This window comes from Hibiscus syriacus, unplaced genomic scaffold, assembly GCF_006381635.1.
Source record: "Hibiscus syriacus cultivar Baekdansim isolate YM2019G1 unplaced genomic scaffold, ASM638163v2 tig00000452_pilon, whole genome shotgun sequence".
NCBI classification, from domain to species: domain Eukaryota; kingdom Viridiplantae; phylum Streptophyta; class Magnoliopsida; order Malvales; family Malvaceae; genus Hibiscus; species Hibiscus syriacus.
In genome coordinates this window covers 831447-903535 of record NW_024061787.1, presented here as the reverse complement: position 1 = coordinate 903535, position 72089 = coordinate 831447, and the positions used below count along the sequence as shown (strand labels likewise).

The following is a 72089-nucleotide window of genomic DNA, read 5'->3' as shown; positions in this document are numbered from 1 at the left end:
AGGTGCAAATCGACAATTTCTAGGTCCAACTTAGATTCAGGTAAACACCAGTTCCGACTCGATTCGATTTCAGATCACTAAAGAGCAGGTTAAAAACAGTTTTGACTTGAGTCGATTTCAGTCAGTTTTGCAGATCGAGTCACTTTTTACAGTCCTATGTACTATGCTCCAGTAGGCTGATCCCCTCTAACAAAATTCAATGATTTGGTACTAGTGGCTCCTTGGTTTGGGCTTCATCTTCAGGCCTGTCTTCACAGCTAACAAATATTGGCCCTTCTATTTCATTAATTCTCACATGCTGCTCACGTGTTTTCCCTTCATAATTTTATCTTCCAAATTTCCCAATTCCTTATTTCGAAATCCTAACCCTTGTTATGAAATTCCCAATCTCATTTCTTTGTGCCCTACTTATTCTCCTCCAACCATGACTAGGGCTGGCAATTATCCATGGGTGAGTGGATTATCCACCCACCCGCCCTGAATAAATGGATGAAAACCCGCTGTGAAACGGATGATTGGCGGGTGATGGGTAGGGTCGGATATGGATGAACTTTTTTTGACCCATCACCCGCAGCATCCATCCACCCATTAATATATCCATCCATCCAATATATATATATATATTATATTAAAAAATAAACGGATGATTGTAAATATTCTTACTATCTTAATTCTGTCTTTTATCCCATTGAAAATATGTCGAATTTTTTAATATTGATTTATCCCTATTGATACTAGGATGGAGAGGACTTTTGATAAGTGATAGTTTGTTGATGAAGATTTAAAGATTATATTTGGTGTACAAAACTATACATGACGCATCTATTCACTTGAAAAATGTATCACAAACATAGTGCACAAGACTATATAATCTGTGTTCCATTTTGTTTTTGTTTGATTTTGATGAAAATTTATTGTTCATGTTTTGGTTTCTATGAATGTTTATGTTTGGTTTCTATGAATGTTAGAAGAATTTGAGCTTAGGATGTAAAAATAGGTTTTGTTCATAGTATCATCCATTTCTCATCCGCTCCACCCGCTCCACCTGCGGATGATAGATGGAGCGGATATGGATGAAATTTTTTGTGGGTGATGGACGGTGTGGATGGAGATTTTGACCACGGGTGATGGGGCGGATGAAGCTCTACCCGACTGATCTCCGATCCATTGCCAGCCCTAACCATGACAATACCTGTAATACCCAAATTTTGGTTAGTGACTAAAATATAAATTTTGAAAGTTTGATTGCTAAAGTATAAAATTTATAAAAGTTTAGGGACCAAAAATATATTTTTTAAAAATTTATATATTTTATCTTGTAAATGAATATTTTTCCCAAAATAAGAATTTTCATGGGAATTAGAATTTCGATACGAGCTTTTTAATAAAAGCTATAAAGTAATAAAGTCCGATATATAATCAGATAATCAGATCGAACTAGAACTTCATGAAAATTTGAAGGATTCTTGATAAAGGTTGGAACTATTATTTTCATATTTTAAAAATTGAAATTTGGTATAGATCAGTGGAAATGAAGTCAATTTTCAGATTTGGCTGAAAATTGAGAAATTTAGTGACTAAAAATACAATTTTTGAAAATTGCATGACCAAAGTAGAAAGTCAACTTCAAGTTGGTTCATGTTCGACTATGAAATATTTTAATGGAAGATATTTCAATGAAATATGTTAATTATCAAGATTCATTAATGCCAAATTTGGAATTTCTCATTAATTGAATTTTAAATTAAATTATATTAATTTAAAGCCAAGTATAATATGACAAAATACTAGAAAAATCAACATTTTCACTCCAACTTCAAGCATAGGCCGAAATTTCATAGATCCCAAAGGTAAGCATTTGTTTTGATTTTTAAAGCTGCATGATTGATTTTTGGATTAAGCTATTAGATAGAGAATTAATCCTTTTGGAATACTCTATCATTTGGTATAAAAATTACATGGAAATCATGCTTGTATGATGAGATTGGTGACTAGGGTTTATGAAGAACATGTTTTATTTTGAAGATTTGATGGAAGAATTTTTATGTTTTTGATGTTGTAGATTAATTTACAAGTATGTGTGATGATTAAAATCAAGTGTAAAGGTATATATGACATTAGGCCATGTTAGGGATTATAAAGAATGACTGAATTTTGATTGAATTTGATGTTGTAATGATTGGAATAGCATGAATTTGAAGTAAGGAGGTTGAATTCATACTTGAATTTGATGAAAAGTTCACTATAATTGCTTATGTAGGTTAAACCTTTGGGGAAAATTATGGAAAAAAATGTTGAAAACATTCCTATGGTCTAGAATTGATATTAGATATATTCTATATGCTTTGGAGATCGAATTGGATCAATTTGGAACTTTGAGATAAAAAAGATTATTTTGTAAATTTTGAGATATTGATGTATAAAGGTGTAATTTGGGGTATTCAATGCTGAAATTTAATTGTAGTTGCTGAATTATAAGTTGGAGAGTTGATTTAGGACCAAAAATGCAAATTTAGTCAAGTTCCAAGGTGGAATTCGAATAGTCTCAAAAAGTTAAGAATTAATTGCAAGTTTGTAAATGTTATGGTATTAGTTGGATAAGAAATTTACAATGGTGGGAATTATATTAGCATGCTGATTTTCAAGTTTAAATATTGGTTTGGGATCAAATTGCAAGTTTGCTAAAGTTGATGGTTGAATTCGAAAAGGCTAAGAAAATTTAGGGTGAAATTGAAAGTTTTCAATTGTTAAAGTATTGGACTGAGTACATTATTTATATGCTATAAATTTTTAATGTTTGGTTTGAAATAAGTAAATTGAAGGACCATTGTGAATTAAATGGAAAAGTTGTTATAAATTCTAAAAAGAATTCATAATTGGTGACTTAGATGTAAAGTTGGTAAAGTTGAAGGGTTGATGATGAAAAATGAATATTTAAGGAATCAAATAGCTATTTTAGAACGTTTGAAGTTATTATGGAATTATGATTTAATTTTATATCGATTTTATTTTATAGAATTTATGTTATTAAATTTATATTATATTAGTATAACACTAACATATAGTTTGAATTTATGTTATTAAATTTATATTAAATTTTATATCGATTAGGTATCGATTTTATTTTATAGAATTTATGTTATTAGACCAAGATAAACCTAGCGATCCGAGTGACCCGAAAGGAAAGGATAAACCTTGTGAGTAAAGGAGTATCATTTAAAAGGTTCGGTTATTTAAGTATTTTGATCGAGGAAAACTTGCGATAAGTCAATCTCATATTATTTTTTAAAAGTATGATTTCTATTTTAAATATGGATTATTTCTATAATGTTTATATAAAGTTTTATGAATGGTTTAGGATATGGATGATGAATTTTAAAATGATTTTTATTTTGAAATATTGATTATTAAATGATTATAATATGATTTGAAAGCTCATTGTATATTGTATTGAGAGTTGTAGGTATATTTGACATGCCATTATGTTGGATAAAGCAAAGTATGATTCCAATAGTGTACAATCGTGTACTTTATTTATGGCACCATTGGTGAAAATATTATGATTACACTTGGAGTGCATATTATGATGATGATGATGATGGCATCGTTAGTACTTAGTGCGCACATTATGTCCAACTCGTGTATCTTGCATTCTTTTAAATGTACTTTAGGCTATGAAAATGAAATATGAAAATTATGAAATGTGTCTGAATGGAAAAGATTATGAATTGATTTATATTATATCTGATATTGTTTATCACGGTTTTGATAAAATCATGAGATGATGAGTTTCAGGTTTCTAATGAAGAAAATGGCTTGAATAAATCGATTTGAAGTTTAAAGATTTTATTTGAGCTAATATTTATTGTTTTAATATATTTATGATATTTTAATTATTTTATCTCACCTTGAGTTATTACTGTCTCACTAAGTTTTACTTAGCGCGTGATGATTTTCATGTGTAGGTTTGGATAAGGAATAAGACGTGAAGTGAGGAGCCTCCCGAGCGTCATTTTAGAGATCATACCTAATATCAGTATCAGTAAGACATCTTCAATGTTCTTTTGATTTTTAGTGGAATGTATATTATATCAACTAATTTGCTTTATCGGATTTATTTTAAATGGTCCGTACTAGTAAACTAAGACTATTTTATTTTGGTTAGTTTTAGTTATCTGATTTTTATGATTGAGTAGTATATATATATATATATATTATGTTTTAAATGGTTTTTAAATTAAGCAATGTTTAATCAGTTTTATATAGTTTATGAAACAATATTGAACTGCCTATTTGCCGCCTATAATAGAAATTATTTTGGATGATAAATAAATTATTATTTCATGAATATACACGATTAATTTAATAGATTTTAAAGTTGATAAAGTGATGTTTTATAATGAAACAAAAATTTAAGGGTTTGTGTACAAAGAATGTATGTATTTTAATGTAACATCTTTTATTCATATTTTGAGATGTATACGGGTTATGTGTGTTATATTACCCCTCCCACGAAAGGATCCTTGACCCCAAGGATCAAACGGTGGAGGCTGAGCTCTTAGGACTATAAAATCTTCCCAAGTATCATGGGATTGATCAAGGTTTTCCCATCGAACCAAGAGTTGAGTGACATGTTTGTTTTGCCTGTAAACAATCATCTTACCGAAAATATACTGAGGATAAATCCTTAACTGACCATCATTCTCTACTGTAGGAGGGTAAGTGGAAGATACCATTATATCTCCAATCTTTTTCTTCAACAGGATGACGTGGAAAACATTATGAATGCGAGAAGTTTTTGGTAAGTTCAATTTAAATGTGACTTTTCCAATTCGTTCCACAGTCGTATAAGGGCCATTAAAATTTTATTGCTAATTTGAGATGTTTTCTGAGCACGAGGGATGATTGACGATAGGGTTGCAATTTCAGGTAAACAAAATCACCCACATGAAATTTTCTTTCAGCTCTATGCTTGTCTGCCTTTTGTTTCATTCTGTTTTGGGCTTTATGCAACTGATCTTTAATAATCAGTCGTAATTGATCACGTTCTTTTAACATCACATTCACACTGCGTACATTAGACTCTATTTGATATAACCATCTTAGGTACTGCTCCAAACACTGGTTAACCCTCTTAGTTTGGCCATCCTTCTCTAGTTGATAAGTTGTGCTATAGAGGGATTGAGTTCTTAATTGCTTCATGAAATCTTTGCAAAAGTTACTAGTAAACATTTTATCCTGATACGAGATTCTCATCTTAGGCTGACCATGCAATTTGTAGGTGTGATCCAAAAAGAGCATTGCAACCTCTAGGGCAGTATAGGGATTTGATAGAGATAATAAGTGAGCATATTTCGTAAATTTTTCCACGACCACTAGGATGCAGTTCTTCTTCAAGGATGTACGAAGTCCCTCTACAAAGTCCATTGTGACCACTTCCCAAGCTTGGTCTGGAATTGGTAGGGACTGTAAAATTCCTGGCTTGGCCACATGTTCAACCTTAATGCGTTGACATACATCACATTTCTGAATATAAATTGTAACCATCTTCTTTACTCTTGGCCAACAGAAATAAATACTAATACGCTGATAAGTTGTTTGGATTCCCGAATGGTCCCCTTGAGGTGAATCGTGAAGAGTTTCTAAAATCTGCAATCTTAATATGCCTACAGATCCTATATAAACTCACTGTTTGTATCTTAAAATTCCCTTAACCAGCTTCCATTTATCATTCTCATTGGGGTGAATTGTAAGTGTACTAATCCACTCTTTTGCAAGAACATCACCTATATAACTCTTCTCAACTTTGTGGACCCAACTAGGAATGATAATTGTAATACAAACTTGCTTAAATTCACCCTGCTCCTTAAACTGTCTTGAAAGCGCATTGGCCACAACATTAGTTTTTCCTTTTCTGTACTGAATAGTATATTCTAAGCCTAACAAACTTAGCTAAGCCTCGTTTCTGAATCACAGTTGTAAGTTTCTGCTCCAAAAGGTATTTTAAAGGTTCATAGTTTGTTTTGATCACAAAGGGCCCCCTTCTAAGTAATGTCGTCAGTCACAACTAGTAAATTAGCCAAATATTCTCGTAATAATACTGCCCCCACTCCCTTGGAACTAGCATCCGTTTCCAAGTAAAAACATTTTGAAAAATCAGGCAAAGCTAATACTGGAGCAGAACACAGCTTTTTTAAGTTGTTCAAAAGCTGCCAATGATGCATGAGACCAAACAAAGTTTTCCTTCTTTAGTAATTGAGTGAGTGGCTTGCTGATTTCTCCATACCTTTAATGAATCTTCTGTAATATCCAATCAAACCAAGGAATCCTCTAAGATATTTAAGATTCCTACGCAGTGGCCATTGTTTCATTATTTCCATTTTGTTTGGATCAGTGGAGACCCCGTCAGCTGATATAATATGCCCCAAATATTCAACTTGATTTTTCCTAGAAAAAACAGGCAATTTAACAAATAACTGATTGTTCTGAAGTGTTTGTAAGACCAATCTCAAATGTTGCATATGGTCTATCATAGTGCTGCTATACACTAGGATGTCATAAAAAAAAACTAGGAAAAAATTTCTTAGAAAATATTTAAAGAGCTCACTCATAAGGCACTGAAAAGTAGCCAGGGGAATTTGTAAGGTCAAAGGACATTACCTTAAATTTAAAGTGCCCATGGTGAGTCCGGAATGTAGTCTTGTAGATATCCTCCTTTTTTATTCATATTTTCCAATAACCAGACCGTAAGTCAACTTTTGAAAAATATGTGACCCCATAAAGTTTATCCAGTATATCTTGTACTTACCTAAATTGGGAACTTCTTTTTGATTGTTTGATCATTGAGCTGTCTGTAATCGACACAAAAATTCCATGTGCCATCTTTCTTTTTTACTAGTAAGCAATGGAAGGCAAAGGAACTCGAGCTTGGTTGAATGATTGAAGACGAAAGCATTTGAGTGATCCACTTTTCAACCTTTGCTTTCTGATGGGAAGGGAATCTATAGGGTCCTAGACTAACGGGTGAGGGATCTGGTTTTAATGTTATAGCATGATCGTGAGTTCGGCTTGGAGGCATGGATGTAGATTCATCAAAGATATCGTTATACTCCATCAATAGGGGTTGTAATTCATGCGGCACTGCTACAGGGCTAGTGTCCATACTAAGCATAAAAATGTGACCAACCAAATTTGAGTCCTTTACTGTCAATTTTTTACAGTGTAGCAGCATACATTGTTTTTAGCACTACTGGATTGTTCTGGCCTTCAATAATTATCTGCTGATCGTCCTTAGTAAATCAGTGTCATTTGGTTGAAGTCCATCACTATTGGACTTAAAATCTTCATCTAATCAACCCTGAGAACCATATCGCTTCCTCCCAATTGTAAAAATCGAAAATCATGAATAAAAGAGTGACCCAGCATGAACCAAGTGACATGTTTGCATTTAGCTGAACTGATTTTTTTTCTCTATTTGAAACGATTATTGCCAAGGGGTGGGTATTCACAAGATCTACGCCTGCTTCAGCCCATCTAGGTGTAAAGAATTCGTGGGTACTCCCATTGTCAATTAAGATGTTCAATGGTTTATCCTTAATTAAACCTTGAATATGTAGTGTATTATATCTAATGCAACCATTTAGAGCATTAATAAAAATCTCCACTAACTCATCTTCCTGAACAACATTATCAACCAATTCCTGCACTTCAGTGTCTGTTGCCTCTACATTATCTCCTTCCTCCATCATATTTAAATGCCGAGGTTTGCACTGGCGACCTAGTGCAAACTTGTCCCGCATTTAAAGTATAAATTATTTTGTTGTCGATATTCAACAAGGTTGGTTCTGTTTTGAGGATTAGGAATTAGTTTTTGGGATAGAGTTGTAGTTTTTGGTTTGGAAAAGGGTAGTTGGGTTGGGTGGGGTGGGTTTCAAAAATTCCATGGTTGCCTTGTATTGTCAAATTCAACCGAAAGCTTATATAATTTAGCATGCCTACAAGCCTCAGCTAGATTTTTAGGATCCCGGGCCTTCACTCTGTGTTTCAACTCTTCCTTCAACCCACTGATAAAAATTGAAACAAAAAATTCTTCCCGTAACGTAGGATTCTTGACGCCGGACAGGATGTTGATTATCCTGCAGGCTAGTTTCAACAGATGATTCACGAGAGAAAATTCGCCCAAAGCCAGAGAAAAAAAATTCTCTAGGGATTAACGGAATATTATAAAATCAAACAATGCGAAAATCAGTCTACAAGCCGGACTGTTATAGCCAAAAATTGTTATTATCCGAATTTGCCAAAAATAGCAAAATCTCGGAAAATCACTCTAAATTAAAATTCAAAATAAATTAAGCAATATGCAAAAAATCGGACCCAAATCGGATTTAAAATGACTTCCTAACTGACAAGCGAAATATTACCATAAATAGTAAAAAATAAATAAAACTAGTGATTCGGAGGGGAAAATAACATAATTTGAGGTCGAAAAAAGGCCACATGGAGCCATGCTCATATGAACAGCGTGCGTGTCGAAAGGGGCTTTCCGAATTGGGGTCTTATGCGCGATTCCGACACCTATAGCCAAAGTTATGGTCAAAAGACTGAAACACACTCGGAACGGCCCCAATGAGAAACATATCACAATCAACTCCCGCCTTTGCGTTGATCTGCCAACTCATGGTATCTTAGCGCTATCAAGGTGCAATCTGACAGCTTAACATCATCTGTCTCGGATTCCCCTGCATCAATTATGCATTGAGACATAAGGTTTTAATTCATCAAATCTATTATGGTATTCATATACAATCCCTTTTTATATCAATTTACTTAATTCCTCAATAATATCAATGAACACTATCATTGAATCGACGACATAGGTTCACTTCAAATTCATGCTAATGAACATGGTGCTTTTGCATGATCGAACCACGTTTCAGCTCTCCCAGTCAAATACATAGCAACAACTACCACTCTTTGATCATCAGGAACTCCAAATAGCTAATTTTTTTTGACATTTTTGGTTTCATCCCCTTGGATTTATACTATCAAATGTTGGTAACTCTAATTTAGGCCTTGGAAACATCGATCCCAAACTATTGGAGTACCACCCTTGGCCCTTTTTAACCTTCACCACACCCTTCCGGTCCCAATTTTGTAGCACTATTATCACCCATCAGAATCTGGGGACTTGTTTGAAACTCCTCTGGTTTAGATCTTAAGATACTAGGTTCATCAGGTTTGTATGAAAATCGAGATTTTCATTTACTACTGTCACTAGCATAGGCTTTTTCCCATCAATCTTAGAGTTGTTAGGAGTACGTACCTGTTCATTCTCTGGATTGTTTTGGTCTGGGTTCGTCCGTTCTCCCAGTCAAGATCTTCAAAATGTCCACCACGTAACCTTGGTTTGTGTGTATCCTAGTCTCCAAGGTAGTGATTGGTTCATTTTGTCTTTCCCACCATTTAGGAGGATTGGAATCATTTGATGCATGCTTAACTAGTGTTGTGAGCTCCTCAATTTGCTTCTGAAGTGCAAAAATTTTAGAGGATTCTATCATATTTTAATTTCTCTTTGTCATACCCAACGTTTTCTTGCTAGGATTGATGGCTCTGGATAACAATTTATTATGTATTCCAGGGTTGTTTAGAAATGATATGATAGAAAAGAGGAAAATAAATTTGAGAGAGGAAGAAATTCATTCTTTCGATTCGTAATCTCTTATTCACAGCAGTACACGTTTTATTTTTTACAATTGGACTATACTTCAGCTAGCTGATCCCTTCTAACATAATTCAACAGTTTGGTACAGGTGGTTCGTTGGTTTGGACTTCATCTTCAGGCCCTTCTTCACAGCTAACAGGTATTGGCCCTTTTATTTCATTAATTCTCACATGCTGCTCACGAGTTTTCCCCTGCATTGTTTTATCTTCCAAATTTCCCAATTCCCTCTTTCGAATCCCTAACCATTGTTCCAAAATCTCCAATCTCATCTCTTCGTGCCCTACTTCTTCTGCTTCAACCGTTACATTATTATTAATATTTGGTTTTTGGATTAACAGCTTGTCTAACAATTTTAATATGCTTTCTTTCCTTTTTTTAATCAGAGATGATATAAACTTTTTTGAGTTTAATCTGTACAAACGAAGCACCAAAAATTCAGCTAAACAACTGTTGGACGATAAGAAAAAGAAATTTACGCGAAAGATGAGTGTAACACTCCAAATTTTGATCTAGTAGTTTCAAGTTTACCCGAGTGATACGTAGACCCCGTGGGTTTTATAATTAAAGATGTTGGGCTGAGTGTGGGCTTAATTGGTTGTGAATTGAGCCCAAAAAGTCATAAAAAGGGTATCTTTTAATAGTTGAAAGATGTGGAGGGACCAATAGTGTGCTTTTTCCATTTGTGAAAAGATGAAAGCTTTATATCTCTTTTCATCTATATTCTCTTCATTTTCTTCATCCCCATTTCCTTCTCCTTCATCCTCTCCATGAGCCATAGCTAAGAGTAAGTTCCTTGAGACCTTTCATGCTTTTTTAAACAACAATTTTGTCCTCAATCCTTCCAATAAACTTGTATTGTTGTTTCAAAGCCTTGGGTTCTTTATAGCTAAAGAGAAAGTGGAAATTTTCATCCAAATAAACAAGGTAGTGCATTTCTAATCCTTTGCGGTGTTAAGGCTTTCATAAGCATGTTGATTTGTTGAAATTTTGGTATTTAAGTATTTTAGTGTTTTATACTTGATTCATGCCATAGATGACTAATTTGATGTAAAACAGTGTTTTTATGAGACTTTATGACCCTAAGTAGATTCTCTAAGCTTAAGCACATGATTAGGAATCAAACTGAGAGATTTGGGATATTTTTGGGTGTTTCTTAAGCTTAAATAAGACATTTATGGGTTCGAGTATCGATACTGGATGTACAATATCGACACTGGATGAACTGAGGCAAATTTGGGCAAAATTAGCTGGGAGTATCGATAATGGTGGGAAGAGTATCGATACTACCCCTTGATAACCCCATAAAAAGACTATATTTCTAGTCTTTTTACTTAAGTTATTGCTCGTCTAAACAAAACATTCACAACATATTAATTGCATTTAGGTTATATCTGCATGTGGTGGATAAGTTTTGCTTAGGCAAAATTTATTTGGTTTAGCTGATGTTGTCGATGAGAAAGGGCTTGTGTGGATTGTGTATGTGCAGGAAATTAACTAAGGAAGAACCTTTCAGTCGCGATAAAAGATTTCGCAAGGGCCAGTGGAATAGAAAAGATAAAGACAATGAGGAGTAGATTTATCTCGCCACGGCAAGGTTTATCTTGCAAGTCTGAAGCGGATATGACAAATTGCCTATGTCACATGCCAGCTGTACGACTGCCCTCACGTGCAAGCAGGCCCTTAAGATTATGAAAATAGCCAGCCGCCTTTCCTTTTTTAGTCTAAATAAGAAAATAACGGGTATTTAGGGAATCTTCACTTGCGCGAAACCCTAGGAGATCTCCCTCTATAAATACCCAGCTACAACTGCCAAAACGAAGAGGCAAGGAAGTAAAAAGAGCTTTAACTGAAGTGTGAGTGAGAAATTGCATTGCTTCCCCACTGTTTTCCAACCAGACCGTCCTTGGTGACCTCCATAGCTAGGCTATAGCAGAGTGGCGATCAGGCCTTGAGAGAGGCTGGCCGCCAGGGTAGGCAAGGTGATAAGAGATGTCACGAGAGAGCCCCCGATTTTGGGAGTCGTTCTTCCTTTGTTATTAATTTTTTTTCTTTCTTGTATTAAAACGATGATACTTTGGTTGAGTTTTTGACAACACCATGAACTGCTTTACTTGGTGTTAGTCTTTGTTTTGTCGAAATAATTATTTTCTGTTTTATGAATTATGAATTATGATTTTGCTCATGTATGTTTTGTTCATTGTTTAAATATTTTGCCTTGACACTGTAAGAGCTTCGAGAGATTGCCTGGGGTCTAGGTGAAGCACGTCTTGACAATGTAAGAGCTTCGAGAGATTGCCGTTTGTCTAGATATTGATTCCTAGATTCGAGAGAATTATGGTAGATCTACGTGAACAATGGAATGGATCCGGGATGGTGATGTTCTAACATGTCTATCTTAGAGATAAGGAGAGGGTTTCAATCGACTAAAAGGGATAGATAACGGTTATATTTCACACTGAGAGGTATTGGTACAACAACAGTCTGACAAACCAAGGGTTAAAGTTAACACTGAGTAGTATTGCCATAACAACTATATAAGAATACTCAGTAATCCTGTCAGGCAGCTTAAGCATATCATAACAAATCATTCTAGACTTAGAATAATTGCTTGTCATAACAAAAGATTAGCATGAGTGCTTTGTGAAAAGTCTGAATATGTGAGGTTGTTTTGAATATATTTGAATCAATGTTTGTATTTGCCTTGTTTATTTTAAATCGATAGTTTGCATATTTATTTTGCCTCGACCAAACTTGCCTACACCCATACTTTATAAAATTTTATTTCTTTATTTTATTACTAATAGTTTTCTAGTTTGACAAGACTTTAGAAATTAGCTTGTGACAACTACTTCTGGTTGTGGTGAAACTTAAAAGAGCCGACCAAACCCTAAGGATACGATAACTCATTTACCCTTTATTACTTGATTCGACTGTGTATGCTTGCATAGAATTGCTTGCCTTTTCATATACATTTACAAACGATCAAGTTTTTGGCGCCGATGCCGGGGATTGACAACTGACAAAATTTTTATTTTTCACCATAACAAAATTTTCTTGTAACCTTTTTACTTAGTTAGTTTAACTTGTTTTTTTTTATTTTCTTTTGAAGGTTTTATCGTTGCATGACCCTGAGATCTGCTGGTAAACCATTAGAGCCCTTTGACCATGAAATTGAACAGTCATTCAGACAAAGGCGACATAACCAACGAGCTAGAGAGTATATGAACCAACTACAATTTCAAGGCAACAACAATATGAGAGATTAGGAAGATCTTGATTTAGCAGCATATAATTTTCAGAGAGAAGTTGCAAGACCCGAGAAATACGAGATCACTTGAACCCAATTCTTGAAGATCTCAATCCAGGCATCGTGGCACCTGAAATACAAGCAACACATTTTGAGCTTAAACCAGTGATGTTTAACATGTTAAACTCCATCGGTCAATTTGGTGGCTCACCTAATGAGGATTCTAGACAGTATATTTGTACCTTTCTTGAAGTGTGCGATTCATTCCGACAACAAGGAGTGCATGAGGATGTGCTCAAGCTTAAACTTTTCTCTTATTCCCTGTACGATAGAGTGAGAGTATAACTTAGTGGAGTTCCTTCAGGCTCAATGGAATCTTGGGCAGATAGTTTCCTTCTTTGATACAATCCACCCAATACTAATAAACAACTACACAATGATATTGCAAGTTTTCACCAAGGCGATGATGAGTCAATGTACGAGTGTTGAGATAGGTATAAAAGTCTACTTCACAAATGTGTGAACCATGAATTTCATGACTGGACTCAAGTCGTGATGTTTTTCAATGGAGTTAATGCACCTACTAGAATGAAATCACCCGAGGATGCCTTTGATATCCTCGATAGGATAACAAACAATGACTATCAATTCTCGACTACAAGGCTGGGATCCGGTAGAAAAGTATCTGGAGCATATGAAATTGAGGGTAAAGATTTAGTAGCTACTCAACTTTCTGCAATAACTAATATGTTGAAAAATTTGCAGCATCCTAATAAGGTGAGAGAAGTCAAAGCAACCAGTAATGCATGCATATTTTGTAACGACAACCATTATGAGAGTGAATGTCCAAAAAACCAGGAGTCCATCAATTTTGTGGGCAACTACAACTGAAGAAACAATAACCCCTACTCGAATACATTATAATCCTGGATGGCGACAACATTCGAATTTTTCATGGGGTAATCAAGGGACCAACAACAACAATTAGACATCAAATTATAATAGGCCACGACAGAGTAACTCAAAATATCAACATTTTCAGAATCAAAACCATCAGATGCCCTGGCAAAACACTAAAGATACATCTTCTTCCTCTAATACCAACTCTAATTCTAACTCCTTGGATGCTTCACTCTAAAAATTCATGGCTTCGACAAAAGATTTCATGGCTTCAACAAAGAATCTGATGCACGAGCACTCATCAATAATAAAAAACCAAGGAAATTTGTTGCAAAGTCAAGCTGTTATTTTACAAAGCCATAGTTCATCCCTGAGAGCATTGGAGAACCAACTGGGTCAAATCGCCATGACATTACATTGTCACCCATAAGGAAGTCTCCCTAGTGATACTAAAATCACTAAACATCATGGAAAAGAGCAGTGCATTGTACTTACACAAAGGAGTGAGGCATAAATTAACCAAAATAACAAGTTTGGGGGAAAACAGCTGGAAAATTCTAACCAAGGCATTACACAACCAGAGGATCAAATTGAAATTGTTGAACGAGAAGGATTGTGGGAAATTTATAGCCAATGCCAGAGTTTCCTCATCACCGACAACAAATGACGTGAGACCTCCATCACCCTTTCCTCAACGATGGAAGAAATACAATGAGGACATCCAGTTCAAGAAATTTGTTGATGTTATGGATCAGTTGTATGCTAATGTACCTTTACTTGAAGCTATCAAACATATGCCTTCCTATGCTAAGTTTCTAAAAGACATTGTCACAAAAAAGAGGAAGGTAGAAAATGTTGCCACGGAAATATAAATCTGCTCTGCAGTAAGCAAACTCCCACCAAAGCAAAAAGACCCTGGCAGTTTTGCGATACCATGCTCAATTGGTAACAACTTTGGAGGATGAGCTCTTGTTAACCTAGGGTCAAGCGTAACAAAGTCCATATTTTTAAAATTAGAAAGGTATAACACCTGCCTAAGTACAGTTATCCTACAGTTAACTGGTTGATCTTATGTGCGTCCTGAGGGCAGAATAGAAGATGTCATTGTAAAGGTGGACAAATTCATATTTTCAGTTGATTTCCTAATATTAGACTGTGAAGCCGATGAAAATGCACCCATCATCCTTGGACAACCATTTTTGTCCACTGGACGAATCTTAATAGATTATGAGAAGGGAGAGTTCACGATGCGGGTAGGAGAGAAAAGCGTCACAATCAATGTCTTCAACTCTATGAGATATGTGGACGATTCAGAAGAATGCCAATGCATTAGAGATAAGGAATCAATAGAGAAGAAGAGATGACAAATCTAGGCCAAGATGAATTTGTAAAAATCAATGAATATAACACTTTGTGCCACGACTTGATGTCTATGATGCATGAATACGACAATCATGGCCCAAGCGAAAAATTTCCAGAAGAGGGTTTTGATAATCTTTGCCTTGGCAACAGTTATTTGAATAAAGCACTAAACAAATTCCTTGCCAATGATACCAAAGTAGATTGTGAAGGTGAATCACAAAAACAATCTAGTTTGCTTCATGGTAGACCAGGTATAAAATTCGAACCCTTAGACTTTAATGAAGTTAACCCCCCAAAATCATCATTACAACATGCACCCACATTGGAACTTAAAACTTTGCCATCTCATTTGAAATACGCCTATCTAGGTAGTAATGAGACTTTACCCATGATAATTTCTGCCAATCTAACCTCCGAACAGGAGAAAAGTTTGTTAAATGTTTTGTCCCAACACAAAAAAGCTCTCAGGTAGACCATGAAAATTTGAAAGGAATCAACCCTACCATATGCATGCACAAGATCAACTTAAAATACAATCATAGCAATTCAGTGGAACCACAAAGAGGAATCAACCCAATTATGAAGAATGTAGTCATGAAGGAAATCATAAAATGGCTGGATGTGGAGTAATTTATCCAATATCCAATAGGTCATGGGTTATTCCTGTGCAGTGCGTGCCAAAGAAAGGTGGTGTGACCGTGGTCAAGAATGAAAATGACGAGCTTTTAACTACCAGAACAGTCATGGGGTGGAGAATATGTATGGACTATAGGAAGCTAAATAAAGCGACAAAGAAAGACCATTTTCCCCTTCTTTTCATTGACCAAATGCTTGATAGGTTAGCAGGAAAAGTATTTTACTGCATCCTTGATGGATATTCGGGATACAATCAAATAGCCATAGCACCGAAGAATCAAGAGAAGACTACTTTCACATGTTCATATGGTACCTATGCATTTAGACGAATGCCGTTTGGGCTATGTAGCGCTCCAATAACCTTTCAGAGATGTATGATGGCCATTTTTCAGATATGGTGGAAGATTGCATGGAAATATTTATGGACGACTTTTCCGTCTCAGGCAACAATTTCAACATATGCCTCAGTAACTTATCTAAAGTATTGAAATGATGTGAAGAAGCCAACCTAGTACTGAATTGGGAAAAATTCCATTTTATGGTAACCGAGGGAATAGTGTTGGGACACAAACTTTATTGTCAAGGCATTAAAGTCGATAGAGCCAAGGTGGAAGTAATTCAAAACTTACCTCCACCAACCAAGTGAAAGGCATACACAATTTCCTTGGACATGCAGGCTTCTACAGGTGGTTCATAAAAGATTTTTCTCAAATCTCAAATCTCAGAGCCTTTATGTCTTTCGCTTCAACAAAATCAACCATTTGTATTTAATGATGATTGTTTAAATGCTTTTACAAATTTAAAGAAAAAACTTTTATCAGCACCAATCATTATTCCACCAGATTGAAATGAACCTTTCGAGCTCATGTTGATGCTAGTGATTATGCAGTTGGGGCAGTTCTAGGGCAACAAAAAAGTAAACTCTTTCATTCTATCTACTATGCTAGCCGCACTCTTAATGATGCACAATTAAACTATACCACAACTGAAAAAAAAAACTTCTTGCAGTAGTATTTGCATTCATTAAGTTTAGGCCATATCTCATAGGAACTAAAGTAATTGTACATACGGATCACTCTGCCATTAAATATTTTATTAATAAGAAAGATGCAAAGCCTAGGTTAATCAGATGGATATTATTACTACAAGAGTTTGATTTAGAGGTAAAGGATAGAAAGGGTACGGAAAACCAAGTAGCAGATCACTTGTCTAGACTAGAAAACAAAATTAGTTGTCATGACATGAAAGACATCCAGGAGGATTTCCCTGATGAGATATTTTATTTGTCACGGATGTGCCGTGGTATGCTGACATAGTCAACTTTCTTGTTACATGTATTGTACCTCCAGATTTATCTAGCCAAGGGCAAAAAAAGTTTAGACATGATGTATGACACTTACTGGGATGAACCATTCCTATTCAAGAAATGTGGCGACCAAATAATCAGAAGATGTGTCACAGAAGAAGAACAAAAAGATTTTCTACTTCATTGCCACTCATCACCATATGGAGGACATTTTGGTGGAATGAGAACAACAACGAAGGTTCTTAAATCTGATTTTTATTGGCCAACCTTATTCAAAGAAGCGCATGAATTCTACAAGTCGTGTGATAGGTGCCAATGAACAGGGAACATATCAAAGAGACATGAGATGCCATGTAAACATTCTGGTGGTTGAACTTTTCAACGTGTGGGGGGATAGATTTCATGGGTCCCTTTTCCACATCTTTTGGTGATCTATACATTCTTTTGACAGTAGACTATTTGTCCAAATGGGTGGAAGCCATCACAACACCTAAGAATGATTCCAAGATCATGCTGAAATTCTTGCAAAAGAACATATTTGCACGTTTTGGAACACCGCAAGCTATCATCAGTGATGAAGGCACACACTTTGACAACAAATTAATTGCCAAGGCACTGAAAAAGATATGGAGTGCGATATCGGATAGCCATGACATATCACCCCCAAACCAATGGGCAAGCCAAAGTTTCTAATCGGCAAATCAAACAAATCCTTGAGAAAGTGGTCAACCCAGGCCGAAAGGACTGGTCGCCAAAGCTAGATGAAACAGTATACGCCTATCACTCAATATTTAAGACACCACTAGGAATGTCTTATTCAAACTCGTCTACGGTAAAGAGTGCCACCTGCATGTGGAACTTGAACATAAAGCTTATTGGGCCATCAAGAAATTTAACATGGATGCTCAGCTTGCTAGAGAAAGAAGACTCTTGGAACTGAACGAAATGGATGAATTCAGAGCTCACGCCTACGAAAATTCCCGCCTATACAAAGAAAAAAAATGATGGCATGATAGAAAATTTTTGCCAAGGCCAATTTATTCTGGACAACATGTGTTGCTCTATAATTCACGACTCAAATTATTTTGAGGCAAGCTAAAATCAAGATGGTTAGGACTGTTCATCGTACACCAAGTCCATAGTAATGGAGCAATAGAAATCAAGAACCGAGATGATGGATCCATTTTTAAGGTGACTGGTCAGACACTAAAGGAATACAAAGGAGAACTAGTCATGCATGATAAACCGACATCAACATCACACGATGCCCAAGAGTTTTCTTTACTTACCTGAACAATTTTCGTTGCCTCGACAACGAAAATCTGAATTTTGTATATAAATAAATTAAGTTATTTTATGCACTAGTTATCTTTTTCACTTTATTTTTGTTCTTTTTGTTTATTGTTGGAATGCAAGGTACACGTGGTAGCATGGGGTGAGAATATACGCATGAGAGGAAGAAAAACCCTAAAGCAAAGAAGGTTTTGGTGGTAATTGTAAAGAGGGAAAGTTATCTTTTACCCACTTTATGTCAAATCAAATATTGAGATATTAATGCCATATATTTTTCCCTCATGTTTTGACCAATTTGCCCCAATTAAACTACCCATTATCTTTCCATAAAAAACAAACTTACGCCTTATTTTCCCCATCATTCCCACAGTTTCTTTCTTTAAAACAATTTTCCTCCAATATTTCTCATTCCTCGCAACAACAAACCCTGTAACAGCAAGTATCATGGCAAGATCAAAGAAAAACCTAGCCCCAACAACATGATTTGAGCGTTTCTAGACGGATGAAGCCGAGGCACGGTTTAAGAACCTTAAAAAATGACAAGTATACTTGGAGGATGGTTTTAGTTTTTCATCAGTAAATGAAGAACCATTCAGACCAGAAGTGATGAACGTGGTTAGAAAACATAAATGAGAGAAATTTGCTCGTCATGTAATGCCCCAAATATTGGATAAGGGACTTTATTGAAAAGATTTCAAATTTGGGAAATTATTTGAATAAATGCTAAAAGATGAGAAAATGATTTGGAATAGTGTTTTAAACTAAATTTTATAGAAAGATGAATAAAGAGGGAACTTTGGTCTTTTAAGAGGGAATTTGAAATTAAAATATATCCCTATTAGGGATTTAAAAGGGGAAAAAAAAGGAAAGTAAGCTATCTCTCTTTTCTCTTTTTTCCCGTGGAAAAGCTTTCCCCTATAGCAAAGGTGAGGTTTTATTTGGATAATTTCTTCTTTCATTTTTGGTTGGTTTTTGAAGCATTGAATATTATAGAGATTTAAGGAAGGATTAAATAAGATCAAACATAAAAGATTGATGAAAAATGGGAGATTTAAGGAAATTAGTTTTGTAATGATATGTTATGATCTGAGTGTTTATTGATGTTTACTTGTAGATTTGACTTGTCAATGAAGTAAGTAAGAGATTAGAAGCATTGGATGAGTTTAAGAACAAGTTAGAAAATATGGTGTGATTCTTAGATTCAAGTGAGCTTGAAAGATTTTAGATGTTTTAAGAAGCTAAATGAATGAAAGTTAGTAGGGATAAGTAGAGAAGAGTTTAATAGTATTGTTGGGGGTAAACATAAGGAAAATTGACCAAATTTAGGTAAGTTTCAGGATAAAAAAGTAAAATCTAGGTAAGGGTATCGGTACTGATAGAACAATACCGATATTATAGGCTTAAAATTAGTAGGATCCACTGAGTTGTATCGATACCGATGCAAGCAGTATCAATACCAAGAGGGGGAATTGATACTATGAGAATTGTATAGAATACCATTGTTAACAGAATGCAGAATTGTTATCGGTATCATGATGGAGTATCAGTACCATAGTATAATAGTATCGATACCATGGTAGGGGTATCGATACTATTGAGACAGAAATGTGAAGATAAGCTAAGATTGTTATAGAAAATATAATAATATGTACTCTTGAGTAATGTTTAAGTATAATTGTTAGAAAATATTCTAACGATTGATGTTTTATGTGACTTTATGGATGCTTGAGTAGATCAAAATCAAGCTCCCGAGTCAAGCAAAACAAAAGGCAAAGGCAAAGTACCTGAGTAATCAACTTTGCGTTTGGATATAATAGCGAGGCAATCTAGGTGAGTACCTAATTGTAATTATTAAAGATGAAGAAGATTCAAATTAGAATGTTTAAATTTATGTATGTTTTATAGTATTGACTATGTTATCATTATGTGTATGGAAAGAGTATTATGAATGAGTTTTAGGTATAAATTGCTCTAAACCGAATTCATAACTAAAAATGCATGAACGGATGCATTAAGGCATGAAAGGATACCATAAATGAAATTAACGAATAATCACTAAAGAAAAATGAAAATAAAAATGTATAAGAAAGAAAGGTATGTTGGACGTACTAAGGATGTTTATGATAATAGTATGAAAGAAGTTTGGTTTCAATAATAGGGACTTATCTAATCCTTATGGATGATACGAATTAGTTCAAAAAATAAGAAATTCATAATAAGTTTATGAATTTCCGTATTTGTAGTGGGTGTGCAATCCATGTAAATTATAGAAATGTTTGGGGAATGACTATTTTGGCACCTATAGGCGTAAACTATAGAATTTATAATGAAATTAAATAGTTAATTGATAATATGAATAATTATTAGAGTAAGATCTATTCTAAAATAAAAGATTAATGGCATAGCTGTGCATTTGGCAGAAATGTGTCAATTATGCTAGTTAGATGAAATGTTAAATACCTTTAAGTAAAAGATTAATGGCCTAGCTGCGCATTTGGAAAAAATGTGTCAATTATGCCAGTTATATGAAGGGTTAAATACCTTTGAGTAAAAGATTAATGGCCTAGCTGTGCATTTGGCAGAAAAGTGTCAATTATGCCAGTTAGATGAAATGTTAAATACCTTCGAGTAAAAGATTAATGGTCTAGTTGTGCATTTGGCAGAAATGTGTCAATTATGCCAGTTAGATGAAAGGTTAAATACCTTTGAGTAAAAGATTAATGTCCTAGTTGTTAATTTGACAGAAAAGTGTCAATCATGCAAGTTAGATGAAAGGCTAAATGCCTTTGGGTAAAAGACTAAAGGAATTATAATGCAATTTGATATAATCGGTGCATAAGTGGTAGGAAAGGATTCCATATATATAAAATTGTATAATAATGCAGAATTGGTATGAATGAATATCATAAAGGAAAACGAAAACAGTGCATAATGGGCATGAAAGGATGCCCCAAATGAAAATACAAAATGGTGTGTTAACAATATTTAAGGTGCCGCCCATGATGATTATAAAAGATACATAATCAATTGGAACTTTGGTGCAATACATGTATAGTATTTTTTTCATTTAATGTACATAGGGAAAATAAAGAATAATGGGGAAAAATATACAGAAGGATAAGTATGCTGGGCCTACTAAGAATAATTCCGATAATTGTATGAAAGAATTATGATTTAACTGAGAAAGGCTTATCTGGTCCTTATGGATTATGAAATTAATTCGTCATTCAATAGTCATAAAATACTTGTGTATAAATTGTGATATATTTACAGTATTATGTCTCACTAAGTAAATACTTAACGTGTGTTGATTGCATATGTAGGGAACAATCAAGATTTTATCGAGTAAGGACTGCATCAGTAACAATTTTCATCACTTAAAGGTTGACTCGTCAGTAACGTTGTGACAATCTTATTTATTTGAAAACTTAGTTGGCATGTAATGGAACTAAAGTAAATATTTTGTAATGTATTTAAAATGATAGTTTTAGTATTTTGCTTCTATGAATATCATAATTTGTGGTTGTTAAAATTGAAATGAAATTTTAAGGGTTTTTAAATGACAAAATGTTTTTAAAAGTGATGTGACATCCGTATCTCGTGTACGGAAAGGTATAGGGAGATGGGTGTTACACGGCAACCTAAAGCTGTAGCGCTGACAATGGTTCAGGATTTTTACGCCCTTCTTGAAGACCCATGCCAACATACCGTCTATGTGAGAGGGAAACTCATTTGATTTCCCCATTAGCACTCAACCGATATTTTAAGTCGCGAAAAGTGGAGGATCAACACAAGAAGTTCACGGCTGAGGCGGACCAAGAAACTTATAGTGGAGTACTAGAAGACCTCTGTTTTGGATGGGTCAAATTTGAGGGAAATACGCCGACAAGAAAGTGTGTGGATCGTTGAGCCCTTAAACCAATGGTGAAGTTATGGAATCACTTCCTCAAGGGCAAGCTAATGCCAACCTCCCACAACACGACCGTTCTAGTGAAAAGATTGATGATGTTACATTCGATAATTTATGGGCAAGCGATCAATGTTGGAGAAATTATCTTCGAGCAAATCCACGACTGCACAAAAAGAAATCAAGGTAATCTTTTATTTATTAACATGATAACTGCTCTGTTCAGGAAGAAGAAAGTCCCCGAAGAACCATTCGAGGACTTTGTCAAGTCAAAGGAGGGAATAACTAAGAAGAAAATGCCAGAGCTCACGAGCTTCAATGATAATGCCCCACATGATGGTCTGGAAAGAGGAGCCAAATCTGTTGTCGCGATGAGAATGGCAGCAGTGGTTACATATACGTGTGAAACCGTGAGAAGATTGAACATCTAGAAAATCACATGGAGATCTTCTTTGGCTATGTCAAGGCAATGAATGCCCAACTCAATTAATTTTTCAAGGAGTTGCTCCCAATCGCCAATGAAAACTTGCTGCCCTTCCCCGATGTTATCCTGAAACACACTGCTGGTGGTAGTACATTTAATGCCTTGACACAAAATGCTCCCCTAGAAGTACCCACAGATGTTCCTCCACTGGCCACTTATGTCTCACTCAGGAGATTCCACCCGAATTCTTTGCCGATGAAGATTTCACTCCAATTCCTTCTCAACTCGTACTCGAGCGAGCATTAGAACAATCCCCATCCGTCACGCAATGCTAGTTTATGAACTAGATCAAAGCCAGACTCCAGCAGTTCTTGCACAACCCACTCAAGCTGAAGAACAACAAACACCAGCATGAGCCCTGAGCAGTAAGTGGCACATTATGAGAACATTGAGCCGTCTCCTTCAACCATCTCCATTGCATATCACAACAGAATATACGAGATCTGAGAGTCCCCCTCTTCCAAAATGACGTAGAACACGTGCATCCAGTCAAGCTACCCCACCACATTAAGTTCGTATTTTTATATATTTTTTACATTTGCATTTGTATTTAGTTATATGTAGTTTCATTTTTTCATGCATTGAGGACAATGCATCCCTCAAGTTTGGAGGAGGTATTGCATCACATTATGTTAAAAAGAAATTGATGATAATTGGTTAAAAATTTTGGTTGTCATTATATAAGTATGTTAAGTCTATTGCTTGGAATTGATTAGGGATGCCCGATGATGAAAGCATAATCTACTTGCCTAGGCCAAAACTATCTTTAAGATTGTCAAAACAAGAGAACCAACCTTAGACTTGATTCTTTGAAAAATTCTAAACACGTTTGTAGGTTGTCTATGCTTAAGGTGATTAGTAAATTTTTAGGAAAAAACTCTTTTCTTTCCGAGACATCGAAGAATTTTAAGGTTAAGGTTGAACTCCTTAGTTTTTAAAACTTGAAGAATAAAACGGACACTCCTCTATGTAATGACATAACTAGAAAACTCCATAAAAATTAAGGGTTGCCGAGGCATATGAGTGAATGAAAGTAGTCACAGGATGACTCTACCTGACTAGCTTGGGTGTGGGAGGTATTCTCCCTTTCACCTAGAGTGTGGGAGGGTAGGTGTGATGAGTTGACTCCAAAAAAAACAAGTTGATAAACAAATAGGAGTGGAAACTACGCTTGACAAATAATTTGTTGCCTTGACAAAACAAAATCACTTACTTGAAGTTTTCTAATTACATTAATGCATAGACTGATTACAATCATACACACACGCTAACAAGGAATCCTGACTAGGGAAGGTACTTAACTGATATGAAACTCAAACATATTAATGCCAAACATTTGCTCAGGGATGAAATTTCAAACTACATGATTTTCTTAATACTGCTTTTCCATGACAATCATAATTTTTTTCTAGCTATTGTCAATTGCTTGAGGAAAAGAAATAGGTTAAGTTTGGGGCTGTGATAACCCCATAAAAGACTCTATTTCTAGTCTTTTTACTTAAGTTATTGCTCGTCTAAACAAAGCATTCACAACATATTAATTGCATTTAGTTGCATTTAGGTTATATTTGCATGTGGAATAGAGAAAATAATGACAGTAAGCAGCATATTTGTCTCACCATGGCAAGGTTTATCTTGCAAGTCTGAAGCGGATATGACGAATTGACTATGTCACATGCCAGCTGTACGACTACCCTCACATGCAAGTAAGCACTTAAAATTTTCAAAATAGCCAGCCGACTTTCCTTTTTTAGTCTAGATAAGAAAATAACGGGTATTTAGGGAATCTTCATTTGCACAAAATCCTAGGAGATCTCCCTCTATAAATACCCAGCCACAACCGCAAAAAAGAAGAGGCAAGGAAGTAAGAAGAGCTTTAAATGAAGCATGAGTGAGCAACTGCAGTGCTTCCCCACCATTTTCCATCCCGACCGTCCTTGTTTCCTCCATAGCCAGGCTATAGCAGTGCGACGGTCAGGCCTCGAGAGAGGCTGGCCGCCAAGGCAGGCGCGGTGTTGATCAGAGATGTCATGACAGAGCCCCCTATTTTAGGAGTCGTTCTTCCTTTGTTCTTAATTTCTTTACTTTGTTTGGGGTTGTATTAAAATGATGATACTTTGGTTGAGTTTATGACAACTCCATGAACTGCTTTACTTGGTGTTAGTCTTTATTTTGCCGAAACAATTATTTTCTGTTTTATGAATGATGAATTATGATTTTGCTCATGTTTGTTTTGTTCATTGTTTAAATATTTTTCCTTGACACTGTAAGAGCTTCGAGAGATTGTCTGGGGTCTAGGTGAAACACGTCTTGACAATGTAAGAGCTTCGAGAGATTGTCGTTTGTCTAGATATTGATTCTTACATTCGAGAGAATTATGATAGATCTACGTGAATAATGGAATGGATCAGGGATGGTGATGTTCTAACCTATCTACCTTAAAGATAAAGAGAGTTTCAATCGACTAAAAGGGATAGACGCTAGAGTCAGATAGATAATGATTATAGTTCACGCTGAGAGGTACTGCTACAACAACAATCTGTCAAACCAAAGGTTGTAGTTAACAATGAGTAGTATTTCTATAACAACTGTATAAGAATACTCAGTAATCCTGTCGGGTAGCTTAAGCATATCATAACATATCATTCTAGACTTAGAATAATTGCTTGTCATAACAAAAGATTAGCATGAGTACTCTGTTAAATGTCTGAATATGTGAGGTTGTTTCGACATATTTTCAATTATTTTAGAACTTTCATGCTTCATTTTTAGAGCCCAATGTACATGTATGAGAATGCAAGGTACCTAAGTCGAATATAATGTGCGCATTAAGAATCAACGGTGCCCATCATCATCATCAAAATATGTACTCCAAGTGCAATCATATCATTTGCACCTACGGTTCAATACATAATGTATACGAATGTACCATATTAGATTTAGAATCAGAATTACTTAGCTTAACGACGTGCCAATTGTACCAACAACTTTTAATGTAACATACAATGGGCTTTCAAATATATTATATTCATTTAATAAAGAACATTTCCAAATCAAAATCATTTTTAATTCATCATTGTAAAAATTATAACTTAGGCACTTCATAGCCTAAAATCATTCATACAACCTTTATAAAAGCATTAGGGAAATATTCCATAATTAAAATAAAATTCATGCTTTAAAAATAATTCAAGGTTGACTTATCACAAAACTTCCTCGATCAAAATAAATAAATAAATTGCACTCACCTAAGCCTCACTACCGAACCTTTTATACAATATTCATTCTATCAAGGATGTCAAAGGCTTCCTCAGGTGACTTATCAAGCAAAGTACCATTTACCGAGGTGTCCAACATCATGCAGGTGGGTGCGTTGACTCCATTATAGAACATCACAACTTGGGTCCAATCGCGGAATCCATGGTTGGTCTTAACAGTCATACATAGATTCTTCATCACCCTAGCGAAAACATGTGATGCCATTGCAAAGCTGCGTGTGTATGATGGGTGGATTATACCTTAGAAAATTGTTTTTGAACAAGTCAGCCCAAGACATTATCGAGCCGAATAGGACTCCACTAAGCCAAGCTCTTGCTCGGTCATGCAAAGAGTAGGGGAATAATTTTAGCTTCAGGATATCTTCATACATACCTGGTTTCCTAAACGAGTCGTACACTTCAAGGAAAACACGTACATGTTGCCTAGCATCTTTATTAGGCGAGCCACCAAATTGACCGATGGAATTTAGCATGTTGAACATCATCGGTTTGAGCTAAAAAATGGGAAGATTATTTGCCACGACATTTGGATCTTCCTGGTCGTCCACTAGGTTACCATCCTGATATGGTAATCGATACATGTTTCGTCGGCCACACTGAGCACTTCTCCTTTGTAACACCTAAAACCCGTATAATTATACCTATACAGATTATAGATGTCACCTGAATTTCTCAAAATATTTACCAATTCAAATCTGATTTAAAATTTATTTTTTTAAAAAATAACTGATAATATAAAAATATCATATCACATCAAACTATCACATATTATTTAAAATATATATTAGTATGTAATTATTCTATCCATGCTGAAAATAGAGTAAAACAATTTATTTTAGTTATTACAAACCATTTCCAAAATAGTGCAACAGAGAAACTGGGACATTTATAAGTACATGCCACTAACTAAGTCAAAATCACATCATAGGATGTCTTGATATGGAAATATACTCTTCGATGCTTGATGTCGCTCTGAACTCTTTATTCTACTACTTGCTTTTTACCTACGCATGAAAATCATCACACGCTAAGTATATACTTAGTGAGATATTTTAAAACAATACACAATGCAATACAAATCATGCCTGAAATTTAAAATCATTTTTAAATTCCAAAATCAAAACAACATAATATAAATAAAATCATTTTTGTCAATAACTATTGCCCACAATTATCAATCCATGAGGAACTCGGTATATGAGTTAAATATTGCACAAAAGTGCCGAGGTCGAGCATTGCTCACCTAATAATGCATCGTAATGCTGAGGTCAGGTTTTACCCACCTGACTTGTACTATGTATCTTATTTGACACTACATTACTACTTAATTCTGCAGTTGCTAGACTCTATGGCATGCCATTAATACCACTGAACCTCAATAACATACTTGGGCATATAGTCATAATTTAAATCATCCATGGAAACGTATAATCATGTATAAACATTAGGGCAGTTCATACCCAAAATAACATCAATGTCAAAATCTCATGCCGATAAAACAAGGTCGACTTATTGCAAGTCTTCCTGATGATGTATAAAACATCTATGTACACGATGTATAAAACATTTATGTACCATGTCATGCATGTATTGCACTCACCTCGACACTTTATATATCCAAAATATCTGCCTCACTACAGTCCACAATAACTCTTTCATACTAGATTTGTTTCAATCACAATTCAATCACGATCTGTATAAAATAAAAAATTAATAACAATACTTATGTTAGTATTGTACTAACATAACACATCCCCAAAACAAAATCCATAACATACTTGAAACTCATTTTCTACCAAAATACTTACAATTAATAATTCCTTTTTAATATTAGCACCAACTTTTCCAATTTACTCAAAATGGTCCTTTACCGTTTTATCACTTATTCTTAATAGCAAAAATTCCAGCATTGAAATTATTACCATTCAAATGCTTTTACAAAGGTATAATTACATTTAAGTATCCCAACTATGTGAATGTTGTACTTAAAACACCAATCTTTTCAAACTTTCAAAATGGTCATGTTTCACATCTAAACACTCATTTCATTTCCAAAATAGTAATTTCCAGCATATTACATCAACTATTAAACAATTATACAACCATTCATAACTTTTTCAAAATTGTTAAATTAGTCCCCCAACTTTTAAAAAATTATAGAATGGTCCCCAGATTTTTCCAAGGCTTGTAGAATACTTCCTACATCATTGCCAGTCGTTATATAATATTTCCATAATTTTTCTCACTAAAATAACCCATGGTCGAATACTTTATCCATTAAAACTATGTTTTTATGATTTTGCTCGATTTTGATTCGATTCAAGCATGAAATCAACCTGACAACATCTCTACAATCAAATCCCAAATAAACTCTCATCAAAACACCAAGTTCCATAATTTCTTCATTTGACTGAAATTTATAGAATCATTTCTAAGTAGTTTGAACATGTTTTAGTCATAATTCATGCTTGAAAAATGAATCTACAACCTCAAAAACATCAATATTTATCATCAATTTCATTAACCCTAACATAAACATAAACCCTTAGATTTGGGATCTTTGAAATTAAGCAAGTTGAGCAAGCATAATTGGTACCCAAAGATAACGTTTCTCGACTAGATCAGTTTCCTATTTCACGACATAACTTGAAATCCAAAGGAAATGACTTAAAAATGGAAAACAAATATTTTCCCCTTACATTGGTATTTCTCACGGAAAAGGAGAGAAAGATGAACACTTTGGCTTGAATTTTAGATATTTTCCATGCTAAATTTACCTTTAATGAATATTAAATTCATTAAATTAGGAAAATACCAATTTACCCTTAATGAAACTTCATAATTACCATTAAACCAAGATACCTAACCCTTATTGTCTTCCAAAATAAGACACCTCAACCTTATCATCTCCCATAAGTCAAAGATGAACAAATAAGATCTTAGTCCACCGATTTGCCCTTGTCTTTTTCCAAAAATCACAATCTTGCCACTATAAATCCAACGGTCCAAATTAAACATGGAATTAAACCCTTAAATCTAAAGATTTATCTTATTTTCCAAGATTTACAAATTTGAAAATAATAATTTTGGTCTAAGGTATCATCCTTCATATTTTTCAGAATTTCTATTCGATCCGATTTACCGAATTTTTTCTCAACTTCCTTACTCTATAACTTTTATTACACATCTCATATTAAAATTCTAATTCACACAGAAACATTATTCTTGAGATAAATTATTTATTTCTGAGACCAAAATGTAACTTTTTGAAATTTCCATTTTAGTCTCTAAACTTTTCTAAAGTTTATACTTAGGTCACCAAACTTTCAAAATTTTCATTTTGGTCACTATCTAAAATTTAGGGTATTACAACTCTCCCCCTCTTAAATAAAATTCGTCCTCAAATTTTAAGACTTTATGCTTTTGCCAAAGCACTTTAACTAGAGGAGTCGTCTTGCTACTCAATTCTTTGATTTCTCGAGCGAAAATCCTAATTGGTTCTTTTTCACAAGTCAAACCTAGTTGGATCTCAATTCCCTCCGATGAAATGACATGGGAAGGATCCGATCGACACTTTCTAAGCATCGACGCATGAAAACATTATGTACTTTGTCTAACTCCGAAGGTAATGCTAACTTATAAGCAATCTGTTCAACTCTTTTTAAGATCTCATAAGGTCCAATTAATCTTAGACCTAGTTTTCCTTTGCGCCCAAACAACAAAAATCTTTTTCCAAGACGATGCTTTAAGAAAAACTTTATTTCCTTCTCAATATTCAATCTCTTTTCGCTTCAAGTCTATATAAGAGTTCTGCCGATCAGATGTCATCTTAAGATTATCTTGAATTATCTTTACTTTATCTTTAACCTCTTTCAATAAATTTGGGTCAAAAAGATTTCGATCTTTTAACTCGAACCAATTTAATGCTATTCGACATTTTCTCCCACATAAAGCTTCATACAGAGCCATCTTAATGCTCGATTGATAACTATTGTTATAGGAAAATTCTGCTAAAGGCAAATACTTTTCCCATGATCCCTTGAACTCAATCACGCATGCTCTCAGCATATCATCCAATATCTGAATAGTACGCTCTATTTGACCATCCTTCTGTGGATGAAATTACGTACTAAAATTCAATCTAGTACTCAAAGCTTTATGCAAAGAATTCTAAAATCTTGAAGTGAACCTTGGATCCCTGTCGGATATGATTGATACTAGAACTCCATGTAGCCAAACTATCTCCTTGATATACAATTCTGCATATTTATCCAAGGCATAATCCATTCTCACTGGAATGAATTGTGTTGATTTAGTTAACCGATCAACTATCACCCAAATGGAATCCTTCTTATTTGATGTTAAAGGTAGCCCTGTAACAAAATCCATAGTAATTCTCTACCACTTCCACTCTGGAATAGAAATCGGTTGTAACAATCACGAAGGCACTTGATGTTCAGCTTTCACATGTTGACACGTCAGACATGTAGCAACAAACTTAGAAATGGCTCTTTTCAAACCAGGCCACCAAAATTGACTTTTTACATTCTGATACATCTTGCTCATGCCTGGATGCATAGTCAGTGGACTAAAATATACCTCAGAAAGAATATATTTCTTTAACTCATCATCTTATGGAATGCAAATTCTTCCTCGGTAATACAGACAACAATTAGACTTGACTTCAAAATCTTTAGTCTCACCATTTTTTATTAGTGAAATCTTTTCCAAACATCTCCCATCTTTCCTTTGTAGCTCTATTATCCGATCTATAATCATCAGCTTTATTTTTATCTCAGCTAATAGTGCGCCATTTTCTTTCAACACTAGTCGTACATCCATAGCTCGCAAAGTTGCAAAAGTTTTCTGACTAAGTGCATTTGCTATGTAACAACCCGAATATTTACAAAATAGTATTTAATTGAAATTGGAGGTTAATTGTGAAAATTGGCAAAAAATTGGGGACTAAATTGAAAGATTTTAAAACTTGGAGCTTGTATTAGAGTTAAAGAAAATTTAGGGACTAAGCCCTGAATTTACCCCAAAAAAATTAGGTAAGTTTGGGGTTATATGTTATATGCGTGTGGTTTCTGTTTCAAAAACAGAAAACCACACTCCTAAATTCCCTTCCCCTACGCCGGTTTCTGACTTAGATCCCGACGCCGTCCGAATTCCGATCGTCGTTTTGAAATCACCGTTGTGTTCATCATCGAGCGAGAAACAAACCCTTCAAATTAATTGAAACGAAACGCTGCCAAACGTCGAGAATTTCCAGTCAAAGTCTCGACATTTTATTTAGCTCGATCGCTGGGAAAATCTCAAATTCATCACCGATCGTTGCTCCGTTTACGACACCTCCTGCACCATCGTGTTCCTTGTGTTGTTGCGAGTCCGCCGGTGTCAACCTTGTTCGCCATCGACGGCGGCGAGTGAGGAGGTGGAGCAGTCAAAGATTCGGCCGAGTTGAAATTCGAGCTCTCCGCCGTTAAAAAAAATTGAACTGATCGTTGTAAGTATCTCGAAATCTCTCAAAATAATTTTTGGAAATTTTTCCGTGATTTTTAGACCCCCGGAAGAGGTCTCACGCGCCACACGCGCCGCCGCAGGGAGAGTGAGCAGCTGGAAAACAGGTTTTGAACCAGTTCGAACCGGTCTGACTCGACCTGACCCGACCGACCTGACTCGACCAGTCTGTTGACCCGACCCGACCGTTAACCGTTGACCGTGACCGTTTACCTCATTTGACCAAAACTTAAAATGGCTTTGACCGACCATTAAACGACCGTTAATCTTTTCCAGTATACCTATTCTGATATTTTTCGACGTCCCAAATCTGTTTCTGAAGTCCGTTTCATCAAATTCGAACCCGAAGGCCTCCAAATCGACCGTCAAAGTGGTTGACTTTGACTTTGACCAAGAATTTAAATTTTCAAAAAGTCATACTTTATGTTTTTCGACGTCCTGATTCTGATTCCGCAATCCGTTTGACCAAATTCAGACTCGAAATCCTCAAAATTGATAGTCAAACCCTGAAAATACTTATATACTTAAGAATTTTAGCTTTGAATAATTAAGATTTGGGGTTGATAAATTATTATTGTTTGAAGGTACAAGAGATTCTCCGAATCTTTCAACAGCTCGACCCAGCTCTTCTAGATCAGTTAAACCATGTGTACCAGTATTCACCCGTAAGACCCGTAAATTTTATGATTTTAGAGATTTATTTATGTTACCCATAAGTAATATAGGGTTATTATAAAATAGGTTCGAAAACTGTAGCAGAGCATAGTGAAACCAGCAATCAGTAGATCTACTATTTAAACCTATTATCGAGGTGTGTTCCCTAATTATTACTGAACTATTTTATTGGCTTTAATATGAGGTACACTGAGTTCTTTGGTTACTGTCTTATTGATGCACCAATTTAATGTGATGATTTATGGAATTTGTGACAACGTGCAATTGAACTTTTGGATTGAATTACAATAGTATAGCTCTGATCAAGCTAATAAACAGAATGGGCCTAATGTGACTCTTGGGGCCCCAAGATACATTAGGTTGGCTTCCCTTGCTGTGTGCTTAGGGTAAGCTATATTGACTTGGACTTACGGGCCTAAGGATACAAGCTCTAAAGCTTATCCTTAGGTTGACTTTCTTTTTGCTATGTGCTTAAAGTAAGCTATAAGGAAAATAGTTTTAGGAACTACTGATGGTGTACAAGAAAAGGGTTTAAACTATGATTTTCAAAAGTTAAACTATTTTATGAATTTATAAGATTTACTGGACTATGATTTGTTTAATGTACCTATTGTGATTTTAAGGTAATATTGGGACACACTGAGCCTAGCTCACCTTTCGAAAATGTTTTCCCCTTTCAGATACTGTCGGTTAGATATCTCAGTTCGAGCACTTGGAGGATCAACATATCTCTTGAAGTATATCTGATTGTAATGTTTTATCTTGCTAGTTGACTTTATTTTGGTGACATAGACCTTATTTTAAAGTATCATATTTTAGGATGATGACACTTTTACTATTACTGTTCGATTTATTGTGATTTTGATTTTGAAGACCTGTTTTAAATTAATTTATTACTTATTGGTATTATATTTACAAGTTGGGTTTTGATAGTATAATATCATATCATTTATAATGTGATTTTATAATGATTGAATAACGGTTTCAGAAAATGTCTTTTAAGAATCATGTATGTGATCCACTAGACTTAGTCAAAACGCATAGGCCGGGTCTAGGGGGTTACATTTATTGGTATCAGAGCTTTTGGTTTTTAACCCTCGGACTGTGTATGAGTCCATATTGAAAATACAGTTTTGAAATATTTTACAAAACAAGTTACAAAGGCCATGTCACAAAATTATTAAGATTTTTAAATTGTGTTCGAGACTCCAAGTGCTTATCTAACCTTAAGTTTTATCTTTTGTAGTAAACTTAAGATCCATCAAAATGAGTGCTAGACGTGGTCGTCGAACTAGCCGTGGACGAGGTCGAGTGGCTAGATTTGCAGATCCGATTGATGAGATACGGGTAGATCCCCCACCTCTGATAGGTGATCCTACTCCTACGACCCCAATGAATCTGCCTCCTGCCGCTGGTATTGGCATGACTACACTGATCATAGGAGCGACCGATTTTGAGTCAGAGTCTACCGGAGTTGTTTTGGATGAGAAATTTGGTAGACAATTTTTGTAGTTGATACAGGGAGCAGTCAGAGCTACTGGTATTGTATCAGAGGTTCCTATTTCGCAGAATTTGATTGCCAATGGAGTTAGAACTTTTGGGGGACAGATTGGTGGAGCTCCTACTGAAGCTGAGGATTGGCTCAGAGAGACGCATGGATCAGTTGGGTTTAGACTCAACTAAGAGATATCAGGGTGCTGTGGCGATGTTAGATGGCAATGCCTACACTTGGTGGGAGTCAGTGACCAGTAGTGTTCCTACCGATCGTTTGACCTGGAATTTCTTTAAGGATCACTTTCGGAGTCATTTTCTGGGAGAGCGCTACTTAGCTCAGAGACGTCAGCAGTTTCAAGACCTGGTTCAGGGAGACATGACTGTTTTTGAGTATGAGATCGAGTTCTTGAAGTTGCTGAAGTATGGATTCAGTATGGTACCTACTGAGAGAGATCGATGTCGTAAATTTGCCCTTGGACTCAGATACGAGCTGCGTAGGCAAGTTGTAACCCATCAAGATGAGATATTTGATGTGCTGGTGGGCAGAGCCAAAGATGCTGAAGAGGTGGAGGTTTTAGCTTCTGGTAGAGAGCGTGTTGAACAGGAACGATCTAAGAAATTTTTAGGCCCGATGGATTCATCAGCACAGTCCGGGAAAAGGACTCGTACTTCAGTCCCTCAGAGAAGCAATACACGTTTCAGGCCTGCAGCATCCTCACCGTTAGTTGGCAGTCGAGGCGGTTCCTCGTCGTATTATCATGGGTTCCTCTGTGAGTTTTGTGGTAAACAACACACAGGAGAGTGTCGTAAGAAGATGGGTCTTTGCTATCAGTGTGGATCTAGTGGTCATTTTCGGAGGGATTGTCCTCAGCTAGCTTCGTTTGAGCAGACCGCTACTCAAACTCCTGTGTGTTCTCAGACTATAGTACAGACTCCAATTAGAGATCGTAGCCAAGTAAAGGCTCGTGGTTCAACGTCCAGGACTGACAGTAGAGCCCGACCTCAACAAAATAGAGGGCCAACATTTTCTGAGGCTAGACAGCCAGCTTTGGTTTATGCCACTAGACGTCGGGATAACAGAGATGAGCCTGAGGTTATTGCAGGTACATTTACTATTTATTCTATCCATACTTTGCATTACTGGACAATGGCTCCATTCACTCCTATGTATCGAGCTCGGTATCTCGAAACCTTCAGATTCTGATCGAGAACACTGAAAATACTGTTACAGTTACGAGTCCAGTAGGACAAGCGATATTAGTGAATAAAGTATTTCGGCGTTGTCCTCTTGAGGTTCAGGGAGAAATTTTTCTCGCTGATCTTATGGAACTTCCTTTAGAGGAGTTCGATCTAATTCTTGGGATGGATTGGTTGAATAAACACAAGGTAAATCTGGATTGCGAATACAAGCGGGCTACTCTAAAGACTTTAGATGGTCGGACTGTTGTGTTAATTGGTGAACGGCGTGGCTATCTCCCCAATATAGTTTCATCGATGGAAATTGATCGTATGATCCGGAAGGGGTATGAGACTTTCATTGCTTGTATTTTGAACACTAAAGGTTCATTGTCCACGATCGAAGAGATCCGTACATTTAGCGAGTTTCCTGATGTCTTTCCAGATGAGTTGCCTGGTTTACCTCCTGATAGAGAGGTAGAGTTCGAGATAGAGATTTATCCGGGATCTGCACCTATTTCTATGGAACCTTATCGCATGGCTCCAAAAGAACTTAAGGAGTTGAAGGTCCAATTGCAAGAATTATTCGATCGAGGATTTATTCGGCATAGTACTTCATCATGGGGAGCTCCAGTTCTGTTCGTGAAAAAGAAGGATGTGTTGCTAAGATTATGTATTGACTATCGGAAGTTGAATCAGATGACAGTCAAGAATAAATATCCACTACCCAGGATTGATGACTTATTTAATCAGTTGCGAGGAGCTACTGTATTCTCTAAGATTGATCTTCGTTCCGGGTATTATCAATTGAAAGTTAAAGGATCTGATGTTGCAAAGACGACCATTCGCACTAGATATGGTCATTATGAATTCTTAGTGATGCCTTTTGGATTAATGAATGCTTCTGCAGCTTTCATGGATTTGATGAATCGGGTGTTCCGACCATATTTGGATCAATTTGTGGTGGTCTTTATTGATGATATTTTGATTTATTCTCGTACTGAGGCAGAGCATGACGAGCATTTGAAGATCGTTCTGCGGACTTTGAGAGAGCATCGTCTATATGCCAAACTAAGCAAGTGTGAATTTTGGCTTCAAGAAGTGTCGTTTCTGGGGCATATTATTTCTGCGTGAGGTATTCAGGTCGATCCAAGCAAGATCGAGGCTATTGTGAATTGGAAACGACCCAAGAATATCTCTGAAATTTGCAGTTTCTTGGGCTTGGCTGGTTATTATCGACGTTTTATTGAGCGCTCGATCATTGCTTCTCCTTTGAAAAAGTTGTTAAGAAAGAATGTGCCGTTTGACTGGGGTGAGGCACAACAGGAGAGCTTTGAGAAATTAAAGGTGGTATTGACTCAAGCACCAGTGTTGATTCAACCAGAGTCCGGGAAGGATTTTACAGTGTATAGTGATGCGTCACACTCAGGACTTAGCTGTGTTCTAATGCAGGAAGGTAAGGTAGTAGCTTATGCATCCCGTCAGCTGTGACCGCATGAGTGTAATTATCCTACTCATGATTTGGAGTTAGCAGCAGTGATTTTTGCCTTGAAGATTTGGAGACACTATCTTTATGGAGAGAAGTGTTACATTTTCACGGATCATAAGAGTTTAAAGTATCTTCTGACCCAGAAGGAGCTTAATTTGAGACAGCGATGCTGGCTAGAGCTTCTAAAGGATTATGATTGCGTGATTGATTATCACCCTGGTAAAGCTAATATTGTAGTGGATGCTTTGAGTCGAAAGGCGGTAACAGAGTTGAGATCTTGAATGGCCAGGATGAATTTATATGACGATGGCACTCTGTTAGCAGAATTACAAGTTAAGCCGACCTTGGTTGTGAAATCAAAGCTAAGCAGCCCCTTGATAGCTCTTTGCTTTCCATCTTTGAGCAAGTAGAGCAAGGGACAAGTTCAGATTACGCCCTTGATCAGGATGAAGTTTTATTCATCAAAGGTCGGTATTGTGTGCCTGATGATGCTGAGTTGAGGCAGACTATCCTTACGGAGGCTCATAGTAGTCCATATCCTATGCACCCCGGTGGAGATAAGATGTATCGAAATTTGAGAGAGATGTATCATTGGGTCGGCATGAAGAAGGACATTTCAAATTTTGTGGCGAGGTGTTTGACTTGTCAGCAAGTTAAGGCGGAACATCAACATCCATCAGGTTTGTTACAACCTATCAAGATTCCTGAATGGAAATGGGAGCGTATTACTATGGATTTTGTTACTGGTTTACCTATGACTCATTCGAAAAAGGACTCAATTTGGGTGATTGTTGACAGACTTACAAAGTCAGCTCACTTCATTCCTGTACGGGTAAATTATACGTTTGACAAGTTGGCGAGGTTGTATATTTTAGAGATTGTTAGATTGCATGGTGTTCCTTTATCTATCATTTCAGATCGAGATCCGAGATTTAATTCAAGATTTTGGAAGGTGCTTTATACGGCTTTGGGTACGAGATTGGATTATAGTACCTCCTTCCACCCACAAACTGATGGTCAATCTGAGAGAGTAATTCAGATTCTGGAGGATATGTTACGGGGTTGTGTAATTGATTATCATGGTAGCTGGGAGAACTTTTTGCCTTTGGCTGAATTCTCTTATAATAATAGTTACCAGACCAGCATTCGTATGGCACCCTATGAAGCACTCTATGGGCGTAGGTGTCGCACCCCGATTTGTTGGACTAAGTTGCGTGATAGGAAGACTTTGGGACCTGAGTTAGTGCGGGAGACGGAAGACACAGTCAGATTGATCCGTGACCATCTGAAAGAGGCATTTGATAGGCAGAAATCTTATGCAGATCAAAGGAGGAAGGATATACAGTTTGACGTTGAAGATTAGGTTTTTCTCAAGGTATCTCCATGGAAGAAAGTATTGAGATTTGGACGTAAGGGTAAACTGAGTCTGTGATTTATTGGGCCGTATCGTATTCTGAAGAAAGTTGGACCTGTTGCTTATCAGCTTGAGTTGCCTTCCCATCTTAGTCGTATTCATGATGTTTTTCATGTGTCTATGTTAAGGCGATACCGTCCAGATCCAGATCATATCATTCAAGTTGATGAGGTAGAGATGAGACCTGATTTGTCATATGAGGAGGAGCCTATTCAGATCTTAGAAAGAGATGAGCGAGTTCTTCGGAATAGGCGTATTCCAATGGTCAAAGTTCAATGGAGTAACCGAGGCCCCTCAGAAGCTACTTGGGAGACATTGGAGTCAATGGAGGCTCAGTTTCCTTAACTATTCTTATAAGGTAAATTTCGAGGATGAAATTTCTTGTAGAGGGGGAGAATTGTAACAACCCGAATATTTACAAAATAGTATTTAATTGAAATTGGAGGTTAATTGTAAAAATTGACAAAAATTTAGGGACTAAATTGAAAGATTTTAAAACTTGGAGCTTGTATTAGAGTTAAAGAAAATTCAGGGACTAAGCCCTGAATTTACCCAAAAAAAAGTTAGGTAAGTTTGGGGTTATATGTTATATACGTGTGGTTTCTGTTTCAAAAGTAGAAAACCACACTCCCAAATTCCCTTCCCCCTACGCCGGTTTCCGACTTAAATATCGATGCCGTCTGAATTTCGATCGTCTTTTTGAAACCACCGTTGTGTTCATCATCGAGCGAGAAACAAACCCTTCAAATTAATTGAAGCAAAACGTTGCCAAACGTCGGGAATTTCCAGTCAAAGTCTCGACGTTTTATTTAGCTCGATCGCCGGGAAAATCGTAAATTCATCACCGATCGTTGCTCTGTTTACGACACCTCCTGCACCATCGTGTTCCTTGTGTCGTTGCGAGTCCGCCGGTGTCAACCTTGTTCACCGTCGACGGCGGCGAGTGAGGAGGTGGAGCAGTCAAAGATTCAGCCGAGTTGAAATTCGAGCTCTCTGCCATTTAAAAATTTGAACTGATCGTTGTAAGTATCTCGAAATCGCTCAAAATAATTTTTGGAAAATTTTCCGTGATTTTTAGACCCCCGGAGGTGGTCTCACGCGTCACACGCGCCGCCGCAGGGAGAGTGAGCAGCTGGAAAATTGGTTTTGACCGATTCAAACCGGTCTGAACCGGTTTGACCGGTCTGATCTGACCCGACCTGACCGTTGACCCGACCCGACCGTTGACTGTTGACCGTGACCATTGACCTCCTTTGACCAAAACTTAAAATGGATTTGACCGACCATTAAACGACCGTTAATCTTTTCCGAGTATACCTATTCTGATAGCTTTCGACGTCCTGAATCCATTTCGGAAGTCCGTTTCGTCAAATTTGAACCCGAAGGCCTCCAAATCGACGCTCAAAGTGCTTGACTTTGACTTTGACTAAGAATTTAAATTTTCGAAAAGTCATACTTTATGTTTTTCGACGTCCTGATTCCGATTTCGCAATCCGTTTGACCAAATTCAGACTCGAAATCCTCCAAATTGATAGTCAAACCCTGAAAAATACTTATATACTTAAGAATTTTAGCTTTGAACAATTAAGTAAGATTTGGGGCTGATAAATTATTATTGTTTGAAGGTACAAGAGATTCTCCGGATCGTTCCTCAGCTCGACCCAGCTCTTCTAGATTAGTTAAACCACGTGTACCAGTATTCACCCGTAAGACCCGTAAATTTTATGATTTTAGAGATTTATTTATGTTACCCATAAGTAATATAGGGTTATTATAAAATAGGTTCAAAAATTGTAGCAGAGCGTGGTGAATTCAGCAATCAGTAGATCTACTATTTGAACCTATTATCGAGGTGTGTTCCCTAATTATTACTGAACTGTTTTATTGGTTTTAATATGAGGTACACTGAGTTCTTTGGTTACTGTTTTATTGATGAACCAATTTAATGTGATGATTTATGGAATTTGTGACAAGGTGGAATTGAACTTTTGGATTGAATTACAATAGTATAGCTCTGATCAAGCTAATAAACAGAATGAGCCTAATGTGACTCTTGGGGCCCCAAGATACATTAGGTTGGCTTCCCTTGTTGTGTGCTTAGGGTAAGTTATATGGAGTTGGACTTACGGGCCTAAGGATATAAGCTCTAAAGCTTATCCTTAGGTTGGCTTTCTTTTTGCTGTATGCTTAAAGTAAGCTATATGGAAAATAGTTTTGGGAACTACTGATGGTGTACAAGAAAAGGGTTTAAACTATGATTTTCAAAAGTTAAACTCTTTTATGAATTTATGAGATTTACTGGACTATGATTTGTTTAATGTACCTATTGTGATTTTAAGGTAATATTGGGACACACTGAGCCTAGCTCACCTTTCGAAAATGTTTTTCCCCTTTTAGATACTGTTGGTTAGATATCTCGGTTCGAGCACTTGGAGGATCAACATATCTCTTGAAGTATATCTGATTGTAATGTTTTATCTTGCTAGTTGACTTTATTTTGGTGACATGGACCTTATTTTAAAGTATCGTATTTTAGGATGATGACACTTTTACTATTACTGTTCGATTTATTGTGATTTTGATTTTGAAGACATGTTTTAAATTAATTTATTACTTATTGGTATTATATTTTACAAGTTGGGTTTTGATAGTATAATATCATGTCATTTATAATGTGATTTTACAATAATTGAATAACGGTTTCAGAAAATGTCTTTAAGAATCATGTATGTGATCCACTAGACTTAGTCGAAACGCATAGGTCGGGTCTAGGGGGTTACATTCTAATCCTTTAAAAGTTATATCCATCTTTTTTGTCTCAAGTTTAGCTCTTTTCGAGTCAACAGATACTTTAAACTCTTATGATCTGTGTAGATGTGGCATCGTTCACCATACAAATAATGACACCAATTCTTTAAAGAAAAAACAACCGCTGCTAACTCAAGATCATGAGTGAAATAATTCCTCTCGTGCATCTTTAATTGTTAAGAAGCATAGGGTACCACCTTACATTCTTGAATAAATACACAACCCAAACCATTATGAGATGCATCATTATACACCACATACTATTTGTCAGATTTCAATTGTACCAGTACTGGTTCTTCCTTTAAAATCTTCTTTAGAGCTTAAAAACTCTCTTGACATTTCTCAATCCAAACAAATGAAACATCCTTTCTCAAGAGTTTGATCAAAGGAGAAGAAATCATCGAAAAGTTTTTCACAAACCTTCGATAATAACCAGCAAGTCCCAAAAAACTTTGGACTTATGTAACATTCTTTGGAGGTTTCCACTCCACTATTTCTTGAACTTTCTTTGGATCCACTCTTATACCTTCTGCTGAGACCACATGACAAAGAAAAGTAACTTATGACAACCAAAACTCACACTTTGACAATTTGGCATATAACTTTTTATCTTTAATCTCGAGCACAATACAGAGATAAGCATCATACTCTATCTTTTATCTTCGAGTATACTTGAATATCATCAATAAATACAACTACAAACTAATCCAAGTAAAGTTGAAATATTCAGTTCATCATATCCTCAATTTAACAGTTCTTGCTATTAAACTTTTATTCTCTTAACTCAATCGTATCTATTTGATGCCAAACCATAAAAACATAATCAAAGCCATGAGAACCATAATATCTTGAATTTCATCTCTCGATCTGGAGGTAACACAATTAACTAATCTAAAAAGACATATAGAAATTTATGAGTTGTAGGAATATCATACGATCTTACTTCATATACTTGAGTATCTATCACCTTAGCTAGAAAAGCTATGCATCCTTTTTTTTATATCATTTTACTCATAACTATTGATCATATCAAATTAGTGATGATTTTTCTTTTTCATCAATCATTAGAATTTCCAAATTATCCACATCTTTCTAAATTAATCGCTTCTTGCAACCATCAACAACCTTAGTGCAAAGATAACCAATCCTTGCTCAATATGATCTAAAACTAATTAAATGATAATCCCATCAGATTCATCAAGAACATAAGATCCTGGACCTTTATCGAACATTTACTATATGTCCGACTATCACATACATCATGACCCATTGGTCTTCCGCCATAATAACACTTGTTATCCAGTCGAATTGAATATCTCAACTTTAGAATTCCTTAATTCATTCATAGGATAACATGTATAACTTTTCAATACCCACAAAATTTATTCTCGAGTAGTTGAAACATTTTCCATCTCAAATGAAAGTCTAAATGTCCACGTCGTTCAATAAGAAAACTTGACAATTTGTACCAATAACTTCATAACATTTAATGCTAAAATCACACTATCAAGGAAATTTACTCTTTTTCCGCTCACTACAAACTTGAAACTTTTCAAGTTCTTAAGAATCAATCTCAATCTAAACAATAATTCATTATAACATGGAATGATAGACAATCATTTTTCGTAAATTTACCTTTGTAAGGTAACTCTATCAAGTTTTATGGACTTGATATCTATTCTCAATCAAACTCAAAATCAATAATGCTTTAAACCATTTAATATTTAACTTAAATATTTCTCACTTATTTAAGCTTACCTGTAGTAACCTCAGAGTCAACACTAGATTCAGAAATCTCCTCTAGATCCTCATCCAATTTGACTTATCTTATAAACTATTCAAACTTTATAATCAATTCTTTGAATTTAGAAACTTCATTGAAAGCTGGAGTATTTCTTCCACAAAATGGAGGAAAATCCCTAACAACACTCACTCTTCTAAGGCGTGTTACAGAAGTCATGTCGGATTCTTTTGGGTCGATTTCGATCTCGACCATCTTTTCAACATTTTCAACTTTCTTACCTTCATCTTTAGTTTCCAACATATTAACATAGTCAAAATCATATTACAATAGTAAAGAGTAACTTTACTCCCTAATAAGCATCATCACAGTATATACACATCTATTAGTAAACTTTTGAAATCCTAGTGGCATGTATACTTTCTTAACAAAACTTTTGACTCATTTCATGTCCAGAAATGGCTAAACCAAAAGCTCTGATACCAATAAATGTAACACCTAAAACCCGTATAATTATACCTATACAAATTATAGGTGTCCCTTGAATTTCTCAAATTATATACCAATTCAAATTTGATTTAAAATTTATTTTTTTAAAATAACTGATAATATAAAAATATCATATTACTTCAGACTATTGCATACTATTTAAAATATATATTAGTATGTATTTATGCTATCCATACTGAAAATAGAGTAAAACATTTTATTTTAGTTATTACAAACCAGTTCCAAAATAGTTTAACAGAGAAATTGGGACATTTATAAGTACATGCCACTAACTAAGTGAAAATCACATCATATGATGTCTTACTGATATGGAAATATACTCCTCGATGCTTGATGTCGCTTTGAACTCTTTATTCTACTATTGCCTTTTTACCAACGCATGAAAATCATCACACGCTAAGTATATACTTAGTGATACAATTAAAAACAATACACAATGCAATACAAATCATGCCTGCAATTTAATATCATTTTTAAATGCCAAAATAAAAACAACATAATATAAATAAAATCATTTTTGTTAACAACTATTGCCCACAATTCTCAATCCATGAGGAACCCGATATAAGAATCAAATATTGCACAAAAGTGTTAAGGTCGAGCATTGATCACCTAATAATGCATCATAATGCTGAGGTCGGGTTTTACCCACCTGACTTGTACTATGTATCTTATTTGACACTATAATACTGCTTAATTCTGTAGCTGTTAGACTCTACGACATGCCATTAATACCACTGAACCTCAATAACATACTTGGGCATATAGTCATAATTTAAATCATCCATGGAAACATATAACCATGTATAAACATTAGGGTAATTCATACCTAAAATAACATCCATATCAAAATCTCATGCTGATAAAACAAGGTCGACTTATTGCAAGTCTTCCTGATGATGTATAAACCATCTATGTACATGATGTATAAAACATCTATGTACCATGTCATGCATGTATTGCGCTCACCTAGACACTTTATATATCCAAAATATGTGCCTCACTACAGTCCACAATAACTCTTTTATACTTGATTTGCTTCAATCATAATTCAATCATGATCTATATAAAATAAAAAATTCACAACAATACTTATGTTAGTATTGTACTAACATAGCACATCCCCAAAACAAAATCCTTAACATATTTGAAACTCATTTTCTACCAAAATACTTACACTTAATAAATCCATTTTAATATTAGCACAACCTTTTCCAATTTACTCAAATTGGTCCTTTACTATTTTATCACTTAGATTCTTAATACCAAAAATTCCAGCATTGAAATTATTACCATTCAAATGCTTTTACAAAGGTATAATTACATTTAAGTACCCCAACTATGTGAATGTTGTACTTAAAACACCTATCTTTTCAAACTTTCAAAATGGTAATGTTTCACATCTAAAAACTCATTTCAATTCCAAAATAGCAATTTCCAGCATAGAATATCAACTATTAAACAATTATACAACCATTCACAACTTTTTTAAAATTGTTGAATTAGTCCCCCAACTTTTCAATGGTCCCCATATTTTTCCAAGGCTTGTAGAATACTTCCTACATCATTTCCAGCCCTTATATAGTTTTTCCATTATTTTATCACTCAAATAACCCATGGCCGAATACTTTATCCATTAAAACTATGTTTTCATGATTTTTCTTGATTTTGATTCGATTTAAGCATGAAATCAACCTTACAACATCTCTACAATCAAATCCCAAGTCAAATCTCATCAAAACACCAAGTTCTATAATTTCTTCATTTGACCGAAATTTATAGAATCATTTCTAAGTAGTTTGAACATGTTTTTGTCATAATTCATGCTTGAAAATGAATATACAACCTCAAAAACATCAATATTCATCATTAATTTCATGAACCCTAACAGAAACATAAACCCTTAGATTTGAGATCTTTAAAATTAAGCAAGCATAATTGGTACCAAAAGATAGCGTTTCTTGACTAGATCACTTTCCTATTTCACGGCATAACTTGAAATCCAAAGGAAATGGCTTATAAATGGAAAAAAATATTTTTCCCTTACCTTGGTATAGCTCACGGCAAAGGAGAGAAAGATGAACACTTTGGTTTGAATTTTAGATATTTTCCATGCTAAATTTACCTTAATTTTACCATTAATGAATATTAAATTCATTAAACTAGAAAAATACCAATTTACCCTTAATGAAACTTCATAATTACCATTAAACCAAGACACCTAACCCTTATCATCTTCCAAAATAAGAAACCTCAACCTTATTATCTCCCATAAGTCAAAAATGAACAAATAAGATCTTAGTCTACCAATTTACCCTTGTTTTTTTTCCAAAAATCACAATCTTGTCACTATAAATCCAACGATCCAAATTAAACATGGAATTAAACTCTTAAATATAAATATTTATATTATTTTCCAACATTTACAAATGTGAAAATAATATTTTCAGTCTAAGGTATAATCCTTCAGATTTTCCTGAATTTTCTATTCGATTCGATTTACCGAATTTTTCCTCAACTTCCTTGTTCTATAACTTTTATTACACATCTCGGCTTAAAATTATGATTCTCACAGAAACATTATTCTTGAGATAAACTATTTATTTCCGAGGCCAAAATGTAACATTTTGAAATTTCCTTTTTGGTCCCTAAACTTTTCCAAAGTTTATACTTGGGTCATCAAACTTTCAAAATTTTTATTTTTTTCACTATCTAAATTTTGGGGTATTATAAACTTTGTCTAAAAAATTACTTGATTTTAGGTTCAACGGGTAATAATGGTTCTTTGAAAGTTCTTCTGGTCATGCAATGACAAAAACCTATAAAAGAAATGAAGAAAACAAACAAGTAAAACTAAAACGAGAATCTAGCAAGAAAAACTTGCTATGGAAAAACCTTAAAATTTACTGTAGTCTCCAATCCTCGACAACGGTGCCAAAAACTTGATCGCGTGTAGATGTGTGTCGAAAATAAGTGCAAGTATACACAATCGATGGAAGTAATACAGTAGTGAGTAAGTATCGTCTCCATATAGATTGAGGGAATTCTTTAATGATTGCTACAACTAGGATTAGGCGTCACTAACTAATCCTAAGCGTCTTAATCTAATGATATAAACAAATGAGAAATGTGCTATGGCATATGGTATGAACAGATGGAAAAAATTTGTTGAGGCAAGAAATGTGCGAAGTGAGCAGATAACTTTTATCTTGGCAAGAAAAATATACAAGAGTAAACAAGTAAAAATTGCTGAGGAAAAAATTAATTGCAAGATAAAGTAAATAAAAGCTGTTAAGACAAAAAATGTTCGAGTTCTAAATATAAACTAACAACCTCACACAATTAGACTTCTAACGGAGTACTTGGGTTGGATTTGCTACAGAGAGAAATTATTCTATGTCTAGGATGAACTAAGTATGATGTGCCTATGATGCCCTTCATGATTTACTAAAGTGCTCCTAAGCTATCTCTAGAAGGGAACCTGATACAACTGTTGCCACAATAATACATCTCATTGTATATAAATACCCTAGCATATCGATTAAATATTATCCCTTTTTGTCACTTGAAACCCTCTCTTTATCTCTAAGGCAGATTAGAACCTCATCATCCTGGATTAGTTCCCTTGTGCACATAAATCTAACCAAACTCTCTCGATATTAGGTATCAACTCCTAGAAAAATGACTATCTCTCAACAACTCTTACAAAGACTAGGAATATTATGTAAAGGCACCAAATGATCACTCAAAAGCTCTTACAGTGCTAAGGCATATGATTAAAACAGTAACAAAACAACAATAAACATAAATATACTTTTCATCCATTAAGCATAAAATAAAGTATTATCAAAACAACTCCTACACCAAATAAAACAATTCATGGTGTGGCTAAAATAATCCCAAAATATTCATTAAGTACAATCCCTTAAAAGATAAGAAATCAAGAACAAGGAGAAGAAAACTTAAAAAAAATAGAGCTATTGCTGAGATATGAGACCATCACCATGACTGCTTCAGCACACTAGCATCTCTCGAGGGCCTATCCGCTACTCTGACGAAGCCTGACTATGCGCCACCAAGAAAGGACTAGAGGGGAAGGTGGAGAAGTTGCTGCAACCATATTTTCCAAAGCTTTTAGGGTTGGCGAGAGTAGGATTTTTAAAATGGTGGGCATAGTGTGTTATTTATAGTGGGTATTGTACACCTTATCACCAACGATGTTGAACATTGCTACACGAATGTACCAAAGCTGAACAAATAACTGATAAGCACTCACTTAATGTATACCAAATGTACCTACGACTCTGAATGCAACATACATTGGAATTATGTTGTCATCATAAAATCATTTATTAATATACGTCTAATAACTATAAAAAATCTAATAACTATAAACATCTAATAACTGAAAATCATTTGATAAGTGTAAAACTTAAATTTATCATCATAAATATCATACTTGGGCAGTTCATACCAAAAATCATTCATAAAACTTGATGAAAAAATATTATAGAAATATTTCATACTGAAAATTTATAAATCATATTGGAAAATAAAATGAGGTTGACTTATTGAAAGTCATCCTCGTTCAAAGTAATTAAATAAATAAACAAGACTCATTCGAAAAATTTACTTATAAATCAAATATAAGCCTCACTAAGCTTTAAAAATTGCTTTCACTACACAATTTATTGAAATTTCATATTCTGGCAGTTTGCACAACCATCAAAAGAAATATTATTCTGTATTAATCTATATATTTAAAAGTTATTCCATTTGCACCAATGAAAACTAGACTCCAATACAAATCTAACCATATATAGGGCTCCATCTAGTTCCACTTGTAAAATTTATAGCGAATTTTCAAATTTGACTGACAGAAGTTGTTTCAGTCAGGATTTGATGTCCTATTTTATGACCTATTAAAACTTAATAACTTTTTTATACTCCTTGAAATCAGTTTCCGTTTGTTCCAAAAAAAAAACTAGACTTATATATGACTGCAATGGTATAAGATTCATCCTCTAATCATATTTTTAGAATTTCTGAATATTTTCTAAACTTACTGTTCATAACATAATTTCTAGGCAGATTTTACCAACTAGTGTCCTTGACTTATTCACTAATTCTATTAGCTTACTAAATAAACATGTAAACTTGAATCACATTTCACATAATACTAGGAGTCACTTCTTAATGTAAATCCAACATTGGTGCATCGTAAGTCAATGTTTGGTCGAAACATATATATAAATGAAATGCACTCACCTTTGTCTCGCTAACAAATCTTCCCATATCGAACTAACATAATCTAAACTTAAATTTAAAATTCGATAAAAATAAACCTGATACTTAAATTGATATAAAACTAAATTTTACTTCCATCCTAATTTCAAACTTATCAAAATATTCCTTAAATTCCATGAATATTTGGTTTCACTATCAACTCGTCAACTTTTACTAATTTCATATTCCAACCACTAATTACGAATTCTTTTTAGAATTCATATAAACTTTCCTATTTAATCCATAATGACCCTTCACCATTATGATCATTTCACATTAATCACATAAAATTTTCAGCACCTTAATAAAATATTCAAATCAACAATTAAACATTCAAAAGCTTGCAATTTCATCCTAAACTTTCTTAGACTTTTCAAATTCAACCAAACAACTTGATAAACTTATAATTAAATCTCAACTTAAGAATTAAACCCAAAAATCAGCATATTAAATAAATTTCCAGCATTACAATAATTTACTCAAATGATAAATCCTTATTTAATAAACTTAAAATCAAGTCCCCAAAATTTTGAGACTTTTCGAATTCCACCCTCAAATTTTACCAAATTTGAAATTTGGTTCGAAACAACTTTCCAACTTAAATTTCCAGCATTATCCCTTCAAATATTATATTCTTGCAACAATATCACAAAATTCTCAAAACTTGTATATTAACCCTTTTACTAACACAAGGCTCCAAATTGAGCCAAATTGATCTCTAAGTCACATATAAAACTTCTAATATCAGTTCTAGACTATAGGAAAATTTTCAATATTTTTCCATAATTCTTTCCCAATGGCTAAATGTCACTATGATCATATGACTTAGCTTTTCATTTAATTTCAAACATGAATTCAACTTCCTTACTTCAAAGTCATGCTATTCTAATCAACACAACATTAAATTGAACCAAAATCCAATCAATCACCAAAACCTAGTCAGACCAAATGCTTTAAATCATTCCACACTTGATTTTAAACATCATACATGCTTGAAAATTAATCTCCAACATAAAAAACATAATAATCTTTCATTAATTCTTCAAAATCCAAAATCCCTACATAAACCCTAACCTTCAATGTCAACATATAAGCATCTTCACTATGAAATATTGGTTCCAAATGATAGGGATTTTCATGTAGATTAATTCTCTAATTCATAACTTAGTCCAAAAATCAATCATGTAAGCTTAAAAATAAAAAATAAAATGTTTACCTTGGAGAAATGGTGGTTTCGGCCAAGCTTGAATAAGGATATGATTTTGTGCTAATTTTCTTGATTAATCTATTATTTATTAACCTTAACACATGGCACTTTAATAATATAATTGAATTTAAAATTCAATTTAATGAGAAATCCCAAAAATACCATTAATGAAACTTGATAATTACCAAATTCCATTTCATTATCTTCCATTAAAATATTCCTTAGTCAAAGATAAATCTAATTAACTTTGACTTTTCACTTTGGCCATGTAATTTTTAAAAATTGTACTTTAGTCACTAAAATTCAACTATTCAACTAAATCTGAAAAATTACACTGTTCTGAGCTAAATTTCTTTGATCTAAAACATGGAAATACTATTTACAACCATTTTCGAATATCCTTCAAATTTTCATAAAATTTCGGTTCAATCCTATTATCCGATTTTAATACCGAACTTTATCGCTTTATCGCTTTTAACACAAATCACGTACCAAAAATATGATTCTTACGAAAATCCTTGTTTTAGGCCAAAATTTTCATTTATGGGCTAAAATCTATGACTTTTCAAAATTATATTTTTGGTCTCTAAACTTTTACAAAGTTTATACTTTAGCCCTTAAACTTTAATAATTTACATTTTAGTCACTAGTCAAAATTTTGGGCATTACAATTCTTCCCCTTAAAGAAAATTCTTCCTTGAATTTTCTATACGTATCTACATACCTGATGTAAAGAGATAAGGAAACAATCTCTTCATGTTTATACCTCGTTCCCAAGTCGGTTTATTAACTTTATAATTTCACTAAAGAACTTTCACCAATGTAATAGTCTTATTTCTCAGTTCTTTGTCTCCATATACTAAAATCTTTAATGGTTTCTCTTCATATAACAAATTTGACTGAATCTCGATTTTCTCTTTGTAATCACATGTAAGTATTCAATCTATACTTTCGAAGTAGTGATACATGAAACACATTATAAATCTTATCCATTTCCAGAGATAATGTTAAATGGTAAATTAACGGACTTTCTTTTATGCTTAAATTTTAGAATCTTTTCTAAAGTAAAACTTTTGAGAAATACTTTATCATCTCTTTGGTATTAATTTTCTTTTCTTCACTTTTTCGATCATTTCTGAATATCTTTTATCTTTGTTGGGAAGATCTTTAATCAAATCTGACAATGTAGGTCTCAACATCAACTCTACTACAAGTACACCATCATTTTCCTTGAAAATCAAGTATTTAAAGCTTTCAAAGTAGAGAAGATCTTTCGACTAAATGTGTCAACTACCATACTAACCTTCCCAAGATGATAATCAATAATCATATCCATCTTTTAAAAGTTTGGTCTATCTCCTTTATCTTAGATCCAATTCTTTTTGAATAAGCAAATACTTCAAACCTTTATAATCTATTTAAATATAACATCACTCACCATATAGATAGTAGTGCCATATTTTCAAGGTGGACACCACATCCATTAACTCTAAATTCTAATTCGGATAATTTCATTCATGCATCTTTAGCTGTCTTGATGTATAAATTATCACACATCCCAAACCATTAAGGAACACATCAATGCAAATCACATACTCTTTAACTGATTATGATTGCACTAAAACTGATGTTTCTATCAATTTTCTTAACTGTATCGAAGTTTTCTTATCATCTTTCATTCCAAACAATTGGTAAATCAGTTCTAAGCAACTTTGTAAATAAAAAAGTAATCATTGAGAAATTCTTCATGAATCTCCGAAACTGTCAGTTAATCCTAAGAAATTACGAACTTTGAATACATTTTTTGAGGTTTTCCATTATATTATCACTTGTACTTTCTTGGAACCTACTCAGATTCCCTCTACTGAAATCACAGGGCCAATGAAAGAAATTTCTAACAACCAAAATTCACATTTTGACAACTTAACATACAACTTTTGATGCCGCAATGTTTGAAGTACAATACAAAGATGTGTGTCATGCTCCTTTTTAATCTTATAATAAATCAAAATATCATCTAGGAACACATCCACAAAGTAATCTATTTACAACTAGAACATCTGATTCATTAAATCTGTAAATATTACTAGAACATTAATTAGTCTAGATGGCATTACTACAAAGTCATAATATCTATATCAGATTTTGAAAGTCATCTTCAAAATATCTTACTCTATAATCATTAACTAGTGAAACTCAGATTGAAGATGAATCTTCAAAAATTCTGATGTACCTTTGAGTTGATCGAATAGATCCTCGATCCTTGAAAGAGGGTACCTATTTTCTATTATCACTTTATTCAACTGATGGTAATCTATATATAGCCACATCTATTCATTTTTATTTTACCAAAGAGTACAAATATACCACATGAAAATACTTTTGATTTGATAAAGATGCGGTCAAACAGCTCCTGTAGTTGTCCCTTTAACTCTCTAAATTCTACCAGAGCTATCCAATATGGGACATTCAAAATTGGCATTGTAGCAGAAAAATATCAATTTTAAACTCCATTTCTTGATCAGTAGTTAATCTAAATAATTCATCAGGGGTTACATCTAAAATTTCCCAATCTATCATAATATCCTTTAGTCTAACTTTAACTATTCAGTTATCAATTACATTTACCATAATGATCTCAAATTCATCAATTAGTAATTCCATTAAATTTGTTGGGAATATCATTCCTTGAATTTTATCAGGAAATTCCTATTTATTTGTGTTAATTTGACAATAAGACAATGATTTCATTACTATAAATAAATTATAAGAAAATGTATGTTTAAAACAATCCTTTACTAACACAACTTATTCAAGAATTCTATTCTCAACGTTAAATTACTACCCTATCACTTGAATTTATTCTTCATACACTTTCCCATTTCTATAATCTTACTCCAATTACCATAATCGTAAAACCCTTCAAGTCCTTTGGATCAACAACTACTTTCTTTCAATCTCATTCTAAATCGTTTCGAAGGATAACATAATTGTCATCTGATTCACTAAAAACTTAACTTTTTTAAACTTTAAGAAACAATTTACTTACCTGCAGACATTCCAAAATCATTGGCAATTTCAATAATATTTGTGCCTTTTTAATTCTCGATTTCTCTTATATACTTTCTAAACTTTCTGATAGTTTCCTCTAATCTAGCTACTTTACCTGAAAACCCTAACCTTAATAGGGCAAGATACTAAAGTCTCCTTAATCCAATTGAATTAGTTCTAACATCGATTCTATTTCTAATATTATCTACATTCTTACCCTAGTTTTTAACTTCCAACATCTAACATATACATTTCCATATTACATTAGTAAGAAGTAGCATCACTGATAAAATCATAAAACCATACCAGATCAGTAATTTTGACATCCTAGTGGCGTGTACATATTTCTAACATAACATAGGCTCGGTTTAGGCAAACTAAAAAAAGTAATCCCCAATTACTATTACAAACCATTTTAAAATAAATCTGATAAAGCAAACCAACAAATATAATATACATGCCACTAATAAGTCAAAGTTATGTTGCCTTACTAATAGTGTCGGTAGGTTTGATTTTTCATTAAATGCTGGAAAACTTCTCACTTCACGTCCACTATTTTATTCAAAAATACACAAGAAAATCATTATGCGCTAAGTAAAACTTAGTGAGGTAGAAATATAGCTAAAAAATAAAATCCATAAAATATAAACAACAAATTGAAAATTTAAACAAAAACAATTAAAACTTTAAATCGAGCTAGTCAGGCCGTTTTCCTTTTGAAAACCTGAAGATCGTCATATAATGATTTTGTCAAAAATAATGTAAGTCATCATTAAATATCATAAATAACTTTTGTTCTTTTCATTCGAACATATTTCATAATTTTCTTTCAATTATGTGTTCTTTTCTTTTATATATTGTCATAACTTTCACACTTACTATTATAGCCCAATGTACTTGTAAAAGAATACAAGGTACATGAGTATAAGGTGTGCACTAGGCACAACATGATGCCAAATCATAACTGAAACAATGATATGATGCACTTCAGTACAATCATAACATGAGCACCAATGGTGCTGAACATTGGTACGCGAATGTACCAAAGTTGAACTAATAATTGATAACTGATAATTGATAAGTACTCCCTTAATTGCATGCCAAATGTACCTACGACTCTCAATGCAACATACAATGAGTTTATATTTGTCATCATAGAAGCTATGGGAAAGGGTGATAGAGGCTAGGTTGAGACAGGTTACTAGGGTTTTGGAAAAACCAATTTGGCTTTATGCCAGGTAGGTCTACTACGGAGGCGATTCATCTACTTCGAAGGCTTATGGAGAAATATAGGGAAAAAGACCTTGAGAAGGCGTTTGATAGCGTTCCCCGCGATTCAATCTGGAAGACCTTGGAAATGAGATGGATCCCAACGACTTATATCCGGGAGATTTGTGATATGTAATGTAGATCTACTACTTACGTCAGGACTACAGTTCGCGACACCGAGGCATTCCCGGTGGAAATCGGACTCCACCAGGGGTTGGCTCTTAGCCCTTACATCTTCGCCTTGATTATGGAGGGCATCTTTTGTGCGACACCAGACGGTGTTCCATGGTGTATGCTTTTCGTTGACGACATTATCCTAGTTGCTGAAACAAAAACTGAGTTGAATAGTAGACTGGCTACCTGGAAGAATGCTTTGGAAGAAAAAGGTCTAAGGATCAATATTGAAAAGGCAGAGTATTTATGTTCAAACTTCATTGGGAACCAAAACGATGAAGATGTAGAAGTATGCATAGAAGGACACGTTCTCCTCTCAAAGGATTGTTTCAAGTACCTAGGGTATATGATACATAAAGATGGGGGTGTAGATGATGACGTTACACACAGTATAAAGGTGGGATGGCTAAAGTGGAGGGATGCTACTGGAGTTTTGTGTGACAAGAAGGTTCCTCTAAAACTTAAGGGAAAATTTTATAGAATGGCAATAAGACCAGCGCTGCTGTATAGATCAGAATGTTGGGCAATCAAGAAGGATCACGTAAGGAGGATGGAGGCCACAGAAATGAGAATGCTTTGATGGGCATGTGGTAGGACTCTATGGTACATGACAACAAACTATGCGATTAGGATGTCCTTGGGGGTGGTGCATGTATCCGAAAAATTAAGGGAGGGAAGACTACGGTGGTTTGGGCATGTTCTTAGGCGATAACCATCAGATGCGGTTAGGAGGGTAGAGTCGATTACAGTCGACGGTGTCAGAAGGAGAGAACGACCAAGGCGGAAGTGGGAAGACTACTTGAGATCTGATTTGAAGGATTTAGCCCTTACCAAGGACATGACCTCTGATAGGAAAGTATGGAGACTTAAGACCAGCGTAGCTGAGTAGTGCGGGTCACAACCATAGGGTGTAACATCTCTGTCTTCTTTTTAATGCCTTTGTAGTAATTTCCATGACTTCTACTTTATATATGTTTCTGCCATTGGAATTTATGAAGGCTTAGAACTAGGGTAATGGTGTAGTGTTGCCTTAGTTTAGGTGTTAACCCATTTGACTTTATTCGTTCTTGTAGCTTGCTATCGTTGACTTCTGTATATCATTCTCTTCAGGTTTCCTCTTTTTAAATTTAGCCGGGTCTTATGTTTCTATCTATAAGCATATATTTTTACGCAGGGATTTATTTGCAGAGATTACTTCCCATTATAGACGTGCATATGAAGATTGTTCAACTATGAATTTATTTATTAATTTATACATGCATGGCCTTGAGGGAAGCCTACTAACCTACCTCTCCCTTAACCCATTGTATATGGGAATAGGGTTTTGTTGTTGTTGTATAGAATCATTTATTAATATATGTCTGAAACTGTAAAACATCTGAGAACTGTAAACATCTGATAACTGAAAATAATCTTATAACTATAAATATCTAATTACTAAAAATCATCTGATAATGTAAACATTTAGAACTCATCATAATAAATATCATACTTGGGCAGTTCATACCCAAAATCATTCATTAAACTTGATGAAAAAATATTATAGAAATATTTCATATTGAAAATTTATAAATCATACAGGAAAATAAAATGAGGTTGATTAATTGCAAGTCGTCCTTGATTAGAGTAATCAAATAAATAAACTAGACTCATTTGAACAATTTACTTATAAATCAAATATAAGTCTCACTAAACTTTAAAAATTGCTTCCACTACACAATTGATTGAAATTTCATAATCTGGTTGTTTTCACTACATTCAAAGAAACATTAATATGTATTAATATATATATTTAAAAATTACTCCGTTTACACCACTAAAAACTAGACTCAAATACAAATCTAACCATATAAGGCACTCCTTCTAGTTTCACTTGTACAATTTATAGCGAATTTTCAAAGTTAACTGACAGAAGCTATTTTGGACATAATTTGTTGTCCTGTTTTCTAACCTATCATTGATTAAAAATTCATATATTTTTTATACTCCTTGAAATTAGTTTCCATTTTTTCTGAAAGAAACTAATAGACGAATCCAATGTTATAAGATTTATCCTCTAATCATTTTTGTAGAATTTCTGATATTTTCTAAACTTAGTATTCAAAACATAATTTTTAGGCAGATTTTACCAACTAGTGTCCTTGACTTATTCAGTAGTTCTATTATCTTACTAAATAAACATATAAACTTGAATCACACTTAATATAATACTAGGAGTCACTTATTAAGGTAACTTTGACACTGGCTCACCGAATGACAATGTTTGGTCGAAACATATATTCAAATGAAATGCACCCACCTTTGCCCTGCTATCAAATCTTCTTGATCCGACACTTTTTCCTTCCCTTTCAAGCTATCTGAATCACTAAATTTACTGTAGACTAACGACGTCATATAATAACATAGAATATTCAAACTATTCGTTAGTATTGAACTAACATAATCTAAACTTAAATAAAAATATAATAACCCAAATAGTAGGCTAGTGGCTAATTTGAAAAAATTAAAAATTGAAGATTTAATTGAATAATTGGTAAAAGATAAGAAAATGAATTGAAATAGTGTTTGAACTAAATTGTAGAAATAGATGAATAAGGAGGGCATTTTGGTCTTTTAGAGTGAAATAAATTTAAATAAAAAAGGGAAAGAAAGCTAAAGAAGCTATTTTCTTCTTCATTTCTTATTGCCCGTGGGTTGCTATCCTCTATAGCTCTAAAGGTAAGTTTCAATTATGTGGTTTTTTCTTTTGATTGTGGGTTGTAAGTGATAGGAAATCTTAAGGAAGGATTAATTGAGGTTTAAATCATGAAATGGAGAAAATATTAGAGATTTTAGAAAATGGGTTTGAAATGAAATATTAGTATATTGGTGTTTATTGAAGTTTACTGGTAGATTTGACTTACCAAAGAGATAAATGAGAGATTAGAAGTATTAGATGGGTTAAAGAACATAATAGAAAAATAGGGTTGATTCTTAGAATTAAATGTTCTTGAAAGATGTTAGATGTTTTAGGAAACAAATTGAAAGAATAGTAGTATGGATAGTTAAAGAAGAGTGTAATAGTATTGAATGAGGTAAATATAAAGAAATTTCACCCCATTTGGGTATTTTTGAGCTGAAAACTAGAAAATCTGGACAGGGGTATCGGTACCCCATAAACAATACCGATACCCTAGGCAAGAATTATGCTAAATTATATAAGAGGTATTGATACTGATTTAACCAGTATCGGTACCCAAGCAATGGGGTATCGATATCAGTAAAAATATCAAATCTAAATTGTGTATCGATACCTAGAGGGGGTATCGGTACCATAGCAGAGGGGTATCGATACCATGATGAGGGTATCGATACCACGCTATATCGAAGCTAATTTCGGAATTGATTCATTAAGAGGGTATCAATACCCTAATAGGGTATTATCGATACCATAGAAGGGGTATCAATACCAAAGGATCATAAATGTTGAGTTGAGGCTGATATTAGTATAGAAGTTAATGATATTTTTTTTAGTATTGTTTAGGTATAGTTGTTAGAAAATATTATAACATTGGATATGTTATATGTTTTATGAATGCTGGAGTACATCTGAACCAAGCTCCCAAATCACAAGGCGATAATTGATCTGAGGTCCTTGTTTGCTATGATGAAATTATATGATGATGGCATGTTGTTAGCCGAGCTACAAGTTAAACCTACCTTGGTCGAGAAGATCAAGGCCAAACAATTATTAGATAGCTCCTTACTTTCCATTTTTGAGCAAGTTGAGCAATGATCTACCTTAGATTATGCTTTTGATCATGATAGAGTATTATGTTTCAAGGGTCGTTGTTGTGTGCCTTATGATGCAGAGTTGAGACATAATATTCTCCATGAGGCTTATAATAGTCCTTATGCTATGCACCAAGGTGGAGATAAGTTGTACCCTAATATGAGAGAGAGATACCACTGGGTTGGCATGAAGAAAGATAGTTTTGACTATGTGGCGAGATGGCTGACTTGTCAATAGGTTAAGGCAGAGCACCAACATCCATTTGGTTTATTCCAACCTATTAAGATTCCTAAATGAAAGTGGTAGCATATTGCTATGAATTTTGTTACTAGACTACCTCTGACTCATTCGAAAAAGGATTATGTCTAGGTGATTGTTGATAGACTCACCAAGTAAGCTCATTTCATTCTCGTTCGAGTAAATTATTCTCTGGACAAGATGGCTAGGTTGTATATTTCAGAGATTGTCAGATTGTATGGGTTTTTGCATCTATTATTTTTTACTGTGATTTGATATTCACTTTGAGGTTCTGGGAGACCTTACACGAGGCTCTAGGAACTCGTCTGAACTTCAGCACTGTCTTTCATCCTAAGACTGATAGTCAGTTTAAGAGAGTGATTAAGGTCTTGGAGGACATGCTATGAGGTTTTGTGATTGATTTTTGTGGAAGTTGGGATGACATTTTACCTCTGACAGAGTTTGCGTATAATAATAGTTATCATCCCAGCATCCATATCGCACTATATGAGACTCTTTATGGGCCCAGATGTTGTACTCCTATTTATTGGACCAAGTTGTGCGATAGAAAGAATTTAGGTCCATATTTAGTATGTAAGACTGAGGATATTGTTATATTGATCCGTGATCACCTGAGGGAGGCTTTTGACAGGCAGACATCCTATGTTGATCAGAGAATGAAGGATATTGTGTTTTAGGTTAGGGATCATATTTTTCTTAAAGTATCTCCATGTAAGAAAGTGCTGAGATTTGGACATAAAGGTAAGCTGAGTCTCAGATTGATTGGACCATATCGTATTATGAAGAGAGTTGGACCTGTTGCTTATAAGTTAGAGTTACCTCCCTAGCTTAGCCCTATTCACGATGACTTTCATGTGTCCATGTTGATGCTATACCATCCGAATCTGAGTCACATCATCCAGGTTGAGGATGTCAAGTTGAGACCCGATCTATCTTATGATGAGAAGCCTGTTCAAATTCTAGATCGAGACGAGATAGTTCTTTCGAACATGCGTATTTTGATGGTAAAGGTCTAGTGGAGTAACCGTAGTCCCACATAAGCTACATGGGAGATAGAGGAATCAATGAAGGAGCATTTTCTTCATCTGTTTGCTTAAGGTAAATCTCGAAGATGAAATTTTTCTTTTGGGGGAGAGTTGTAGCATCACTAATTAAATTACTTTTAATTTGATTGAATTAATTAATTTTGGGGACTATTTTTTTTGCTTTCGAAAATTTTAGGGTAGAATTTGAAGTCCCTAAAAATTTAGGGACATACCCTATGATTTAACCATTGTTAGTCAGGTTAGAAAAAAGAAGGGGAGAAAAGGGTCAAGATAAAGAATGATTTATGTTGTTAATTATTGAAGGTACTCGAAACTCTTGTAATCGCTTATTAGCTCGACCCAGTTCATCTCAAGCTGTGAGACTACACGAGCCCATGATTACTTGTATAGTTTTGTAAACCCTTTAAATAATTAGATTTAAATATTATTTCAATAGTAACCCCAAATTCATTATAGTTCAAGTTCGAGTTCCGCTATAGAGCATGGTGAGGCTAGTGCTCAGTGGACTTCCCTGACTGACTTCTTTTTAGGTGTGTTCCTTATGTGTGACATATTGATTTAATATATGTTTTTAAATTCTCATGTGAACATGCTTGTTTTTATCTGATTTAAATTATGGTTGTCTGATTTGAATTGAGTACTGAATGATATATCTGATTTGAAAATATGATTTTGTTTTAATGATTTTAAATCTATATCTGATCTTTATGTGTTTTCTGTTTTTCAATATTTACCAAAAAATAACTTTGTATGTTTTTATGTCCTACTGAATTATTGGAACTATATGAAACTGTTTTACAGGGGAACTTATTGGATGTGTTATGGAATTTTGTAGGTTTAGCCCTGATCAGGCTGGTAAATCCATATGGACCTAAAGCGATCCTTGTGTGGGCTTCTAGGCCCAGTGGGCCTAGTGGTAAGACCTTATAGACCCTATGGCACTCTTACAGGGTTGCTCATTTGCTTTATACATTGGGTAAGTCCTTATGTACCTAAGGGCACTCCCCTCGAGTAGCTCATACGCTTCGGCTAGGATAAGTCCTTATGGACCCAAGGTTCTCCCTTAGGTTGGCTCCTAGGTCCAATGGGACTAGGGTAAGTCTTATGGGTGCAGTTTTAGGGAGCTGCATATGGCGTAAGGCTAGAGGGTAGCACTGTGTTTTGAATTAAAATTTTACTGCCACTTTCATTATATGACTTTGGAATCATATTTTATATTATCACCAAGTATTTTATGCTTATTCTGTATGATTTGGTTTCACTTTTATGCATGACATTTTACGTTTTCATTTCTCGATTTGAACTTTATACTCTAAATTATGATTTTTTAAGTATGTTTGGTTACGTATGATTTTAACAGTTTTGAAAACGTTTTAGAAAGTTTGTAATATAATTCACTAGACCTAGTCGAGATGCATAGGCCGAGTCTAGGGGGTTATAGACTGGGTTTAATACCCCAAATTTAGGTTAGTAACCAAAACATAAATTTTGAAAGTTTAGTAGCCAAAGTATAAAATTAGGAAAAGTTTAGGGACTAAATTGGTATTTTTTCCAAAATCAATTTTTATGCCATAAATAAATAGTTCACCCTCAAGAATGACGTTTTGGTGGGAATTAGATTTTGGATCCGAAATTTATGTTAAAAGCTAGAAAATGTTAAAGTCCGATAAAAATTCGGTAAATCGGATCGAATAGAAATTTTGAAAATTTTGAAGGATATTAAATTAAGATTAGAAATATTATTTCACATTTTAAAATGATGAAAAATAATATGGATCATTAGATTTGAGAATTTATTCCCATTTTCAAGTTGGACCTTTGTATAAAAATGGGAAGATTGAAATTTTTGGAAAGTTGCATGGGTAAAGTTGTAAATGCCATAATATTTTGTTCATCTTTGACTTTGGGAAGATGATAAGGGACATATGGTTTGCTATGGATGTACTTATCAAGTTTCATTAAAGGTAAAATTGTGATTTCCTAATTAAATGAATTTTAAATTCATTTAAACTTAATAAATGACAAATTAACATGAAATTAACTAGAAATTTCACGAGACCAAGCTCATTGATCGCTTGTGAATGTATATACTAAGGCAAGCTAATTTGTGCAAGTATACACAATCGATGCAAGTAATATAGTAGTGAGTGAGTATCGTCTCCACATGGATTGAATTAGAAATATCTTTTCACCACAACTAGAACTAATGCCACAAATTAATCCCACTAAGTATTAAAGCTAAGAACTAATATTAAGGAGCAAAGAATAATGATTCAATGATTGTAAACAAGTGTGGTTGAAACAAAGAAAATATGCAGACAGATAAAACAAAACAAAACAAGTATTGGATTAAATATAATGAAAACAACCTCACATATTCATACGTGTCACAGAGCACTGATGCTAAACTATTGTCTCGACAACAATTATTTTAAGAACATAATTAATTATTATGAATGACTAAACTGCCCAACAAGATTACTAGGTATTCTTAGACGGTTGCTATGGCAATAGCTCTCGGCGTTAACAATAGACGTTGTCTTAACCTACTCTAGCCTTTATCCCTTTTAGTCATTTGAAACTCACTCCTTATCTATAAGGTAGACAAGTTAGAACTTCACCATACCAGATTCATTCCTTTACTCACGTTGATCTCTTTTAATTCTCTCGAATTCAAGAATCACTGCCTAGACAAAAGGCTATCTCTCGATGCTCTTACAATGCCCAGACATGTTTTACCGAAACTCCAGGTGATCTCTCGATGCTCTTACAGTGTTAAGGCAAAATATTTAAACTATGAGCAAAACAGTCATAAGCAAACATAATTCATCATTCATAAAAGCATTCATGGTGTTATCAAAGATCATCCAAGATTAAACTGTTTATTACAACCTCAAATAGAATTAGAGTTTAGGAACAAAGGAAGAATGACTCATAAAGATGGGGCTATGTCGCGACAATCCTTATCAGTACCACGCCTGCCTTAGTGATCACCCTCTCTCGAGGCCTGATCACCGCTCTGCTATCGTCTGGCTATAGAGAACACCAAGGAAGATTGGGGGTAGATGGAGGGAAAACACTGCAGCTGCTTGCTCAGGCCTAAGGTGAAGCTCTTATTTCTTCTTCCTTGCCTCCTTCTTTTTGCGGCTACGACTGGTAATTATAAGGAGAATATCCTAGGGCTTTGCATGGTTTTGGAGTTTCCTTAATTAGCCATTATTAATTTCCCAAACTTAAAAAGGAAAGGCAGCTGGCGGTTGTCAGAATAATCAAGGCTTGCTTGCATGTGAAGTAGGTCATCCAGCTGGCACGTGGCATAGGCGGTTTCGCCATATGTGCTTTAGACTTCTTCAAATAAATCTTGCCTCGGTGAGATAAATTTGCTCCTTAGATTCTCATCTGCTCCATTGGCCTTTGCAACTTTTCATTGTCATGACTAAAATGTTCTTCATCTGTAGAGTTCCTACACAAACACAACTCAAACAATCCCTTCTCCTCAGCAGCATCAGTTAAGCCAAATAAATCTTGCCTAGGCAAAACTTATACACCACAAGCAAATATAACCTATATGCAACTAAATGCAATGCATACTTTGTTTAGACGAGCAATAACTTAAGTGAAAAGACTATAAATTAAGTCTTTTTAAGGAGTTATCACACCCCCAAACTTAAGCTATTGCTTGTCCTCAAGCAATGGATAATAACTAGAATAAAATTAAAATTGTCATGGCAAAGCAATATCAAGAACATCATCAGGTTTAAGATTTCAGGCCTCAGTAAAAATATGAGGCCTCAACATGTTCGACAGTCATATTAGTCAAGTCCCCTCCCTAGTCAGGATACTTTGCAATTGTGTGTCGTGATTGTAACCAGTCTATGCATAGAGGTAATTAGAAAACTTAAAGTAAGCACTTCTAGGTTGTCAAGGCAAAAAATTATTCATCAGGCTTAGTTTATACTCCTAGTTATTTATAAACTTTTATTCTCTTTATCCACATTTTTTATATAATGGAGTCAGCTCATCACAACTACCATTCCACACTCTAGGTGAAAGGTACCATACCTTCCACCCCTAAGCTAGTCGGGCAGAGTCATCCTGTTACTACTTTCATTCACTCATATGCCTTGGCTACTCTTAATTTCTTTTGGAGTTTTTATTATTCATGCCTTTGCATAGAGGAGTGTCCCTTTGTATTTTTCGAGTTTTTACCTTACCCTTAGAATATTTTTGAAGTCTCGGCAATTAGAAAGTTATTTCCCTAAATTTTTATAGACTACCTAGAGAAAAGACAACCTACAATCATGTTTATAAGTTTCAAAGGATCAAGCTTAGGGATGGTTCTCTTCTTCAGACAGTCTTTACAATAATTCTGGCCTAGGCAATAGAATTTTGCATTCATCATTGGGCATCCCTAATTCATTCTTAACAATAATCTTAACCTGCTTATGTCATGACAACAAAATTTTTCAACTAATTAACATAAATTATTATTTAAAAAAGTATGGCAAAATAGACAACACCTCCCCCAAACTTGCAGGATACATTGTCCTCAATGCATGAAAGCTACACTAAATGTTGTTATATGAAAATGCGAAAATAAAAATAAAAACGAAGACTAAAAAAAACTTATTGTGGTGGTGTGGCTTGACTTGACGCCCTCGTGCAGCGTCGTTTGGGAGGGGAAGGGCTCTCGAATCCCGAGTCTACTGCTTCTGGCTGAGAAGGAGATGGCTGAAGTGGACGAAGCGCGGGCTGGAGTAGACTGCTCGGTCGTGGGAGTCGGTTGTGCTGGAACTGGTGGTGGACTAAGAGCTACTGTTGAGGCTGGTGGTGTCGATTGAACTGGGGATGGAATAGGATCCTGCTCAGGCTGCTTCAGTATTGGCGTGAAATCTTTATCAGTTAAGAAGTGGGGTTGAGTATCACTGTTGCTTTTGGTGGTGGAGAAGGATGAGGAACTCCTCGGTGTCGCTGTGGCTTTCTTCTGGTATGGGTGAGACATGGGTTGCCAATGGTGGCACATCAGTGGCACCCCTAGTGGAACGTCTGGAGGGACATAAGATGTCGAGGCATGGAATGTTATGTCGCCCGTATTGTAGTTGAGGACACTGGGGAAGGTTGGCAGTCTGATCATTATAGTTGGGAGCAACTCCTTGATGAAGGCGTTGAGTTGCATGTCCCTTGCCTTGGCATATTCAAAGTAAATTTTCATGTGGTCCTCCAGGCACCCGATCTTTTCACGCGTCTCATGCGTGTGTGTGACCACATCGGCCATTCTAGCCGCAGCAACCGATTTTTCTCCTCGCTCCAGACCCTCCTTTGAGTCGTCATCATTGAAACTCATCAACTCGGGGACCTTTTTCTTTGGCATACCCTCCTTGGGTTTGATGAAGTCTTTGAATGGGTCCTCAGGAACCTTTTTCTTTCTGCACAGTGCAATTATAAGATTTGGGAACAGTAGGTTACCACGGTTCCTCTTGGTACAGTTATGGATCTGCTCAAAGAGGATTTCACCCACATCGATCATCCTGCCGTATATGATCGAGTGAAATAGCATCATCCGCTTGATGAGGACAGTGGTGCTGTGGGACGTTGGCATCAGCTTGCCTTTAAGAAAATAGTTCCACAGTTTCACATGTGGCGTGAGGGCTCGACGACGCTTTCTTGTGGGGGCATTCCCTTCGAACTTGGCCCACCCAAAACATAAATCCTGTAGAACTCCACTGTAAGTTTCTTGATCTACCTCGGCCACAAATTTCTTATGATGATCATCCACCTTCCCCAACTTAAAGTATTTGTTAAGTGCAGAAGGGGAAAAACGAATGAATTTTCCTCAGACATATACCATGTGGTTGGTGGTGTCCGCGAGGTGGGCATAGAACTCTCTCACCATTTTCGGTGCTACGGCGTTAGGATTACGAGCAAAATTCTCCCATTTATGCTTCTTTATGACGTCCATCACCTCAGGGCCAAATTTTTCTTCTCCCTCAGCTGGAAAAATGAATCCATCCTCCAAATAGACTTGGCGTTGCTGAATGGTTTTGAAACGTGCCTCTGCTTCGGCTGTTTGGAAACGTTCGAAACTCTATCTAGGGGGTAGGGCCGATCTCGATCTCACCATTTTTCTTGGATGATTTTAGTGGTGGCGATGGGGAGGTATTTTTGAGAGAAAGAAAACAAATATTCTGGTTTGTAGAGAAAGATGGAAACACAATGAAGAAGAAGAAGAGTGGGTAGTTTTTTCTTAGAAAGTGATGGTTGGTTTTGGGGGTATTTGCATCTTTTCTCGGTGGGGAAAATATTCTCATTAAATGAGAAATATCTGATTTGACGTAAAGGAGGAGAAAAGATTTGTTTCCCTTTTGTTCTGCCGCCAAAACCTTTTGCCCTAGTTCGTCCTTTCTCCTTCATGCATACTTCAACTCTCCATGCTGCCACGTGTTCCTTGTTTGCCTACAATATGAGAGAATAGAATAATAAAATAAAATGGATTAAAGCATAAAATAACTTAACTTATTTGTGTACAAAATTCAGATTTTCATTGCCTAGACAACAAATATTTTCTCAATTAAGAAAAGCATACTCTTGGGCATCGTGTGCCAATGATGTCGGTTTGTCGCGCATGACTGGGGTTCCTTTGTACTCCTTAAGTCTCTGCCCATTCGCTTTGAAAATGGAACTATTGTTTTGGTTCTGAATTTCAATCGCTCTATTGTCATGGACTTGGTGTACGATAAATTGTCTTGACCATCGTGATTTTAGCTTGCTTGGGAATAACTTAAGGCGTAAATTGTAGAGCAGTACTTATTGTCCAGAATAAAATTGCTTCAACAGTATTTTTCTGTCATGCCATCGTTTTGTTTTCTCCTTGTAAAGGCGGGCATTCTCGTATGTGTGTGCTCTAAATTCATCCATCTCGTTTAGTTCTAATAGTCTTCTTTCTCTAGCAAGCTGAGCATCCATGTTTATCTTTTTGATGGGCCGATAAGCTTTGTGTTCGAGTTCAACCGGTAGATGACATTCCTTTCCATAGACTAGCTTGAACGGGGACATTCCCAGCGGTGTCTTGAATGCTGTGCGATAGGCCCATAGTACTTCATCTAGCTTCGGCGACCAAATCTTTTCGACTTGGGTTGACCATTTTTTCGAGGATCTGCTTGATTTCTTGGTTAGATACTTCGGTTTGTCCATTTATTTGAGGGTGATACGTCATAGCAACTCTATGTCGTACTCCATATCTTTTCAGTGCCTTGGCAATCAATTTATTATCAAAATGTGTCCCTTCATCGCTAATGAGAGCTCGTGGTGTCCCAAAGCGGGTGAATATATTTTTGTGCAAAAACTTCAACACGGTCTTGGAGTCGTTCTTAGGTGTTGCAATGGCTTAAACCCATTTTGATATGTAATCCACTGCCAAGAGAATGTAAATATCTCCGAATGATGTTGGAAAAGGTCCCATGAAATCTATGCCCCATACGTCGAAAAGTTTGATCTCCAAAATGTTTTTTCATTGCATCTCATTCCGTTTCGAGAAGTTTCCTGTTCGTTGGCATCTATCACATGACTTGTAGAATTCATGCGCGTCTTTGAACATGATTGGCCAATAAAATCCCGAATGAAGCACTTTTGCTGCTGTTTTCATCCCAACAAAATGCCCTCCATATGGTGATGAGTGGCATTGGAGTAGGATATCTTGTTGTTCTTCTTCTGGAATGCACCTTTGGATTATTTGGTCTCCGCACTACTTGAATAGAAATGGTTCATCCCAGTAGTAATGTCACATATCGTGTCGAAATTTCCATTTTCCTTGGCTAGATAAATCAAGAGGAATAATACCACTAACAAGAAAATTAACGATGTCAGCATACCATGGTGCATCCGTGACAAATAATATTTTTTCATCAGGGAAATCCTCTTTAATATATGTTATGTCAGGACAATTAGGTTTGTTATATAGGCTAGACAAATGGTCTGCTACTTGATTTTCTATACCTTTTTTTATCCATGATATCTAAATCAAATTCTTGAAGTAATAATATCCACCGAATTAGTCTAGGGCTTTGCATCTTTTTATTAATCAGATATTTAATAGCTGAGTGATATGTGTGCACAATTACCTTAGTGCTTATTAGATATGGCCTAAAATTATCGAATGCAAATACTACTGCTAAGAGTTCCTTTTCAGTGGTGGTATAGTCCACTTGAGCATTATTAAGCGTTTGCCTTGCATAGTAGATATCATGAAAAAATTTACTTTTTTGTTGCCCTAGAACTACTCCGAATGCATATATAACTAGCATCGCAAATAAGCTCAAATAGTTCATTCCAGTCTGGTGGGATAACTATTGGCGCTGCTGAAAGCTTTTTCTTCAAATCTGTAAAGGCATTCAAACAATCATTAGTAAACTTAAATGAATGATTTTGTTGAAGAAAAAGACATAAAGGTTTAGAGATTTGAGAAAAGTCTTTTATGAACCGCCTATAGAATCCTGCATGTCCAAGGAAACTGTGTACACCTCGCACATTAGTGGGTGGGGGAAGATTTGCAATTACATCCACTTTGGCTTTGTCGACTTCGATGCCATGGCATGAAATTTTGTGTCCCAACACTATTCCTTCAGTTACCATAACATGGCATTTTTCCCAATTCAGTACTAGGTTGGCTTCTTCACAACGTTTCAACACCTTGGATAAATTGCCGAGGAATCGGTCAAAGTCATCACCCAAAACGGAGAAGTCGTCCATAAATATTTCCATGCACTCTTCCACCATTTCTGAAAAGATTACCATCATGCATCGTTGGAATGTAGCTGGAGCATTACACAGTCCAAACGGCATTCGCCTAAATGCTTAGAAACCATACGACATGTGAACCTTGTTTTCTCTTGGTCTTCGGGTGCTATAGAAATTTGATTATACCCCGAGTATCCATCGAGGAAGAAATAAAATGCCTTTCCTGTTAATCTATCCAACATTTGATCGATGAAAGGGAGGGGAAAATGATCCTTCTTTGTGGCTTTGTTGAGCTTCCTATAATCCATGCATATGCGCCAGTCTGTGACTGTTCTCGTTGTGAGTAACTCATCATGCTCACTTTTAAGCACAGTTACACCACCTTTCTTTGGCACGCATTAGACTGGGCTAACCCATGAACTATCAGATATAGGATAAATCACTCCCGCATTCAGCCATTTTATTATTTTCTTCATGACAACCTTTTTTATGATCGGGTTAAGCCATCTTTGGGGTTCTATCGAGGTGCTATGGCTATCTTCAAGATTGATTTTGTGCATGCATATGGTTGGACTGATTCCTTTCAAGTCTCCCATCATCCATCCTATAGCTTTTCTGTGCTATGACAAAACATGACACAAACTCTTCTCCTGTTCGGAGGTTAGGTTTTAGAGATTATCACTGGTAAAGTTTCATCAACTCCTAGATAAGCATATATCAAATGTGATGGTAAAATCTTAAGCTCCAATTTCGGTGCATGTTGTGAAGATGACTCTTGAGATTTAACTTCATCATAATCTAAAGGTTCGAATTTCATACCTGACCTATTAAGAAATCTAAATTGGTCATTTGTCTTTCCTCCGTGTTTTGCATTGTCGTCGCTTTCAGGGTGTTCATTGTGCAGATTTATGTTGTTGTGACCATGATTGTCAGAACCTTCTTCTAAAAATAGTTCGTCTGGGCCAAAGTTTTTTGCCTTATACATCTCGATTGTCGGTTCATGGTACAAAGTATTGTACTCATCGAGCCTTAGGGATTCACCTTGTCCAAGTATTACCTTTTCTTCAATCTTACTAATGCATTGACATTCCTCTGGATCATCTGCGTATTTCATAGAGTTGAAAACATGAATCGTGACGCTTTTCTCACCAACTCTCATGGTGAATTCTCCCTTTTCACAATCTATTAAAATTCTCCCGGTGGCTAAGAATGGGCGTCCCAAAATGATTGGTGCATTTTCATCGGCTTCACAATACAGAATGAGAAAATCCACTGGAAATATGAATTTATCCACCTTTACTGCAACGTCTTCAATTATTCCCTCGGGTCGCACATAAGACCGATCAACCAACTATAGAATGACCGAGGTGGGATGGGAGTGATACCCATCTAGTTTCATGAATATTGATTTTGGAATCAAGTTTACACTTAATCCTAACTCAATGAGAGCTCTTCCGATGAAGTCATTACCAATGGAACATGGTATTACAAAGCTGCCAGGGTCTTTTTGTTTTGGTGGGAGTTTGCTCACTGCTGAGCAAATTTCTGTTGCCGTGGCGACACGTTCTACCTTCCTTTTCTTTGTAACAATTTCTTTCAGATACTTGGCATAGGAAGGCATTTTCTCGATGGCTTCGAGTAGGGGCACATTGATACACAACTGGTCCAGAACATCAATGAATTTCTTGAACTGGATGTCGTCATCATATTTCTTCAACCGTTAAGGGAACGGTGGTAGAGGTCTCACATCGACTACGGATGGTGCAGGGTAATCGCTGACCTTGACCATGAATTTCTTGTTATCCGGTTGATGCTTTTCTGAGCCTTCACTTTTTTCCTTCTCTTCATGCGCTTTCTCTTGTTCAACATTCTTAGATTCCTCATCTGGTTGTGTTACGCCTTAGCGAGAATTCTTTAGTTGTTCTCCCCTAAACTTGTCATCTTGATCAACTTGTTTTCCACTCCTTAGTGTAAATACATTGCATTGCTCCTTTCCATGATGCTTAGTGACTTCAGTATCACTAGGGAGATTTCGTGTGGGTGAGAATGTAATGTCGTGGAAATATGTCCCACTTTATTCTCCAATGCTCTGAGAGATAAATTATGGCTTTGAAAAAGTGTTTCCTGGCTTTGTAACAAATTTCCTTGATTTTTTATTGTTGCAGGATATTCGTGCATCAAGGTATTTATAGACGCCATGAAATCTTTTGTCGAGGCCATGAATTCCTACAAGGATAATTCCAAGGAGTTAATATTGGAATGAGTGTTAGAGGAAGAAGATATACGTTTATTGTTCTGCTAGGGATGTTGATGATGCTAATTCTGAATATGTTTATGGTCCGAATTATTTTACTGTGGATTTTATGCTTGATTATTCCACGAAAAATTTGGGTCCTATCTCCAACCAGGGTTGTACGTGTTCGAATAGGGATTATTATTGTTTCGATTGTAGTTGCACACAAAATTAGTTGACTCATGGTTTTCAGGACATTCACTCTCATGATGGTTGTCATGACAGAATAGGCACACATTATTGGTCGCCTTGACTTCTCTTACCTCATTAGGACGTTGCAAATTTTTCAACATATTGGTTATGGCAGAAAGTTGGGCTGCTACCGAATATTTGCTTTCTAATTCATATGCTCCAAAGGGTTTTCTATCGGTTCCCAAACTTGCACTTGGAAATTGATACTCAATATTTGCTATCCTGTCGAGGCATAAATATGCCCGTGACTCCATAATCCGGAGGAACTCCACTGAGCCAAGCTCTTGCTCTATCTCGTAGTAAGGAAAAAGCTTCAGTTTGAGCATATCTTCATGTACTCCTTGTTTTCTATATGAATCGCATACTTCAAGGAAAGCACGCACATGCTGTCTAGCGTCTTCATTGGGTGTACCACCAAATTGGCTGATAGAGTTCAACATATTAAACATCGCCGGTTTGAGTTCAAAATGAGTTGCTTGTATCTCATGTGCCACTATGCCAGGATTGAGGTCATCAAGATTTGGTTTCAAGTGATCATGTATCGCTCTTGGTCTTGCAACTTGATCTCCTAAATCTCCCATGTCATTTTGCATTTGATTCAATTGTTCTTTGGTTCTTTGGGCACGCAACCTTTGTCTGAACGATTGCTCAACTTCGGGGTCGAATGGTTCCAAAGGCTTACCAGCAGATCTCAAGGTCATACAATAATAAAAACCTATAAAAGAAAATAATAATCTACGTTAGACTTAATAATTATAAAGTGACACAAAGAACATGTTATGGCTAGAAATATCGTCAGTTGCCAATCCCCGGCAACGGCGCCAAAAACTTGATCGCTTATGAATGTATATGCTAAGGCAAGCTAATCTGTGCAAGTATACACAATCGATGTAACTAATATAGTAGTGAGTGAGTATCGTCTCCACATGGATTGGATTAGAAATATCTTTTCACCACAACTAGAACTAATGCCACAAATTAATCCCACTAAGTATTAAAGCTAAGAACTAATATTAAGGAGCTAAGAATAATGATTCAATGATTGTAGACAAGTGTGGTTGAGACAAAGAAAATATGCAGACAGATAAAACAAAACAAGTATTGGATTAAATATAATGCAAACAACCTCATATATTCAGTTGTGTCACAGAGCACTGATGCTAAACTATTGTCTCGACAATAATTATTTTAAGCCCATAATGAATTATTATGGCTCACTAAACTACCCGACAGGATTACTAGGTGTTCTTAGACGGTTGTTATGGCAATACCTATCGGTGTTAACTATAGATGTTGTCTTAACCTACTCTAGCCTTTATCCCTTTTAGTCGTTTGAAACTCACTCCTTATCTCTAAGGTAGACAAGTTAGAACTTCACCATCCCGGATTCATTCCCTTGCTCACATTGATCTCTCTTAATTCTCTCGAATTGAAAAATCACTTTCTAGATAAAAGGCTATATCTCGATGCTGTTACAATGCCAGACATGTTTTACCGAAACCCTAGGTGATCTCTCGATGCTCTTACAGTGTTAAGGTAAAATATTTAAACTATGAGCAAAATAGTCATAAGCAAACATAATTCATCATTCATAAACATAAAAATATTATTTAGGCAAACAGAGTTTAACACCAAGTAAAGCATTCATGGTGTTATCAAAGATCATCCAAGATTAAACCGTTTAATACAACCCCAAATAGAATTAGAGTTTAGGAACAAAGGAAGAACGACTCCCAAAGCCGGGGCTCTGTCACGACAATCCTGATAAGCACCACACCTGCCTTGGTGATCACCCTCTCTCGAGGCCTGATCACCGCTCTACTATCATCTGGCTATAGAGGACA

The 72089-nt window shown here is 35.2% G+C and overlaps 1 pseudogene; it reads right to left on the bottom strand.

The window, feature by feature from the left end:
* Window positions 1-23098: 23098 nt before the first annotated feature.
* On the bottom strand, window positions 23099-68919 carry LOC120205429 (annotated as a pseudogene).
* Window positions 68920-72089: the final 3170 nt, after the last annotated feature.